The sequence below is a fragment of the Salmo salar genome, chromosome ssa01 (assembly GCF_905237065.1).
Source record: "Salmo salar chromosome ssa01, Ssal_v3.1, whole genome shotgun sequence".
Taxonomy (NCBI): domain Eukaryota; kingdom Metazoa; phylum Chordata; class Actinopteri; order Salmoniformes; family Salmonidae; genus Salmo; species Salmo salar.
The window spans coordinates 149,051,992-149,124,080 of NC_059442.1; the positions used below are offsets into that span (position 1 = coordinate 149,051,992).

General features: G+C 42.9%; 4 protein-coding genes and 1 pseudogene across 6 annotated transcripts in view; 3 read left to right on the forward strand and 2 right to left on the reverse strand.

The window, feature by feature from the left end:
• The first annotated feature begins 14,527 nt into the window (after window positions 1–14,527).
• On the forward strand, window positions 14,528–28,043 carry LOC106568208 (proteinase-activated receptor 2-like; annotated as a pseudogene).
• A 2,546-nt stretch (window positions 28,044–30,589) lies between these two features.
• On the forward strand, window positions 30,590–37,680 carry LOC106567927 (proteinase-activated receptor 2-like). Its single transcript, XM_014137831.2, has 3 exons — window positions 30,590–30,791; window positions 34,856–35,823; window positions 36,046–37,680. The coding sequence occupies exons 1-3, from the start codon at window positions 30,788–30,790 to the stop codon at window positions 36,517–36,519; spliced, it is 1,446 nt and encodes a 481-aa protein (XP_013993306.2). The 5' UTR covers window positions 30,590–30,787; the 3' UTR covers window positions 36,520–37,680.
• Window positions 37,681–44,609: 6,929 nt separating this feature from the next.
• On the reverse strand, window positions 44,610–45,530 carry ch25hl2 (cholesterol 25-hydroxylase like 2). Its single transcript, XM_014137817.1, has one exon. The coding sequence runs from the start codon at window positions 45,528–45,530 to the stop codon at window positions 44,610–44,612; it is 921 nt and encodes a 306-aa protein (XP_013993292.1).
• Window positions 45,531–50,706: 5,176 nt separating this feature from the next.
• s100z (S100 calcium binding protein Z) lies at window positions 50,707–55,852 on the forward strand. 2 transcript variants are annotated; one of them, XM_014138379.2, is made up of 3 exons: window positions 50,707–50,855; window positions 51,069–51,244; window positions 54,772–55,852. In XM_014138379.2, the coding sequence occupies exons 2-3, from the start codon at window positions 51,104–51,106 to the stop codon at window positions 54,928–54,930; spliced, it is 300 nt and encodes a 99-aa protein (XP_013993854.1). In that variant the 5' UTR covers window positions 50,707–50,855; window positions 51,069–51,103; the 3' UTR covers window positions 54,931–55,852. The 2 variants fall into 2 exon arrangements, with proteins under 2 accessions (XP_013993854.1, XP_013993863.1); XM_014138388.2 differs by having other exon boundaries at window positions 50,835–50,855; window positions 51,072–51,244.
• A 13,425-nt stretch (window positions 55,853–69,277) lies between these two features.
• The window catches only part of crhbp (corticotropin releasing hormone binding protein), a 6,649-nt gene continuing 3,837 nt past the window's right edge, over window positions 69,278–72,089 (reverse strand). Inside the window, exons 6-7 of one of the 2 annotated variants that reach the window (XM_045688790.1) lie at window positions 71,761–71,875; window positions 69,278–69,996 (exon numbers count right to left, since the gene is read on the reverse strand). In XM_045688790.1, the coding sequence (XP_045544746.1) occupies window positions 69,842–69,996; window positions 71,761–71,875 (270 nt within the window). In that variant the 3' untranslated portion in view covers window positions 69,278–69,841. 2 annotated transcript variants of the gene reach the window in all.

The following is a 72,089-nucleotide window of genomic DNA, read 5'->3' on the forward strand; positions in this document are numbered from 1 at the left end:
CCTCCCTCATGTGGTACCCTTCCTGCAGGCTCATCCTGACATGACGCTCCAGCATGACAATGCCACGAGCCATACTGCTCATTCTGTGCGTGATTTCCTGCAAGACAGGAATGTCAGTGTTCTGCCATGGCCAGCAAAAAGCCCGGATCTCAATCCCATTGAGCACATCTGGGACCTGTTGGATCGGAGGGTGAGGGCTAGGGCCATTCCCCCCAGAAATGTCCGGGAACTTGCTGGAAGAGTGGGGTAACATCTCACAGCAAGAACTGGCAAATCTGGTGCAGTCCATGAGGAGGAGATGCACTCCAGTATTTAATGCAGCTGGTGGCCACACCAGATACTGACTGTTACTTTTGATTTGACCCCCCCCTTTATTCAGGGACACATTATTCAATTTCTGTTAGTCACATGTCTGTGGAACTTGTTCAGTTTATGTCTGTTGTTGAATCTTATGTTCATACAAATATTTACACATGTTAAGTTTGATGAAAATTAACACAGTTGACAGTGAGAGGACATTTCTTTTTTGTTGTTGCTGAGTTTAGTTGTTAGAGCTGTCCCTAAAGGTGCTGTTCTTCTTTTAGGAGAATATAACAATACTCCAAGTGTAACTGTTGAGGATTTTGTAGCCTCAATTCAGCTAGAAGGAATTGACATTTTAAACTATAAATGTAATAACATGTAAGAAAACTATGTCAAGTTGTTACTATTCCCTCTGCTAGAATATACTGGAATGCAGCATTGGGACAAGTGGACTGGAACAAAGTCTTGTTGTTGTCTGGCGATTATTGTACATTGCGTTCGGAAAGTATTCAGACCCCTTTCCTTTCCACATTTTGTTACGTTACAGCCTTATTCTAAAATTTATTAAATTGTTTTCCTCATCAATCTACACACAATTTCCCATAATGACAAAGTGAAAACAGGTTTTTAGAAATGTTTTCAAATGTATTACAACTAAAAAAACAAATACCTTATTTACATAAGTATGCAGACCCTTTGCAATGAGACTCGAAATTGAGCTCAAGTGCAATGACCATCCTTGAGATGTTTCTACAACTTGATTGGAATCCACCTTTGGTAAATGCAATTGATTGGACATGATTTAGAAAGGCAAACACCTGTCTGTATAAGGTCCCACAGTTGACAGTGTATGTCAGACAAAAACCAAGCCATGAGGTCGAAATAATTGTCCGTAGGGCTCTGAGGTAGGATTGTGTCGAGGCACAGAAATGGGGAAGGGTAACAAAACATTTCTGTAGCATTGAAGGCCCTCAAGAACACAGTGGCCTCCATCATTCTTAAATGGAAGAAGACTTCATAGAGCTGGTCGCCCGGCCAATCTGAGTAATCGGGGGAGAAGAGCCTTGGTCAGTGAGGTGACCAAGAACCTGATGCTCACTCTGACAAAGCTCCAGAGTTCCTCTGTGGAGATGGTTGTCCTTCGGGAAAGCTCTCCCATCTCTGCAGTACTCTACCAATCAGGCCTTTATGGTAGAGTGGCCAGAGGGAATCCACTCCTCAGTAAAAAGCACATGACAGCCCGCTTGGAGTTTGCCAAAAGGCACCTAAAGAACTCCCAGACCATGAGAAACAAGATTATCTGGTCTGATGAAACCAAAATTGAACTCTTTGGCCTGAATGCCAAGCGTCACATCTGGAGGAAACCTGGCACCATCCCTATGGTGAAGCATGGTGGTAGCAGCATCATGCAGCAGGATGTTTTTCAGCAGCAGGGACTGGGAGACTAGTCAGGATCGAGCAAAAGATGAACAGAGCAAAGTACAGAGAGATCCTTGATGAAAACCTGCTCCAGAGTGCTCAGGACCTTAGACCAGGGCAAAGGTTCATCTTCCAACAAGACAAAGACCCTAAGCACACAGCCAAGACAACGCAGGAGTGGCTTCGGGACAAGTTTCTGAATGTCCTCGAGTAGTCCAGCCAGAGCCCGAACTTGAACCCGATCGAATATTTCTGGAGAGACCTGAAAATAGCTGTGTAGCAACGCTCCCATCCAACCTGACAGAGCTTGAGAGGATCTGCAGAGAAGAATGGGAGCAACTCTCCAAATTCAGGTGTGCCAAACTTGTAGCGTCATACCCAAGAAGACTCGAGGCTGTAATTGCTGCCAAAGGTGCTTCAACAAAGTACTGAGTAATGGGTCTGAATACTTATGGAAATGTGATATTTACATCTTTTTTATTTTTAATACATTTGCAAAAAAGAATTACCTGTTTTTGCTTTGTCATTATGGTGTATTGTGTAGATTGAAGAGGGGAAAAAACAATTTAATCCATTTTAGAATAAGGTTGTAACAAAATGTTGAAAAAGTGAAGGGGTCTGAATACTGCACTGTATAATTGATCTCATGCCTTTGTCAGTAGCCTACTTGTAGACACATTGTATAATGTTGAGTTAGCGTTCTTGTACTGGGGTGAATCCATTTGAATTCAATCACTTTTTGAAGAAAATCAAATATAAAATATATTTTGATTTGTTTAACAGTTTTTTGGTTACTACATGATTCCATGTGGTATTTCATAATTTTGATGTCTTCGACCACAAAATGATTGAACTAGGCCATTATTACTTCTGTATCAGCGTTAGCAGAGCAGACAAAAACACTCCTCAGTCACTCCTTTGTGTTGTGCCCGCAATCGGTTGAGACACAACATGCTCTTGAATACAGGGTGGGTGCCATTGCAATCATACAAATACAACTCATAGAATAAACAAATCCCTTCAAAACACTGCAATTTAGTTGGTAGGTCAACCCTAAACCATTGAATGTAAATTGAATTGAAATTGTTACTTCTAATTACTACCACAAAGATGGCCGCTGGTCCACCCACTGTCAAATTCTAATTTAAGTGCTCATGTCTATTCTATGATCTATATTTCAATAATTTCCTATGGAGGATTGACAGTATACTTTAAAACTACAGATATTCCCATTCAAGTAAAAAGATAATTATGTATGGACCATTTGAATGTTGAAATTTCCATTTTATTCCCATTTTAGTGCATTTATCAGAGAACATGATACCCACCACGTATTCAGTAGAGACACAAGACCATGCATGTTGTTGTTTTTGTGTTGTGCAGCAAAACAAAACTCAGATTATGTAAAATAGGGTCTAAGCTAAAACATATACAAAGATGATAAACACAGTTTACACATATTTAGATAATTGATGTTTAAGGTTAAATGACAATTTGTTTTAAAAAAAAACATTTCAAAAAATTATAAAATAGTTTGACAACCCTGTTTGTAAGCTTTAAATTATATCAATCTCATCCGTTTATCTTTTCCAGTGAAGATATCGATGTCTCATGGTAGAGTGGGGTATGCAAAATGGGTCAACTTTGAGCACCTTTATCTCTACAAAAAAGTCACTGTCTGAGCACTGTCAGCAACTCGTTCTCTGGTTGGGAGAAGAATGGTGGTCCCAAGCTCCAGCGATAGGGTTGAGCCAGTTCCTTAAGGGTTTTACCAGTGATGTCATTAGCAGGATTGTTTACGCTGTCAACATACCTCCAGTCATTGACTTCCGTTAGGTCTTGGATTTCCACATTGCGAGTTCCGACAAACACCTTATACCTGCAGAACTCCGACTTGAGCCAGGTCAGTACAGAGGTCGAATCACTCTAGATGACCCTTTGGATTGACAAGGTGAGCTCGGCTCGCAAGGTGGAGTCCAACTGGGCTCTGGAAAGGGCAGTGCTGAGTTCCAGACTAGGCATTGACAACTGCTTTTTGGGTGCGACCCTGGACCTGGCCATGACAATGGAGACATGGGTGTGGCCTGCCTCATCCTCCAGTCGGAGATAGGAAACCGCTCCATAAGCCCGCTCTGATGCGTCACAGAACACATGAAGTTCCGACAAATCGGTTTCCCAACAGATCCATCATTCCAGTAGGTCAGCTGGGTGGATTGGTTCATCCCAGTCCCTCTTGATCTGCCACAGGTCCTGGACCAAGACTTTGGCTCGGGTTGTGTATGGCAGGATATACCTGAGGGGATCGTATTGACTGGCCAGGGTCCGATAGATGGTGCGCAGAGGGGCGGTTTTGGTGCTCAGGGTTGAGCGGTGCTTGTACCCCAGGGTATCCGGTATGCAGCTCCATCTCAGTCCTAGAGTGGGCTCTTGTGGGTTAGTGCCAGACAGCGACAGCCATAGTTCACTGCTACTTTACCTGGCTTGTGGCGGGAGGTGCTGGATAACTTCTACTGTGTTGCTCGCCCACTGTCTGACCTCGATTCCCCCTTTCAACAGGTGATTCTGGACTTTGTCGAGGAGTGCTTTCGCTTCAGCAGCGGATGGGGCGCTCTGTAAGCAGTTATCCACATAAAAGGCATTCTCCACTGAATCCCAGACTTTGGGGTCATTGTCTGGGTGCTCCCGTGTGTTTGTCTGCAGAGCATATATGTCACAGCAAGGACTGCATGTGGTGCCAAATGGGAGTACATTCAGAGATTGTGGGCTCTGCGTCTCATTCCATCTCTCGCCGTATGAACCGGAGCAGTGTGGTGTCGGAAGGCAGCAGACAAATCTGATGAAACATGGCTTTGATGTCTCCTCTGACGGCTGTGGAGTGCTGCCGGAACTGGAGAAGGACACCAAGCAAGGAAGGACCTAAGGTCAGTCCGGGGAGCAGACAGTCATTCAGGCTTTGACCAGCGGCTTGGAATGAACAGTTGAAGACAAGTCTATAATTCCCACTGTGTTGCTGGATAACATGGTGAGGGAGTTACCAGGATTTGCTGAGGGGGGTTCCCTCTTCATGAGCGTTCATGAAGAGGGAAATGGCCATATGACCATGGTGACATATCCTTCCTTCACAATCGGTTTTGAACTTCAGCAAGCTCAGGATTGTTCACCAGTTGCCGCACCGTTCAGCGAAGTAGTGGTAGTACAGCCCGTGTTGTGGTTGCCAGAGGAGGATGGTTGGGCACCCATAGCAACGGGTTTGTGTACCTCTGAATCCCATCCATTTCAGTGGTGGTGGTGTGCTACTCCAGGAGGTCTAATGCATAGGAATCATGTTTTGAGCGGGTGATCTCCTTTAGCTTGCGGTTGGAGTAGGTGTCCATCTTCCAGAGCATCTGGACAGGGAGATGGAGCTGGACTGCTTCTGGTAAAGAGGACTTGCTGTGACTGTACAGCTTGTGTGGAGAGAAGTAGATGGGCTGGACCCTGCACGGCCCAAACCAAGGATGTATGGACAGCAACGGGCCCTCCTTCTGGTCCAGTTCGTATAGGATTGGTCGGGGTAACGAGGTGTGGGTAGAGTGACCTGTTCAGGATGAGTGGTGCAACCCTGGCCATGTTGGGAAGAGGCAGTCCTCTGAGATGAGGATATTGCTTCTGTAGAACACTCACCGGGCAGGAGTGCTCTGCGAGATTCAGGCCATCTGCCGTGAAGGCATTGGTGAAGTTGTAGGCCACGTCTCTCTGTCCTGAAGGTAAAACGCAGAAGGTCACAGCAGAGCCTTTCATTTGGATAACATCATGATGCACCATTCTGAGGTTAAGGGTCTCAGGGGACCCCTTCAGGTTAAGTTGCCGGGCGGCAGCTGGGAGAATAATTGTTCTTCACACCCATCATCTAGAACGGCGAATGTATCCATGCTCCTCCCTTTGTTTTTCCTTTACCTTTACTACCTTTCCTGACCTTTACTACCTTCAACATGACCCTTGGAGACTGGTTAGGCTGGTCGAGGTAGAGCTCATTTGCAGCTCCTACCATGAGCATACTCTGCTCCTTCGGTGCTTGGGGAATTACATCATGCAACACTGTGAGATGGATTTCCTTACAGCGATTGCAAGGTTTCCTCAATGTGCAGGTCTACGCTTTATGGCTACATGCACACATATAGCATCGCTCACCTGAAGTTATCAAGGCCTTCAATTAGGGCATGAGCCCAGGAAGTGCCCCTTACTATTGCAATAGGGGCAGTAGGGCTGGAATTTGATGTTCTTTCTCGAGAGAGATCTTCTTCCCGGGTTCCTACCCGGCTTACTATTTAAGTACACGGTAGTGGGATTTGGCCTTTTTTGACCTTCCTTGCATTCAAACTCCTTCCTTACCCCAGAGGCTGTGGCTGAGATTGAGGCCTGGTGATCGAGCCCTCTTTCAGGATGATCCCTCTTTCAGGATGCCTTTGTTCAAACAATGTTTGATGAAACTGTCTCTGAGGTAGGCTGGAAGCTCACCAAAGAGCCTGTCTATGTGGGAACCACATTTCAGCTCGTTCCCATCTTCTTATGGCTCACCATATCTAGCTTTCGGGACCAGGAGAGCGGCAGTGTATGGTGTTGCGGAGTGCATAAAGGATTTGGCCAGCTCGTATGCACTTGGAAACCGCAAGTGATCCATCAGTACTTGGTATTTGTATCGTTCTGACAGATGACTGTGAATACCCAGTGGGCTCTCCAATGCCATTTCCAAGAGGATAAAAATCACTCTGCCTTCCACACTCCAAGTATCTTAGTTTGGGTCTGGGAATTCCATAGGTTGAGGCTACCAACAGTTTCATGATGTTGGCTCCCTCTTCTGGTTGCGTGAAGGATAAACCCGGGACTGCTGATGAGCTCACTGTGGCCTCGTTGGGCTTGTCCCCTACTGTCCCAGACCGTCCATTGGTGGCAGCCTGAATTGAGCTCTCCCACCTGATGGTTGAGGACTGGCCTGGCCCAGGCCCTGAATGAGAAAAAATATTTGCCGCTGTTGGTAATTGGTGGAAAGGCGAAGGAGAGGTGCTTTGGCTAGATGGAGGAATGCTAACTTGTGTCACTGGCATAGAGAGCGTTGGCGGAGCGGCCTGTCCCCCATGGTACGTGCTGGCTGTTGACTTCGGAGCCTCAGGCCATGCTGTACCAGAGGAGCAGATTGGGAAAGAAAGGCAGACAGGTCAGGTCCATGTGGAGTGGTGGTCAGGTCAATTCCCTGTTCTTTCCTCTCCAGAAAGGATGAGAATATCCGTGCCTCCTCCAATTCCTTTCTTGCTTGACGGCAGCGTCGCCGCTGCTGTGCCAGGTCTTTGGCCATAAATTCCCCTTCCTGTAGAGCTCTACGGGTCTGCACATCCGATAGGTGACATCGTTCATCAGCCTGTCATTCCTCCTCAATCTGATGCTCAATTTCCTCCAACACTAGTAGTTGGATTGCTGAGGGCTAGTGAATGGCGGCTACCATGGCCACTTCCAAAGGGGTATCCACCGGTCGAACTCTCACTCCGTCTAGAGTGCTTTGACGATTTCCCATGACTTGAGGGGTGAGTGGAGCCCACCTTGGAGAGCTGGCCGGCCTGTGCTGTGGGAGTTACCACTTCCATGGGTTCTTCCTGTAGACCACTCTCCCTTTCCAAAGCAGTTTCCGGTCCTTGGCTCGGACAGAATGGTTGATGGCTGAAACGTACAGTCGATCCATCACTGCGTGGAGCTCTAGTAGGCTTGCCCTTTGGTGGGGGAAACTCCACCACATAATCCTTAAGATAACCAGGTGGTTGTCTGCTCGTTTGTTGCCTAGTTCTCCTGGTGCTTGAGGATGATGTCTTCTTCAGTGCTTTAGGCTTAGCTCCTGGATCTTTTATTGGTTCCAGGACTTTTCCCTCATCTTTAGCCTCAGCTGCTACTTCTTCTTCTCTCCTTCCTTCCGGTGGAGACAATTCTTCCTTCTCCTCCTTTTCCTTTTCACCTGTCTTTGGTTCAGTCATCATCCGACTTGAAAGACCATTGAAAGATTTTTGGAATCTGTGTGGATAGCTAGACAGGTAGGATGACTGACAATAGTGAAGGTGAACAGGTGGTCACGGGTCAGGTGAGTGAGAGGAATGGAGACTGAGGCAGGAATTCCTTTAACCACAAAGTGGTATGTTTACTGGGTAGTTTGTTTGTGCTGCATAACAAAAGAAACAGAATAGCATGTATCCAATCAAATTCATAACCACAAATGTCAAATCATAACAATCAGTCATTATTAATATAATTAGGTAATTCAGCAATTCAGTTCAATAGGAATTCAATATGAATCATGATTGAGTCATTTAGCATCATAACCATTCATCATAATCATGAGAATAATGCAAATACATCAATCAGTTATCAATTATTCAATCTATAATCTGTAATTTCAATAGCTCCTTGGTCATATGACCTACTGGACTCAAACAAGGTTAGTCAGTGGACACTCTGAACCTTGTTTGAAGTCAGTAGGTCACATGACCAAGGAGCTATTGAAATTTGAACGTTTGAAAAATGCATGTAAGATCTTGAGATGAAAATGGACAAACTTAAGGGTATGCAGTGTGTAGGCCCACTGAGTCTACATTCTGAACCTTATTTGAAGTCAGTAGGTCACATGACCAAGGAGCTATTGAAATTAGAATGTTTCAAAAATTAATGTAAAATCATGTGAGATGAAAATGGACAAACTAAAAGGTGTGCAGTATAGAAGGGTAGTCAGTGGACATTCTGAACCTTGCTTGAAGTCAGTAGGTCACATTACCAAGGAGCTATTGAAATCTCAACGTTTGAAAAATTCATGTAAAACGTGTGAGATGAAAATGGACAAACTTAAGGGTGTGCAATGTGTAGGCCCACTGAGTGTACATTCTGAACCTTGTTTGAAGTCAGTAGGTCATATGACCAAAGAGCTATTCAAATTCAAAAATGTAAATAAATAATTTAAAATAGTGCGAGATGTGTGCAATGTGTGTCTATGCCATCGGGTTAGCTCCAACCAGTTTTGAAGGTTTTAGGAGTAATGGTTAAAGAGCTATTGAAATGTGAAAAATTCAATTTGTCAATATGTTGACAGTCCCTAACTGCTGTTGGTGGATGTAAGGAAAACTACAGGCAAATATACGTTGATTATCCAACCTGAAACGGTCTTTATCTCGCTACCGTGGACTTTCACCACTGTAAAGTTCATCATAAATTATTTCACTTGTAGTCTAATAAACTGCATGGTTTCCCTAGTCGTAGTGGGAGGACCACACACCATATCATCATGTGACTCCAAGTTAACTTCCATATGATGGTTATTATATCATTATTTGTGCATAAAGGCTTGTCCACTGCCATCTCGCATAATTCATTTTACTTACACAAAAAGATTCCAACATGTCGATTAAAGGAATTATCTGTGGGCATTTAGAAAATGTACAGAAACGTCCTGTTAAAGCTGTTGTGACGTTTTTATATGGTATGACTTTACACGTAAAAAAAACTGGATGGAAACGTGGTTTGTGGGGAAATGTTCTTGATACACTCTATTCCACTAAAAGGTTATCCCACTATTTACTAGCCTACCCACTACACATGCTGGTAGGCCTACTCTACTGCAGTGCTGAGCTGTACATTTCCTTAGGGCTACCCTTGTCAAGGAGACACACTTGCACATCCGTTTTTCTGCAAGTGGTAGTGAAGTTGCCCCTATAGGCACAGCTCTAGGGTCAGCTTATATCTTCCCCAAATTCTAACTTGAAGCCTTAGTGAAAATATACAAAACTGACCTTAGATCAGTGTCTGAGGGCAACAGCCAGACCTACAGCCAGCCTAGACATTTTTCATAGCCAGATGGGGCCACTGAAAATCTTGGGGTGGCACACCAAAACCAAAAGCCATAACTGAATTTCAGGAATTCTTTTAGGCTGTTGTAGTATATAGGCTAGTTGAAAACTATGTCAATATGAGAGTTAAGGAATTGCATACTGATATACTTTGGTTTCTTATTTTACAGTTAATGTTACTAATTATCTGATGTGCATAGACTAATACCAGTACGGTTAACATCTGGAGTTCCACAACAATCCTGTTTTAATGTGTTTTGTATCTGAATATACATGTGTTAGGGGATTCATTGTTCTTCAAATAGGCTAGTTGTCCTTTTCCTTAAAAAGACAAATATACAGCTTTAATTTGAAGGAGTACATTGATTGTAAGGAACAAAACATTTACTGGGAACAAGCCTACTCAAGTTTAAAAACACCACACAGAGGCCTCCAACTATTTTATACAGCTTTATTCGGCTGTTGATGTGTCTTTTTGTAAACAAAGATATTATATGTTCAAAAATTAAAAACAAAACAAAAAAAGCATCATCATGGACAATGTACATTTTACTATAGCCTACTCACAACCTATTCATATCCCTGCTTTATTAGGATACACTATTTTCAATACAGCTTTATCCGCATGTTGCTGTGTCTTTTGGCAAACAAATTCACAAAGTCATCAAGATTTATGGCCCTAGCCCTTCTTGACTCTACACTTAACAACCCCAAATTGCTCAATTGCTCATCACTCATTGTATTTCTTAAGACAGTCTTGATTAACTTTAGCACAGAAAATCTTTGCTCACATGCTGCAGTGCTCACAGGAAACGTAAGTGCAATTTTGGAAAGTTTAAACATCTTGTGGAACACCTCCCTACATGGCTCAAGGAAGACTGTGAGCTCTATTAAACTGGTTGGTGGTTCCAAGCCACTAGTTTGCTTACTATCAAGAATTCGCTTAAGCTGAGGGACCTCATATTCTAGATCCTCAGTGCTGCAGTTGTATTGTGAGGCAAATGTGACTGTAGGGATTCAAGGCTTGTATCCCTTGCATTATGACAACATTTTCTTTAGAAAATCTTCTCTTCCCCTCAGAGAGAAGCACATCACCAATTGGAATGAATGAACCTGCCCGAAATGACTCCTTATCTGTGTTGACCTGTCTTTGAACTATTGGAGTGGAAATGTAATACCCTTCAAGCTTAGAGCTTGGTGTGATCTAACACCCTGGACGGCCTGGAGGTGCAACACCGATGAGGCATTGCTTCGGCAAAGGTCACAGTATTGTCCCAAATCTCATTAAAGAGAGATCCCTCTCTATAACTGTTCAATGTGTCAACAAGAGAATCAACAAGGGTAACAGCCGTTCCCAAATTGAGTTGTAGGGACTGTAAAATATCTGACAGATGTTTTATCTCACCAAAAACATTGGTGAATGTTACAAGGAGGCCAACAAACTGTAGATCTATTTGGGCTAATAGACCTCTTGCCTCTACAGCTCTGTCACCATTTCTCTCTTCAGATATTTCTTTCAGTAGACGTATGATGGCTGGCAATCTGTCCCTCACTGTCTTACAAGCATTGTACCTACATGCCCACCGTGTCTCTAGCAGCCTTTGTAACTCTCTCGGGGCCCCCTGAGAGAGTTGCATGGCAAGCGGTACCGGAGTGCCAAGTCTAGGACAAACAGGCTTCTCAACAGTTTTTACCCCCAAGCCATAAGACTCCTGAACAGGTAATCAAATGGCTACCCGGACTATTTGCATTGTGTGCCCCCCCAACCCCTCTTTTTCACGCTGCTGCTACTCTCTGTTTATCATGTATGCATAGTCACTTTAACTATACATTCATGTACATACTACCTCAGTTGGGCCGACCAACCAGTGCTCCCACACATTAGCTAACCGGGCTATCTGCATTGTGTCCCGCCACCCGCCAACCCCTCTTTTACGCTACTGCTACTCTCTGTTCATCATATATGCATAGTCACTTTAACCATATCTGCATGTACATACTACCTCAATCAGCCTGACTAACCGGTGTCTGTATGTAGCCTCGCTACTTTTATAGCCTCGCTACTGTATATAGCCTGTCTTTTTACTGTTGTTTTATTTCTTTACCTACCTATTATTCACCTAATACCTTTTTTGCACTATTGGTTAGAGCCTGTAAGTAAGCATTTCACTGTAAAGTCTACACCTGTTGTATTCGGCGCACGTGACAAACTTTGATTTGATTTGAAACATCGCCCTCTATCTCTAGCCAACTTTGATGCACATATGACCCTGACACAAAGGCATACAGTTTTTGCAAAAGAGTAAAGAAACAATAGGCTTCAGGGATGCATTTCACATGGTCAACTAATACTAAATTTAAGCAATGTGCATTGCAGTGAACATAAAAAGCTAATGAGGCCTCTGATTTAATGCGTGCTTGCACACCTCTGTTCTTTCCACTCATGACAGAGGCACCATCATATGCTTGCCCTACTAGGTGGTTTCTGTAGCCAAGGCCATACTTCTGCAGTATTTGTCAAATCTTCTGTGAAGTGCTGCAGCATCCAGGCGCTCTGCTTCTTCAAAGGTGAGGAAATGTTTACATATTGTCCATTGTCATACCATTGTCATAGTATCGAATTACAGAGGACATCTGTTCCTTCTTGCTAATGTCTTTGGTCTCGTTGACCATAATGCTGAAAGCCTCACTTTGTGCAACTTCACAAATTATTGAGGTGCGGACCATTTCAGCCAGTCAATCAATTATTTTGTTTTGTGTGCTATGCCCCAGGTATGTTGCATTTCTTTGACTTGTCATTTTTCTTTTGACTGTGTGATCATGCTTGGCTAGCACTTCCATAATGGAGAGGAAATTTCCTTTATTCTGACCTGTTTCTTTGTGCTTTCTGTGCAATGTTTTGCATAGCTGTGAGGAACTTAAGGAGGCTGAGAGAGAGCATTTGCCTGCAGTCAACTTTTCATATTCTGCCCATGCTAACATAGCATTAGTATGTGAATCTGATTTGGCATGACCTACAAATCCCCCATCTTTGTAAGTTGCTTTTATCCAATTTCTGAACCCCTCTTCAGATGTAAACACTGAATCACCTGAGGAGGTGAGACTGAAGTGCCGGCAGGCATAGCAGTAGGCAGAGTCTTTACTCTGAGAGTATTCCAGCCATTTATGCATACACTACCACTCTTTCGTGAAGCCTCGTCTTCTATCCCCCTGAAGGGTCAGAGGGAAAAACTTCAGATGTGGCTGTTTGGACCCCTCTGCTCTTGACTGGGATATATCTAGGATGAAACAAGAGGCAAAATCAGTTATTCAGATTTTAAAGTCAAAATCAGTGATTCAGATTTTAAAATAATAATAATAACATGAGTAACTAACAACTCTCCATAGCAATTACCGATGACCATTGTAATATCGGCCTATATACAATTCTATTCACTATTCAAACTCAGCTACCAATAAACATGAATCAGAAGGCTTTATGTGATTATGTCATGACTCAACTCAATGTAGACACGCTATAACCATACATTTATTCAGATAACGTTACTCTCTAGCCATCTATTTCATTATCAGGGGCACTGTCACACCGTCAACTTCACCTGTTGGTCCAGGAACGGGTTGAATAGCTCTAGCTGAGTCCTGCCTCGCTTGGTTGTCAACCTCTGTGACTGTTGTTGCTGCCCGTTCCGCACTTTTGTGCCATGCTGCTGTATGTTGTTCTTCACTGTGCTCTGTCACTGATGCTACCTGTGCTTGTTCGTCGCTGTTATGTTCTGCCTCTGTTCTGTCATGCTCTCTCGCTGCCTCTGCCTGTTCATTGGCTTGCTCAATGACGTTATCATCATCTTCGACTGCATCCTCACTAACGTTAACCCTCTACTGCTGTTCCCCTGTCGGCTGCGTCTCCCCTGTACTACTTTTCTTCTTAAAGAAAGAAGAGAGATGCGTGGACTTTCTCTTCATTGTCTGCAAATTGACATAGCTACAGCGACTAATCGTAGCTAGTAAGCTAACGCTATACCAGCCCATAACGTCAGCTAGCTAGATGCTCTGGCAGTCCTAAGTTCATCAAGTGGTTTGAAAATCTTTCTAGAAAGCTACGATAACTCTAACTATAGTTAGCTAGCGCTCTCTGCTGTAGAGTAACCTTAAGGCATAAGCTAGCTAGCTAAGCCCCCCAATAACAAATTTAACTAGCTAACTTAGCTAGATAGCTAACTAACGTAAGCTAGCTACCTAGCTAGGTAATTCGACACCGTCAAAAAGCGAACAGTTTACTAAATACATATTTATTTTTACTATAAGTAGTATTGTATGACTTACTTACCCGTTAGCAGTCTGGTGGTCTCATCTAAACTCTGCAGGCAGCTGCCAGCTAGGCTAGCTTCCGATGATGCCACCAGAGACACGAGGCTGAGCTCAGCTGCTGCTGTCCATGAGGCAGACTGTCATCTGGCAGTGCACTGTGCAGCAGCAGGCCGGGTGAGGGGTGAAAGGGGTCGGAGTGTCACACAGTGACGAGGGTCAAAAGTGGTTGACTGGCTACACATTTATTTTCTTTCACATTAACTATTATGAAAAATATACATTATTGATTTAAATGAATAGTACTAATGTAACATATCAGATAGAAGCATATTACGCATACTCAGAAGCATTTATGCATTTGCGACTAGCGAGGGGGGGCCAGTGAGGGGGCCAGCAATTGTATCAGGGTGGCCGTGGCCCCCCATGTCCACCCGTTGGCGGCGCCACTGCCTACAAATCCACCAAGCCAGTCAGCCTGAACAACACAGGCATGTATGGTCACGTGATTTATGACATCACACAGGTTTTTTCTTCCCACCTGTTGTGTGAGGTACCCTACCTCTTCAGTTGACTGTAGCCAGCAGATTGACCAATTTGCTTACAGATGCACTAGGGTCAGACAGGCTTACTGTGTAGATTAAGATATAGAAAAACTGGGATAAAGGGACAATTCAGAGTGCACCGCATTTGTCATCCCTGGATTGATGTACATTTTCTGAGACATATCTCGCGGTGGCACTGCTGGGTCTTAATCTATACAGGAAGCCTGTCTGACCCTAGTGCAGCTATAAGCAAGCGCGTCGGATCTACTGGCTACAGTTGACTTCAAAGTTGCACAGACAAAAGGAATACACAAACGCTTGAATCAGCATTCAACACTCTTTGTACATCGCAGCTAGATTATTGTTGGAAAGTTTTGTGGAAGTTAACATGAATTTCAAGCTGCATTGGTTGAATCTTATGTTTTTATTGGCCTGCGCCGAGCTATGTCTGTCTCAGAAAAATGGTAAGAGAAGGCCTTTTCCCTCTATTTCTCTCATTATTAGTTTTTTTTCTTCGATCAGATAAACGACATTGTGATATTCTTTAATGCCTTGATGGACAACTTGTTGAGTCGGATCCCCTCTATCTGATTCCTAACTGAATACAGATACTGTAAAATACACTTGCTTGTTATGTTGTGATGGTATTTGCTATGTCTGGTGTGGTTATAAACCACACCAGACAATGAGCGATGATGTCACCATCCCACATGTCAATGACACGCTGTTCTTCGCAAAATCGAGATGATTTTAAGGGGAAATGACAGCCTGAGGGTATATTGAAAAGCAGGAGCAATGAGTTAGCCAGCTAAATTTGGTAAACAACCAGAAATAACTATTTGTCTGATTCATAAAGAAAGCTAAAATTAAATATGCGTTTTTGGTTGCTGAGTTAAGGCCAGGGACCACACCATCAAAAGGTAATTGTTTCCCCCTAATCATATCACAATCAACGTTTATCAGTCAGCCTAAATAATTTGGTTTCATTTTGTTAAAACACTCCAGGACTTGTGCAGAGCAGATTGTGGATGAATACTTTATTAATCTTTCTGTCTGTAAAATACTAAAGACGTAGATAAAATGAATTTTTGCCGCATTTTTTCTAAGAAAATGTTATCTAGAATAGAAAATGGACAACATATCAACACTTCTCAATGGGCAAGTCTGGAGAATATATCTAAGGTTAAGCACACAAAATGTGGTTAAAGCAAATGCTTCTGAAGTAGAGAAAAATTAGTTGGGGTGTGGAAAGAGCCTGACTTTCAGGAAATGGAAGCTACAGACAAGTACACTGAATTTAGATTACCAAACAAGAAATACCTATTTAGACCCAATCACCATCTCTTCAAAGTAAGGTACTAAATATGGTCGTATTTGTAACACTATGAAATGGGCGTTTAAATTGTGTGTAATTTAATGTAGTGAGCTTTGAAATTATTGATGTAGGTCCATTTTATAGTGGTTCAACTTCATTAAAATGTTGATGATAGTAGTATGATAAATATACGTTTTAGAAGTTTTTGAAATGTTTATTTACATTTGAAAATACTAATATTAATGGACCAAAATACTAACAACAGGTAGATGCAAACATTTTATTTTAGCCTGTGGTGCATGGCCTTAAATAGACCATGCCCATTTTAAGCTTATCCTTCCTAGAAATTTAAAGTTTAGGCTAACAGGCTGACCACACCGCTCGCGTCGCAAAATACATTTAGAAATCTATGTTATTCAATTATTGCACCCACACTGCTCGCTCGCGCCAACGAGCGTCTGCATTGCCAAGGGCTAAAATAGAAATCATATATATTATATATATATGAAATATATAATATTTCTGACGCAGAACGTGCTGCAAGTCCTGCCTCTCCCATCTCCTCATTGGTTTATAGAAGCAGGTACCCACGTGCCAACTCCTCATTGGTTATACCCACGTGTGTGACTGAAAGACGAACAAGCTCAGTTGCGGTAATGCACCTAATTTATGAAAGTTGCCCATCGCAATATCAAGTCAAGAGAAGAAAAGGCCTGGAAGGAAGAAAGATGACTAGAAACGATTCGGTTGACCGTTTTATGTGTGGATTAATTGGCGGAGTAGAGGACCTTGTGCATTTCAGGTAAAATAACAACTCAATGTTTATATCCCTGGACAAATTAGCTTGCAACCGAAAGCTAGCTAAATAGGACAAATTAGCTAGCAAGTGCAAGCTAACTAGCAAAGTTGCCATAAATGTTTAATGCTTTTCGACCTGTCCCCAAATTAATATAATTAGTTCAGAGTTTGTTTTGATATTTTAACCTGCGTGTCGTGATCACGTTTGGTGTGGGGGGGACAAAATAACTTTATGGACGATGGCGCACGCACGCAGCCGGTTTGGGTTCTGTGTAACTCCTTGAACCTGCTTTGTAGTATACCCCTCTGGAGTCTTATTAGTTGATAAAAAAAAGTGTGTTTACTTTTGATATACAGTTGAAGTCGGAAGTTTACATACACTTAGGTTGGAGTCATTAAAACTCATTTTTCAACCACTCCACAGATTTCTTGTTAATCTTGTTAAATCTAGACGTTCCGCTAGCGGAACACCTGCTCCAATATCCAATGATGGGCGTGGCGCGAAATACAAATTCCTCTAAAATCCGAAAACTTCCATTTTTCAAACATATGACTATTTCACAGCATTTTAAAGACAAGACTCTCCTTTATCTAACCACACTGTCCGATTTCAAAAAGGCTTTACAGCGAAAGCAAAACATTAGATTATGTCAGCAGAGTACCAAGCCAGAAATAATCAGACACCCATTTTTCAAGCTAGCATATAATGTCACAAAAACCCAGAAGACAGCTAAATGCAGCACTAACCTTTTACAAACTTCATCAGATGACACACCTAGGACATCATGTTACCCACAGCATGCATTCTTTTGTTCAATAAAGGTCATATTTATATATAAAAACAGCATTTTACATCGGCGTCTGACGTTGACTAACTATTTTCCCCTCAAATGCGTTCCGGGAAACAGTGCATAATTCCCTTTATTACTATTCGAAAACTATTTTTTTAATTTATATTGTCAATCTAACATTTATAGATGAATATCTCTTGAGAACACCTGTCATACCAGATTTTAAATTAACTTTACTGGGTAATCACACTTTGCGATAAAAGGAGATGCGATACTCAGAAAATGAGCCAGGAAAACTAGCGCCGTGCCATCTTGGAACAATCGCAAGTCACATCTGATCTTGTATAATATTGTCAATAATCGCCTACCTTTAGTTGTCTTCATCAGAAAGCACTTCCAGGAATCCCAGGTCCACAACAGATGTATTTTCGGTCGAAAAAGTCCATCCTTCATGTTCCATTAGCCTGCTGTTGGTAGCGTGTCCTAGGGCTGTCTCCAAATGCTCCGACGTGCGTGGGACAGTAGTTTCGGAAAATGTACTTTTTCCCTCCTCTAGGTTCGTTCAAACGTTGTAAAACATTAATCTTCAGGGCCTGTAACACCAAGAGAGCCAATAAGATTCGACGGGGACGGTTGCAGAGTGTTTTAAAACGTTTCCAAAGGTGGGGGTAGACTGGGCCGCCGACGTCATAATGGTGATGGCCCATCCCCTGTGACCAATTTCCAATGCGTCTCATTCACTGAGTTTCGACTGTATAAGGCTCAAACCACTGTGAAAAGACTGGCGACATCTAGTGGAAGCAATAGGAAGTGCTAAATGAACCATTGCTCACGGTGTGATTAATAGGCAAAGTGATGAAGTCGAGTCCACAATTCAGAATTCCACTTCCTGTTTCAATCGGTCTCTGGGTTTTGACTGCCATATGAGTTCTGTTATACTCACAGACACCATTCAAACAGTTTTAGAAACTTTAGGGTGTTTTCTATCCATATATAATAAGTATATGCATGTCCTAGCTTCTGAGTTTGATTAGTAGGCCGTTGAAAATGGGAACAAATTTTTTTCAAAATGCACTGTGGCGCCCCCCATCCTAGGGTATCCTCAAGAGGTTTTTAACAAACTATAGTTTTGGCAAGTCGGTTAGGACACAAGTAATTTTTCCAACAATTGTTTACAGACAGATTATTTCACTTATAATTCACTGCATCACAATTCCAGTGGGTCAGAAGTTTACATACACTAAGTTGACTGTGCCTTTAAACAGCTTGGACAATTCCAGAAAATGATGTAATGGCTTTATGTCATGGCTTTAGAATAGAGGTCGACCGATTATGATTTTTCAACGCCGATACCGATTATTGGAGGGCCGGAAAAGCCGATGCCGATTAATCGGCCGATTATTTTTGTTTTGTGATGACAATTACAACAATACTGAATGAATACTTATTTTAACTTAATATAATACATCAATAAAATCAATTTAGCCTCAAATAAATAATGAAACATGTTCAATTTGGTTGAAATAATGCAAAACAAAGTGTTGGAGAAGAAAGTAAAAGTGCAATATGTGCCATGTAAGAAAGCTAATGTTTAAGTGCCTTGCTCATAACATGGGAACATATGAAAGCTAGTGGTTCCTTTTAACATGAGTCTTCAATATTCCCAGGTAAGAAGTTTTAGGTTGTAGTTATTATAGGAATTATAGGACTACTTCTCTCTATACGATTTGCATTTCATATACCTTTGACTATTGGATGTTCTTATAAGCACTTTAGTATTGCCAGTGTAACAGTATAGCTTCCGTCCCTCTCCTCGCTCCTACCTGGGCTCAAACCAGGAACACATCGACAACAGCCACCCTCGAAGCAGCGTTACCCATGCAGAGGAAGGGAAACAACTACTCCAAGTCTCAGAGCGAGTGATGTTTGAAACGCTATTAGCGTGCACCCGGCTAACTAGCTAGCCATTTCACATCGGTTACACCAGCCTAATCTTGGGAGTTGATAGGCTTGAAGGGGTGGGTATAATTTGTGGAACGTTCCAACAGGAATCTGTTCCAAAAAACGTAAAGTAAAAGGTTGCCAACCAACAATGCATACAAAGTAGCAACGCATACAAACCTAGGTAACTAGCTGCCGAATAGGCATCAACTCACCACGTAGCTTATTCTTAATGTTTGTCCATAGGCAAACAGACATGTGAGGACAGACATTTTTCGGAATAAACGTGATGAGTGAAAAACGCTATGAAATAGACCACTCCCTACCCGGTATCTTATTCTGCCGCTATACAACTTTGTATGCGTTGTTTTTTGGAAACCTTGTTATTTATGAAGTTTTTGGAATAGATTCCTGTTGGAACGTTTCACAAATTATACCCACCCAGGTTGAAGTCATAAACAGCGCAATGCTTGAAGCACAGCGAAGGGCTGTTTGAATGAATGCTTACGAGCCTGCTGCTGCCTACCACCACTCAGTCAGACTGCTCTATCAAATCATAGACTTAATTATAATATAATAAACACACAGAAATACGAGCCTTAGGTCATTAATATGGTCGAATCCGGAAACTATCATCTCGAAAACAAACGTTTTTTTCTTTCAGTGATATACGGAACCGTTCCGTATTTTATCTAACGGGTGGCTAAGTCTAAATATTCCTGTTAGGCATTGATGTTTATGGTTAGGTACATTGGTGCAACGACAATGACCCCAAGCATACTTCCAAAGTTGTAGCAAAATGGCTTAAGGACAGCAAAGTCAAGGTATTGGAGTGGCCATCACAAAGCCCTGACCTCAAATCTATAGAACATTTGTGGGCCGAACTGAAAAAGCGTGTGCGAGCAAGGAGGCCTACAAACCTGCCTGAGTTACACCAGCTCTGTCAGGAGGAATGGACCAAAATTCACCCAACTTATTGTGGGAAGCTTGTGGAAGGCTACCCGAAACGTTTGACCCAAGTTAACCTGTCTGGGCTAGGGGGCAGTATTTTCACGGCCGGATGAAAAACGTACCCAATTTAAACAGGTTACTACTCTGGCCCAGAAACTAGAATATGCATATTATTAGTAGATTTGGATAGAAAACACTCTGACGTTTCTAAAACTGTTTGAATGGTGTCTGTGAGTATAACAGAACTCATATGGCAGGCAAAAACCTGAGACAAAGTCAACCACGAAGTGGAGTATCTGAGAATTGTAGTTCTTCTTTCTAGTCCCTTTCGAAACTACAGTATCTGTGGGGTTACTTTGCACTTCCTAAGGCTTCCATTGGCTGTCAAAAGCCCTGAGAAAGTTGTTTCAGCCTTCTCCTGTTACTGGGCAGTTAATAGGAGCTCAGTTATTGAGTGGACTGCCTGGCAACAAAGGGATTGGATATGCTCAGTCCCGCGAGCACGCCGTTCCTTCTTTTTCTCCTTGAATGAATACGCTATTGTCCGGTTGGAATATTATCGCAATTTTACGTTAAAAATACCATAAAGATTGATTTTAACCTCTTACATCTAGACGTTCCGCTAGCGGAACACCTGCTCCAATATCGAATGATAGGCGTGGCGCGAATTACAAATTCCTGTTTAACCTGTTATGGCTAGGGGGCAGTATTGACACGGCTGGATAAAAAACGTACCCGATTTAATCTGGTTACTACTCCTGCCAGTAACTAGAATATGCATATAATTATTTGCTTTGGATAGAAAACACCCTAAAGTTTCTAAAACTGTTTGAATGGTGTCTGTGAGTATAACAGAACTCAAATGGCAGGCAAAAACCTGAGAAGATTTCATGCAGGAAGTGGCCTGTCTGACAAGGTGTCGTTCTTCTTGTCTCTGTTTATTGAAGAGTGAGGATCTTAGCTATAACGTGACACTTCCTACGGCTGCCATAGGCTCTCAGAAGGCGGCAAAACACTGAATCGTGGCTTTGCAGGCTCTGGCTGAAAAAACGTAGCGTGTTTGGGTAGTGGCTGGTTACAGTACTGTGAGACTCAGGCTCATGCCCGCGTCGACCGAAAGCTTTCTCTTCCTTTGTCTGTTTACCTAAAAGGATATTCCCGGTCGGAATATTATCGCTTTTTTACGAGAAAAATGGCATAAAAATGGATTTTAAACAGCGGTTGACATGCTTCGAAGTACGGTAATGGAATATTTAGATTTTTTTGGTCACGAATTGCGCCATGCGCACGACCCTTATTTACCATTTCAGATAGTGTCTGGAACGCACGAACAAAACGCCGCTATTCGGATATAACGATGGATTATTTTGGACCAAACCAACATTTGTTATTGAAGTAGAAGTCCTGGGAGTGCATTCTGACGAAGACAACAAAAGGTAATCAAACTTTTGTAATAGTAAATCTGATATTGGTGAGTACTAAACTTGCCGGGTGTCTAAATATCTAGCCCGTGATGGCTGGGCTATGTACTTAGAATATTGCAAAATGTGCTTTCACCAAAAAGCTATTTTAAAATCGGACATATCGAGTGCATAGAGGAGTTCTGTATCTATAATTCTTAAAATAATTGTTATGCTTTTTGTGAACGTTTATCGTGAGTAATTTAGTAAATTCACCGGCAGTGTTCGGTGGGAATGCTAGTCACATGCTAGTCACATGCTAATGTAAAAAGCTGGTTTTTGATATAAATATGAACTTGATTGAACAAAACATGCATGTATTGTATAACATAATGTCCTAGGGTTGTCATCTGATGAAGATCATCAAAGGTTAGTGCTGCATTTAGCTGTGGTTTGGGTTTATGTGACATTATATGCTAGCTTGAAAAATGGGTGTCTGATTATTTCTGGCTGGGTACTCTGCTGACAAAATCTAATGTTTTGCTTTCGTTGTAAAGCCTTTTTGAAATCGGACAGTGTGGTTAGATTAATGAGAGTCTTGTCTTTAAAATGGTGTAAAATAGTCATATGTTTGAAAAATTGGAAGTTTTTGCATTTTTGAGGTTTTTGAATAACGCGCCACGGGATTACACTGGCTGTTACGTAGGTGGGACGATTTGGTGCCACCTACCCTAGAGAGGTTAAGTCGTGGAAAACTTACAAAATGTTCATAATTGAGTTGAAGTGCAAAGTAAAAGCAAATCCTATCAAATTCCTTATACTAAGCAAACCAGACAGCACAATAAAAACACAACTGGAACTCACACATAATTTACGAACACAGTATTTGAGTTAAGTGAGTCTGCCAGATCAGAGAGAGTAGGGATGACAACTAGGGTTTCACATTTTGTGGAATATTCAAAGGTGGAAACTTTAAGTGGGAATTGATGGGAATTAATGGAAATATATGCAAATTAATATTAATACCATTTAAATGTAGATTTTTTTTTGCATTGGATATATTTACCATATCATCTGGAGACAGAAACATAAACCTTTTACCTTATAATAAGTAGACATAATTGCAAATGGTTAAATTTCACTGAACAACAAAAGAAAGGGAATATTGAATGATTAACAATGATCCATCGCATCTCCCAAAAACGTTTTCAACACATCTGTAAAATGATAGTCTAGAAACGAAAGCTTTGGTTGTCTTCCTCTCAGGCTTCCATGTCTTCTCCCTGGTCCTCCTCAATGTCCACCACTTGAACATCAGATTCTGAGGCCTCATCTTCACTGTCAATTTCCAACCTTGTTGAGGATGGCTCGTTTTACCCGGTTGGCCACCAATTTTTCAACCCTTGGATTGGTCAGCCTGTTGCATGCTTTGATATGTGTCTTCCCAAACAAGGACCAGTTGCGCTCTGAGGCGGCTGATGTTGGTGGGATTTGGAGGATGATGGAGGCAACAGGGGAAAGAGCCTCAGATCCACAAAGTCCCTTCCACCAGGTGGCTGATGAGATATGTTGGCACAACTGCTATATTGCATCTCCATCCCAAAGCCCTTGCTTGGAAGTGTACTACGCCAGACTGGCAAGAACCTTGCCCTCATCCAGACCAAGGTGATGATACACGGTAGTGATGACACCATACGCCTTGCTGATCTCTGCACCAGACTGGATGCTATTGCCAGCATACTTGGGGTCCAACATGTACGCTGCGGCGTGTATGGGCTTCAGGCAGAAGTCTTCACACTTTTTGATGTATTTCAGAACTGCAGTTTCCTCTGCTTGGAGCAACAGTGAAGTGGGCAGGGCAGAACGGATTTCTTCTCTTACATCTGCAAGCAGTCTGAACATTAGACAGGATTGCATATTTATTTTTTATTTTATCTTTATTTAAAAAGGCAAGTCAGTTAAGAACAAATTCTTATTTACAATGACGGCCTAGGAACAATGGGTTAACTGCCTTTTTCAGGGGCAGAACAACAGATTTTTACCTTGTCAGCTCAGGGATTCGATCTAGCAACCTTTCGGTTACTAGTCCAATGCCCTAACCTCTAGGCTACCTGCCGCATTGTCTCCCTCAAACTATGCAATGGCTACTGCTATAGGTTTCAGGAGTTTCAGGCTGCTTCCCAAAATACATCATCCAGGAGGATCCTCTTGATGGGGCTGTCCATATTGGCAGACTGTGGTATGGGGACTCCTTCCCCTCCAGGAGACTGTCAATCATGATGACAACACCACCCCAATGGGTGTTGCTGGACAGCTTCAATGTGGTGCTCTTATTCTTCTCACTTTGCTTGGTGAGGTAGATTGCTGCTATAACTTGATGACCCTTCACATACCTAGCCATTTCTTTGGCTCTCTTGTAGAGTGTATCCATTGTTTTCAGTGCCATGATGTCCTTGAGGAGCTGATTCAATGTATGAGCAGCACAGACAATGGGTGTGATGTGAGGGTAGGACTCCTCCACTTTAGACCAAGAAGCCTTCATGTTCGCAGCATTGTCTGTCACCAGTGCAAATACCTTCTGTGGTCCAAGGTTATTGATGACTGCATCAGCTCATCTGCAATGTAGAGACCGGTGTGTCTGTTGTCCCTTGTCTGTGCTCTTGTAGAATACAGGTTGAGATGATCTAGTTAATTATCCCTTGTCCACGAACATTCGACCACCCACCAGAGATGATTGCAATACAGTCTGCTTTCTCTATGATTTGCTTGACCTTCACTTGAACTCTGTTGAACTCTGCATCCAGCAAATTAGTAGATAAAGCATGTCTGGTTGGAGGGGTGTCTGCTGGGCGAAGAACATTCAGAATTCTCTTCCAATACACATTGCCTTTGAGCATCAGAGGTGAACCAGTTGCATACACAGCTCAAGCAAGACATTCATCAGCATTTCTCTGACTACGTTCCTTCGTTGAGTCAAAAAACTTCTGATTCCAGGAGGACCATGAGCTGTTGCTATTGATAAGGTGTTTGATTCATCATTTTCACCTCAAATAAAAGTAGAGGGACTTTTGTCAGAGGTTGCTTGTTGTGAGCGCTGAGGGAACTTTATGCACTTGGCCAGATGATTCTGCATCTTTGTTGCGTTCTTCACATATGACTTGGCACAGTATTTGCAAATGTACACAGATTTTCCTTCCACATTAGCTGCAGTGAAATGTCTTCACACATCAGATAGTGCCAGTGGCATTTTCCTGTAAAGTTGAGTAAAAAAATCCCCAAAAACAATTCCATGTACAGATAAATAGTTAAGCAGTTAGATTAAACAACTCATTTGTAAGACTTTAAAAAAAATGAAACATGTATGGAAACAGGTGAATTAACACTCCTCAGTTAGCAGGCTCAAGCAAGCTAAAACCCACATGGTAGCAAATACTAACTAGCTTAAGTTGTTAAGAAGTTTAGAAATGATTTAAACACACTTTGCTGTAGGCTACTATTTACTAGTTAACAGAAAATCATCTATGTCATATAAAATATATTCACCCCACCCAGTATTGTAATCAAAACTTCCCAGAAAGCATATAGTCTTTGGCTCAGACAGTGTAGTAGCGTGGGCTCAATAGCATGTCATTGGTGTGCAAGATCTTGAGAATCAGCTGTATGTGTGATGGAAGAGTGCACTGTGTGTGCAAAGGGTTGCAATTCCATTGAATTGGGGATAGTTTAACCAAAATATGCCACAAGTCCTAGAATTGCCTTATGTGTATCCTGCAAAAAAGGTTCACTGTTATAAGCTAACTTTTTTTTGATGAATTTTAAGCAAAATTCTCCAAATTCCAGGGCTTAACTTACAATGGAAAATTTCCGGGAAATATTCCGGAAAGTTTTCGAAAAGTTTCCGACCCTTTGCAACCCTAATGACGAAGTATTAGATTGAACCAATGAATTGAACCATGATGCTGTCCTGCCTCAGCATAAATAATGTAATGACTACTTTTTGGTGTCAGGGAAAATTAATGGGAGTATAAAGTACATATTTTCTTTAGGAACGTAGTGGAGTAAAAGTTGTCAAAAATAAAAGTAGTAAAGTACAGATAACCCCCCCCAAAATGTACTTCACAACACTGCATAAGAACAATTAGAAAAGTAATAATTGAAGTATGCAATAAATCACAAATGGCTATTGTATTCAAACGCCATACATTCTAACCCCATTTTTGGAATTCCTTAAACACCCCTATTTATTTTCATCTTGTTTCTTTTTTTTCTCAGAGCGGTGTAATGCTGGCGTAGAAGACCGAGGCTTCACGGGGGATGAGACAGCGGCGGGGGTGCAGGTCTCCCTGGAGGCCTGCATGGTTCTGGACAGTCATCTGACCACTGTGTTCTTCCCCATTGTCTACATAGTGGTGTTTGCTGTGGGGCTCCCCACCAACGCCATGGCCATCTGGGTCTTCCTGGTCAGGACCAAGAAGAAGCACCCTGCCGCCATCTACATGGCCAACTTGGCTCTGTCTGACCTGCTCTTTGTCATCTGGACACCTCTGAAGATCGCCTACCACTTCAACGGTAACGACTGGATCTATGGAGAGAGGCTGTGTAAAGTCCTGGTGGGCTTCTTCTATGGGAACATGTACTGCTCCATCCTCTTCATCACCTGTATCAGTGTCCAGCGCTACTGGGCCATCGTTTACCCCCTCTCCCAGGATTGTAGGAACAACCATGTAGCCATCGGTGTCTCGGTCGCAGTCTGGGTGGGGGTCTGGCTGCTGACCACCCCTCTCTACCTCTACGACCAGACACTCAAGGTGACCAACCTCAACATCATCACCTGCCACGACGTCACCCGGCCCAGCCAGAATAGCATGGCCGCCGGCTTCTTCCTGACCATGGGAACCCTGGGATTTGTAGTTCCCACCGTGTTGTGCGTGGTGGTTAACGTTCTGATGCTCAAGTCCCTGAGGAACTCAATGACGAACGCCAGCATCACCAAGAATCGGCGCAAGGCTGTGGTGCTCATCATTACTGTGCTGATCATCTTCCTGGTCTGTTTCACCCCCAGTAACATCATGATGCTGGTGACCTACTCTCTCCTGCTGGCTCAAGTAGTACACAATGACTACGGCTTCTACATCACCACCCTGTGTCTGGCCAGCCTCAACAGCTGTGTGGATCCATTCATCTACTACTTCATCTCAGAGGAGTTCAGGGAGCAAGTAAAGAACACGCTGAGGTGCCGCAGCCAGAGGGCATGATTAGGATGAGGGTCTCGTTCACTGCTCTGAAGTACTTCAAGATGAGTAACACCATCCAGGTTTGGGGTCAACTCAGTAAACACTGATTAGGAAAATGTGGAATTGGATTGGTTGATTTGGTTTACTTTCTGAATTGTACTGGCATTAAAATGGAATTGACCCCAACCTTGGTACCTGCACATCAGACTCAGGGAACACACAGAGCAGCTACGTTTAGGGGGGTTCTCATGTGGAGATCAAAGTTGGCTGTACTGATGTTTTTAAAGAACTGGACAGGTTAAAGGGAATTCCAGGTTGGTCTTAATCTACTATGTGTCTTTCACCTAACATTTTGTTTTCATCATCATCAATGGAGAGAAGCTATTTTAAACTGAGATGCAACCCCAGACTACTTCATATTATGTGCTTGTTATATTGCCTCCTCGCCCCTCATACAATTTTAATGCAGATTTTGTTGGTTTTACCTAGAAAACAAAATCAGAAAGAGTGTGTTACTGATCCATCCTCCACATTTAGACAGTCAAAGATGTCCATTTTATGTTTGTTCCAGCACTGAGCTCTCTGAAACTGTTAACTTAGTTCTTAGTGCCCCGCACTGACCCTTCACTTCTGGCAACGGGTATTGTTCTTTATCAAGTGAGCCATACATGACCTACTGTACAGTGCCTAGTGAAAGTCTATACACCCCTTGTATAGTGTCATGACGTGGCCCTTTCTTGGTATAGGTTGTGGCATCCCCCCCTCTCTCTCACGCTCTCCTACACCCAGGTTCTGCTATCTCAGGCCCTAAAGTCCTGGCGGAGTTTCTCTCCCCCTTTGCCATGCAGAAACAGAGACACAGAGAGAACAAAGGATTTCACATGGCAAACTCCTAAATCCCCAAAATGGGAAATTGAAACAAAATGTCCACTTGTGGGAATGGTCCGTGGACACTTAAGTTTACATTACATTTACATTTACATTTCTCATTTAGCAGACGCTCTTATCCAGAGCGACTTACAGTAGTGAATGCATACATTTCATTTCATGCATTTTTTGTATTTTTATAAAAAGCTTTCAAATGAAACAAGCAATTTTACACACGGTAAAAAGTAGTTATCTTGACAATACTGCGTTCCAAAAGAGTAGCAGATTTTAACATTAAACATGTTTGGCTTTACCTTAGGCATCCCTCTCAAGCCCTGTACACTGAGAAGGGACAATAGCAGATAAGGTCAGCTCTAGCAGAGATACAGTGAGCTCAAAGTATTGGGACAGTGTGTTTTGTCTTGGCTATGTACTCCAGCACCTTCGATGCAGACGGTCAGCTTTAATTTGAAGGTATTTTCATCCATATGAGCCGTTTAGAAATGACAGCACTTTTTGTACATGGACTCTTTCTCCCCCCCCCCATTTTAGGGGCCCAAAAGTATTGTGACAAGTTCACTTGTGTGTATCAAAGTTATCAAAAGTTTGTTTGGTCCCATATTCTTAGCACACAATGATTACATCAAGCATTGGATTCATTTGCTGTTTTGTTTGTGTTTCAGATTATTTTGTGCCCAATTTGTGTTAGGAATATCGGACCAAATACATTGGTGAATTTGTTCCAATACTTTTAGTTCCCCCATTTTAGGGGACCATGTACAAAAAGTCAGTCGTTTCAAGTGACGGGTATGACGAGTGCGTTTCCTTTGGTGACCTCGGAGAGGACAGGAAACACACATAACTATATCTCTGATTGTGTATGAATGAGTAAAGATGAAACTATTTGTGAAATGATGTGATGTTAAACCTTTAATGTGAGAGAATTGTATTCCCTTTAAAGTTTAACTAAGTCATTGACCCGCCCCCGTGAGCTCAGACATGATCTGGCGTCATGGAACTGCCTTTCTACTGTTACGAATAAAACCCCCTCCTGACGAAATCCTCTTCACACCACAAAAACCTCAGTGTCAGTTAACGTTGCAATGGATGTTGAATTCCTAACCATACCAGGTGGAGCATTGGCTACACGGGTGGAAATGGTTAAACTCTGATACTATCGATCCCGACAGAATAAGAGCAAATCTTAGATCCTAATTACTAGTCTGCAGCCAGAAATGTAAACCTGGGATTGTGAATACCGATAACTGACGAAACATCTATTCTATGAGAACATAGAAGCCCTGTGGCTCAGTTGGTAGCGCATGGTGTTTGCAACGCCAGGGTTGTGGGTTCGATTCCCACGGGGCCAGTCCGAGAAGGAGAAAAAAAATATTTAAAAAATAAATAAAAGAAATGAAATTTATGCATTCACTACTGTAAGTCGCTCTGGATAAGAGCGTCTGCTAAATGATTAAAATGTAAATGTAACATTTCTGAATGGTACTCTGAAGTATCCATTCTAACCACAAAAGACTTTGATCTTCAGGGAAGCAGAGAGAGAAACGCTGATGAACTGACTCTCCGCAGGAGGACCGGATTCCAACAGAAATCACGACAACACACTGGGCGTAAATATATATTGATTGCAATTATTCCCGAATGAGTGTGCATTCATGTGCAAAGGGTTAGCATTTCATTTAATCTAATTATCAACTGTGTAGTGATTCCTTTTGTCTTTCTCCCATGTTCTCAGTCCACACTCGCTTCCCTTTTTCCACCAAGCTGTCATATCGGCTTAGCCCAATAGGGAATCTCCCCTATCATTTCCTTGTAACCATATCTACTGTGTTTTATGCATTTATGTGATTAGTTAGTTAGTTAGTAAATAAATGATTAAGGCAATTGGTGTATGGATGATTCATAGTAAAGGCTGGGTTCGTGCAGATAACCAACAATTTACGATGTTTGGAATGAGACTAACGTGAGGTAAATAATAATTAATTAATTACAAGACTAATTGATCAGATATTAAAATATCTGAAGAGTTATATTAGGAAAATTATAACTTTGTAATCTGAAGATTTTCCTTGGTGCCCCGACTTCCTAGTTAATTACTTTTACATGATTAGTTTAATCATGTAATAATAATTACAGAATTGATTTGATAAAATAAGTCTTCACTTTTAATGATGCCAAAGACACAACAGTTATGACATTTTGCTGCAATTAAAGTAAATCTAAAAAGAGATTAAGATCATTTAAATTATTTCTTACAGAGCTACACAACCTGCTCCACATTTTCAAAGTGAAATATAAAGTATAGAATCATTTTTAAGTTAATAGAAATTATGTCTTGACAGCCCAGAGTTAATACTTGGTGGAAGCATCTTTGGCAGCAATTACATCTTTAAATAATTTGGAGTAAGATTCTACCAACTCTGCACAACTCTTAGAGCAAAATTATATCTGTTTGTTTGTTTTTGTCGAAATTGCTCCCCCTCTGTACATTTGGTTGGGATTCATTGATGGACAGCAATATGTAAACCAGGCTTTGCTCCTTTCATATTTATTTTGATCCCGACAAACTCCCCATTCTATGCTGGTGACAAACATACTCATGACATGATGCTGCCACCACATTACTTCAAAATACAGAGGGAATACATGAAGTGCAGGCCTACATGAAATGTTGAATAATCTATATCCCCTATAAGATTCACATTGAATCAACTGCAATTTGTCATCTTTGGATAAGACCAAACAGGTTGGAGCCGTGTAAATTCACAGACACTCAAAACCATGTCATGTGACAGCGAGAGAGAGGGAGGCTACACCGGTAACCTGATTCCGTCAGTCTCTTGTTTTTCCGGTGTGTTCTTCTGTTTATGTAAAAGAGAAAGAAGGCATCGGCATCAGGGTAAGTTAACTACCATCTTCACCTTGGGAGGAGAAGACAATTCATAGACACAGATCATTTATACTGTACAAAGTTCAAGGACAAGACCTCATCTCAAATACTTTCCTGCTTATTGTTGTTCAGTTGCGAGTGTGCAGCCAATACAATGGGTAAGATTTACCTTTTCTAATTGATCTCATGCCTTTGTCAGTAGCCTACTTGTAGACACATTGTATTATGTTGAGTTAACGTACTTGTACTGTGGTAAATCCATTTGAATTCAATCACTTTTTGACAGCATCCCTTTTGTTTTAAACATAACTTTCCATATATATTTGCTCATGGAAGAAGTGGTCAGGAAGTGACTTTTTAGACCTGAATGCCAAAACATTCAGGAGATAAAGTATTTATATACACTAGCATTGCTTTCAATTGGGTTGCACAAAAACAGTCCATGGGAAGCCAGAAGTTAAATACAATTCCATTTCAACTTACTGTGCTGGTAGGCAGGAAGGTTGGTCATTATGATGGGTGGAATTTGAGATAAAATATCTAAAGGATCGTATTATTAAACAGATTTTCAAACGTGGGTCTGTTGTAGATGTACTTTTTCTCTGCTTACCTCATGTCAAAATATAAGTTATTCCTTTTTTGTCCACATGTGGTGCATGTGCAGGACTTTGATTTTGACCTGAGGTAAGCCTACTTTACATCATCTGAGGTAAGCCTACTTTACATCATCTGAGGTAAGCCTACTTTACATCATCTGAGGTTTTTGTGTTGTGCTGGCAGTCAGCTGAGACCAACATGCTCTTGAATACAGGGTGGGCGTCATTTCAATCATAGAAATAACATTAATAGAATGAACCTATACCTTCAGATCACTGCAATTTAGCTGGTATGCCATTGAACTTTAAATTGATTTGAAATTATAACTTCTAATTACTATGACAAAGATGGCTGCCGGTCCACACACTGTCGATGTCAACTTAAATGGTCATGTCTAATCTATTATCTACGCTCCTATGATTTCAATAGGTTTCTTATGGCGGATTGACAGTATAATTTAAAACAACAGATATTCCCATTCAATTCAACATTCTCTGATGTGTGGACCTCCAACAATCTTTGAAATTTGAAACGTACATTTTATTCCCATGTTAGTACATTTATTACCCAAAACATGACACCCACCCTGTATTCAAGCATGTCACTTCTCAACCGATGGCGGACACAACCCAAAAACTGTTTAAATGGTTTGACAACCCTGTTTGTAAGCTTTTAAAAATCAAATCAAATTTTATTGGTCACATACACATGGTTAGCAGATGTTAATGCGAGTGTAGCGAAATGCTTGTGCTTCTAGTTCCGACCGCGCAGTAATATCTAACAAGTAATTTAACAATTTCACAACAACTACCTTACACACAAGTGTAAAGGAATGAATAATAATATATAAATATATGGATGAGCGATGGCCATGCGGCATAGGCAAGATGCAGTAGATGGTATAGAGTACAGTATATACATATGAGATGAGTAATGTAGGGTATGTAAACATTATATAAAGTGACTAGTGATACATTTATTACATCCATTTTTTTATTATTAAAGTGGCTAGAGATTTGAGTCAGTATATTGGCAGCAGCCACTCGATGTTAGTGATGGCTGTTTAACAGTCTGATGGCCTTGACATAGAAGCTGTTTTTCAGTCTCTCGGTCCCAGCTTTGATGCACCTGTACTGACCTCGCCTTCTGGATGATAGCGGGGTGAACAGGTAGTGGCTCGGGTGGTTGTTGTCCTTGATGATCTTTTTGGCCTTCCTGTGACATCGGGTGGTGTAGGTGTCCTGGAGGGCAGGTAGTTTGCCCCCGGTGATGCGTTGTGCAGACATCACTACCCTCTGGAGAGCCTTACGGTTTTGGGCGGAGCAGTTGCCGTACCAGGCGGTGATACAGCCCGACAGGATGCTCTCGATTGTGCATCTGTAAAAGTTTGTGAGTGTTTTCGGTGACAAGCCAAATTTCTTCAGCCTCCTGAGGTTGAAGAGGCGCTGTTGCGCCTTCTTCACCACACTGTCTGTGTGGGTGGAGCATTTCAGTTTGTCTGTGATGTGTACGCTGAGGAACTTTCCAACTTCTCCACTACTGTCCCGTCAATGTGGCTAGGGAGCTGCTCCCTCTGCTGTTTCCTGAAGTCCACGATCATCTACTTTGTTTTGTTGACATTGAGTGTGAGGTTATTTTCCTGACACCACACTCCGAGGGCCCTCACCTCCTCCCTGTAGGCCGTCTCGTCGTTGTTGGTAATCAAGCCTACCACTGTACAGTAGTGTCGTCTGCAAACTTGATGATTGAGTTGGAGGTGTGCATGGCCACGCAGTAATGGGTGTACAGGGAGTACAGGAGAGGGCTGAGAACGCACCCTTGTAGGGTCCCAGTGTTGAGGACCAGCGGGGTGGAGATGTTGTTTCCTACCCTCACCACCTGGGGGCGGCTCGCCAGAAAGTCCAGGACCCAGTTGTACAGAAAGTCCAGGACCCAGTTGTACAGGGTGGGGTCGAGATCCAGGGTCTCGAGCTTAATGACGAGTTTGGTGGGTACTATGGTGTTAAATGCTGAGCTGTAATCAATGAACAGCATTCTTACATAGGTATTCCTCTTGTCCAGATGGGTTAGGGGAGTGTGATTGTGATTGCGCCGTCTGTGGACCTATTGGGGCAGTAAGCAAATTGGAGTGGGTCTAGGGTGTCAGGTAGGGTGGAGGTGATATGATCCTTGATTACTCTCTCAAAGCACTTCATGATGACGGAAGTGAGTGCTACAGGGTGATAGTCGTTCAGCTCAGTTACCTTCACTTTCTTGGGAATAGGAACAATGGTGGCCCTCTTGAAGCACGTGGGAACAGCAGACTGGGATAGGGATTGATTGCATATGTCCATAAACACACCAGCCAGCTGGTCTGAGCATGCTCTGAGGACCCGGCTAGGGATGCCGTCTGGGCTGGCAGCCTTGCGAGAGTTAACACGTTTAAATGTTTTACTCACGTTGGCTGCAGTGAAGGAGAGCCCGCGGGTTTTGGTAGCGGACCGTGTCAGTGGCACTGTATTGTCCTCAAAGCGAGAAAATAAGTTGTTTAATTTGTCTCGGAGCAAGACGTTGGTGTCTGCGACAGGGCTGGTTTGCTTTTTGTAATCCGTGATTGACTGTAGACCCTGCCACATACGTCTCGTGTCTGAGCCATTTAATTGTGACTCTACTTTGTCTCTATACTGATGCTTAGCTTGTTTGATTGCCTTGCGGAGGGAATAGCTACACTGTTTGTATTCGGTCATGTTTCCGGTCACCTTGCCATGATTAAAAGCAGTGGTTCGAGCTTTCAGTTTTGCGCAAATGCTGCCATCAATCCATGGTTTCTGGTTGGGGAAGGTTTTAATATTCGACGTGGGTACAACATCACTGATGCACTTGCTAATAAACTCACTCACTGAATCAGCGTATACATCAATGTTGTTGTCTGAGGCTATCCGAAACATATCCCAGTCCACGTGATCGAAGTAATCTTGAAGTGTGGAATCCGATTGGTCGGACCAGCGTTGAACAGACCTGAGCACAGGCGTTTCCTGTTTTAGTTTCTGTCTATAGGCTGGGAGCAAGTTATCTTTATCTTTTCCAGTGATTTGACATTGTATGTCTCATGGTATGGTAGGGTATGCAAAATAAATCCAACTTTGTGCACCTTTATCTGTTGAATATTTTGGGGTGCTGTCAAAAAGTGATTGAATTCAAATCGATTTACCAACTGGTGACTCGCATCAATGACTCTGTCTCATTATTTAACATAAAAACAAGTATTGTGCAGCTATTTATTGTAGGTGTCAATGTTCTTTCACCTATTTATTGTAGGTGTCAATGTACTTTCACCTGACTGGAATATGTATTTTGTGTGTTTTTAGAATGAGTACCCTAGATAGAACATGACCCTGTTTGTGATAATCAGACCAATGAATAAGAGGGAAATTAAAGTTAATAGCCTCATAATTCAACTATATTTGTATCATATTTTTCTCATGTCATTTTTAACAATGCAATTTGTGTTACATGTTTAAACTCAAAAGAGCATTGCTCAAGGTGATTGTTAAATGTTGTCAACCATTTTTTATAGAATCACCAACACACTGTCCAATATTACAGATCTTTATCAGTGATGTTTCTCTCCTGTTTTTTATCACAGGTATAGAACGTGGGTTCATCGGGATGGTCGACCCTCAGGATGCCGACCGCGTCACAGTGGACAAGGTGACCGCGGACACGCTGCGGAGCAGTCTGACCACGGTGTTCCTCCCCATCGTCTACATAGTGGTGTTTGCTGTGGGGCTGCCCACCAACGCCATGGCCATCTGGGTCTTCCTGTTCAGGACCAAGAAGAAGCACCCTGCCGCCATCTACATGGCCAACTTGGCTCTGTCTGACCTGCTCTTTGTCATCTGGACACCTCTGAAGATCGCCTACCACTTCAACGGTAACGACTGGATCTATGGAGAGAGGCTGTGTAAAGTCCTGGTGGGCTTCTTCTATGGGAACATGTACTGCTCCATCCTCTTCATCACCTGTATCAGTGTCCAGCGCTACTGGGCCATCGTTTACCCCCTCTCCCAGGATTGTAGGAACAACCATGTAGCCATCGGTGTCTCGGTCGCAGTCTGGGTGGGGGTCTGGCTGCTGACCACCCCTCTCTACCTCTACGACCAGACAGTCAAGGTGACCAACCTCAACATCATCACCTGCCATGACGTCACCCGGCCCAGCCAGAATAGCATGGCCGCCGGCTTCTTCCTGACCATGGGAACCCTGGGATTTGTAGTTCCCACCGTGTTGTGCGTGGTGGTTAACGTTCTGATGCTCAAGTCCCTGAGGAACTCAATGACGAACGCCAGCATCACCAAGAATCGGCGCAAGGCTGTGGTGCTCATCATTACTGTGCTGATCATCTTCCTGGTCTGTTTCACCCCCAGTAACATCATGATGCTGGTGACCTACTCTCTCCTGCTGGCTCAAGTAGTACACAATGACTACGGCTTCTACATCACCACCCTGTGTCTGGCCAGCCTCAACAGCTGTGTGGATCCATTCATCTACTACTTCATCTCAGAGGAGTTCAGGGAGCAAGTAAAGAACACGCTGAGATGCCGCAGCCAGAGGGCATGATCAGGATGAGGGTCTCGTTCACTGCTCTGAAGTACTTCAAGATGAGTAACACCATCCAGGTTTGGGGTCAATTCAGTAAGTACTGATTAGGAAAATGTGGAATTGGATTGGTTGATTTGGTTTACTTTCTGAATTGTCTGGCATTAAAATGGAATTGACCCCAACCTTGGTACCTGCACATCAGACTCAGGGAACACACAGAGCAGCTACGTTTAGGGGGGTTCTCATGTGGCTGGCATCGTCTTCCTGGTCCCCTCGCTGGTCAACATCTTGGCCTACATCCTCCTCCTCAAGGCCCTGGGGCACTCCATGACGGACGGGAACCCCGGGAAGAACCGTCAGAAAGCCATTCTGCTGATCGTGACGGTGCTGGTCACCTTCCTGGTGTGTTTTGTCTCCAGTACCACCATGCTAGTCATCCACTACACCCTCCTCAAGGACGGGGTGATCAACAACGGCTATGGCTTCTACATCACCACCCTGTGTCTGGCCAGCCTCAACAGCTGTCTGGATCCCTTCATCTACTACTTTGTGTCTGAGGACTTCAGGGACCATGTGAAGAACACACTGCTGTGTAGAAGCAGCAGGACGGTGGAGAGGATGAGGGTCTCCTTCAGCTCCATGAAGTACTCCAGGAAGAGCAAGGCCTGTGTGTCTGAGTCAGAGAACACACAGAGCAGTACCTGCTAATAGCGCATGGGAGCCATTCAGACGACTAGGTAAAGACACTGGGAGAGGCTCATTGATAATACAATATTTCTCTGTATGTATGTGGACTGATGCACTGAATGTACCTTATGAAATAAAGATACTAGAGGGATCTGTCCTATAACAGTTGGGATATAGACAGCATTTACAAGAAATGGAACACGGTGGTGTGTGAGTGTTGTGTCCTCTATGAGACAGAGACACACAACCTGACCTCTCACAGGACCAGGGCACAAGGATATGGAATTCTGAAGAAAATATGTATTCACATCACACTAAACAACCCACACAAGAGGAACTATATTTCTCATCTGTGTAACAAAGTGTCAAGGGGAGTTTTAGTATGTTTTAAATTAGGCCTGGACACTGCTGAGCTCCAGACTAGTGAAAATGGATGACCATATCCTGGACTTCTTTTGTGATTTTCATAGACATCTCTCTCATGGATGAAATGAAAGCAGAACGTATTTATCACAGTTCTTGGCAGGCTGTTAAAGGGCTAATGCGTAAAGATTTAGTTAGAAATTCTAAATTTGAAGAGGTGCATTTTGGACATGATGTTACCTAGCACATGGTCAACATGTTTTATGAAATCTCAAAATATAGACTTACATTGTGCCAGTGTAAATTAACTCAAATGTCATGCCTTTAGGTGAAAAGTTCTGAGTATTATGATTTAATTTTTTTTACCTTTATTTATCTAAGCAAGTCAGTTAAGAACAAATTCTTATTTTCAATGACGGCCTAGGAACAGTGGGTTAACTGCCTTGTTCAGGGGCAGAACAACAGATTTTTACCTTGTCAGCTCAGGGATTTGATCTTGCAACATTTCGGTTATGAGTCCAACACTCTAACCACTAGGCTACCTGCCACCCCAGTAATGATGAGTGACATATTTTAGAGGGGCGGTATTGGAGTAAACTGGCTTTAAGTCTATGGTCTACATATCTTCACTGGTATATGCCTTTTTATAATTACCTCTGTGAGATTATATAGGGCAGTAGGCTGTACACATTAACACTGCTCAGTTTTTACTATATTGTCGTTATGTTTTAAGCTCACGTGAATTTTTGAAGCCATGAAAAGTTTTTTGTTTTAAGTTTGTTCATTTCTTAAATAAATGTATGTAATATGATAAGCTAATGGTGTTTGTTTCTATAGTTCTTATTGTTCTCTAATGTGTAACTTTGTGTCTGTTGCGTAATCCTTATTAATATTCCAATGCCTTGGTGCTCATAGTACTGGATAGACTGAATCACTCCTCAGCACATGCCTGGTGGAAGATGATGTTACAAGAGTCATTGTCCGGGATAATAAAGAGTCATTGTCTGTGATTATGGTAAGGAATTAATGTAATATTTCACAATACCTTTCAGCGTGATAATCTGAAGACTGATGTTTTCTGTTTCCGAACAGTTGACTGTTGTTGAAGATCAATATATCAACACAAAAGTTGAAACTACAGGGATTTGTCAGTTTCTCATCTCTTAAGAAGACTTGACTCTCTCTCCCTCTCTGTTTCAGTCAGCTAAGGTAGGCTAGGCTGAGGAATGTTTTAGAGCAATATTGAACAGCTGTGTTTCTGTTTCCATGGTGTAAGTGATTCCCACAGATATCTGGTCTCTGTGTAGGAACACCTGGAGGGCAGGCAGGAACAACCTCTGATTACTATGCTGTGATTTACACCTCTCTTCCCCTTAGTATATACACTACAAGTCAACAGTTTGAACACACCTACTCATTCAGGGTTTTTCTTTATTTTTACTATTTTCTACATTGTGGAATAATAGTGAAGACATCAAAACTATGAAATAACACGTATAGAATCATGTAGTATCCAAAAAAGTATATTTTAGATTCTTTAAAGTAGCCACCCTCTGCCTTGATGACAGCTTTGCACACTCTTGGCATTCTCTCAACCATCTTCACCTGGAATGCTTTTCCAACTGTCTTGAAGGAGTTCCCACATATGCTGCTTACTTGTTAGCTGCTTTTCCTTCACTGTGGTCCAACTCATCCCAAACCATCTCAATTGGGTTGAGGTTGGGTGATTGTGGATGCCAGGTCATCTGATGCAGCACTCCATCACTCTCCTTCTTGGTCAAATAACCCTTACACAACCTGGAAGTGTGTTGGGTCATTGTCCTGTTGAAAAACACATGATAGTCCTACTAAGCGCAAACCAGATCGCTGCAGAATGCTGTGGTAGCCATGCTGGTTAAGTGTGCCTTGAATTCTAAATAAATCCCTGAAAGTGTCACCAGCAAAGCACCATAACACCATTCCCATGCTTCACAGTGGGAACCACACATGCAGAGATAATCCGTTCATCTACTGTACTCTGCATCTCACAAAGACACAGTGGTTGGAACCATAAATCTCAAATTTGGACAGACTTCCACCGGTTTAATGTCCATTGCTCGTGTTTTCTGGCCCAAGCAAGTCTCTTGTTCTTATTGGTGTCCTTTAGTAGTGGTTTCTGTACAGCAATTTGACCATGAAGGCCTGATTCACACAGTCTCCTCTGAACAGTTAATGTTGAGATGTGTCTGTTACTTGAACTCTGTGAAGCATTTATTTGGGCTGCAATTTCTGAGGCTGGTAACTATAATGAACTTATTCTCTTTAGCAGAGGTAACTCTGGGTCTTCATTTCCTGTGGTGGTCCTCATGAGAGACAGTTTCATCATAGCGCTTGATGGTTTTTGTGACTGCATTTGAAAAACGTTCAAAAAAGTGATATCTTAAAGTAATGATTGACTGTCATTTCTCTTTGCTTATTTGAGCTGTTCTTGCCATAATACGGACTTGGTCTTTTACCAAATAGGGCTGTCTTCTGTATACCACCCCTACCTTGTCACATTACAACTGATTGGCTTAAACACATTATGAAGGAAATAAATTCCACAAATTAACTTTTAACAAGGCACACCTGTTAATTGAAATGCATTCCAGGTGACTACCTCATGAAGCTGGTTGAGAGACTGCGCGAGTGTGCAAAGCTGTCATCAAGGCAAAGGGTGGCTACTTTGAAGAATATAAAATATATTTTGATTTGTTTAACACTTTTTTGGTTACTACATGATTCCAAGTGTGTTATTTCATAGTTTTGGTGTCTTTACTATTATTCTACAATATAGAAAACAGTAAAAATATAGAAAATCCCTGGAATGAGTAGGTGTGTACAAACTTTTGACTGGTAGTGTATATATTGATTCTTGAAGAATATAACTTATAAATACCTCATGAGCTTAGTTCAACTGTCAAACTCCATGAGAACCCAAAATATAAGCTTGTTTTTTTTTGTAATCATTGTAAATGTAAACAAACACTGTATAGCCTCATAACATGGTTAAAACAATAATGTTGATATCATGGATGATTAGTCCTTGCATCCATAGCTCTGTCAAAAGCTTCTTCGGGGTCAGTGTCCCTTCCACGGGATGGTTGAGCTAACGTAGGCTAATGCGATTAGCATGAGGTTGTAAGTAACAAGAACATTTCCCAGGACATAGACATATCTGATATTGGCAGAAAGCTTAAATTCTTGTTGATCTAACTGCACTGTCCAATTTACAGTAGCTATTACAGTGAAATAATACCATGCTATTGTTTGAGGAGAGTGCACATTTCTGAAGATAAAAAGTTATTAATAAAAAATAAAAATCCATATTTGGGCAGAAATGCAACGGTTCATTGGATCAGTCTAAAACTTTGCACATACACTGCTGTCATCTAGTGTCCAAAATGTATATTGCACCTGGGCTGGAATAACACATTATGGCCTTTCTCTTGCATTTCAAAGATGATGGTAAAAAAAAATACAAAAGAACGGTTGTTTTTTTCTTTGTATTATCTTTTACCAGATCTATTGTGTGTTATTCTCCTACATTCCTTTCACATTTCCACAAACTTCAAAGTGTTTCTTTTCAAATGGTACCAAGAATATGCATATCCTTGCTTCATGGCCTGAGCTACAGGCAGTTAGATTTGGGTATGTCATTTCAGGCAAAAATTTATAAAAAGGGGCGGATCCTTAAGAGTTCATCTGAGAGTGGTTACATTTCTCCAGGCCCATCCCTCAGCTTTTTACCAAAACAGAGGCGGGCGACTGTTTTGTTATTGTTTCATCTGTGGATTTACCCTTTAAACAGATGCATATTATCAAGATATCAAAGCGTTACAAACAAAAAGGTAAACAATAGGCCTATAGCAAATGCAGCATATGGCATTCATTTTTCACATGTAAATAGCACTTTTTAGTAATGCTCAAAGCATGCCATTCCACGAGCGCAGCATTTATTTTTCAACTGGAATCAATGAGCTCAATAAGTCCTCCATTACAACCAAATCATAAACAACAGAGTAGGGCTGGCTAATAAGTACTTAGTTTTGGTGTCATGCTCAGGTAAAACAATTTGGGTAGTCTATATTTCCACATTTCCAAGACCTATTCTTGAAAATCAAGGTGTATAACATTTATTGGAATGACAAAAATTCTGATAGACTTGGGTTTTTAATGAAAATATATAATTTAATCTTATTATTATATGTAGTAGAAAGCGATGGGTTAGAAGAAGCCTACGTAATCAACCCATAAAGCAAAATGTTACGTCCATATATGGCCAGCTATGTAAACTTTAACACTGATTTATCCTGCAATAGATGTCATTCAATTGGTAACATACATTTGTGTCTTCTTCTAATGCCTCTTAAGGGGAAAGTAATCTAAAAGTAACAGAATGTAATCAGATTACGTTACTGAGTTTGGGTAATCCCAAAGTTACTTTACTGATTACAATTTTGGACAGGTAACTAGTAACTGTAATGGATTACATTTAGAAAGTAACCTACCCAACCCTGATCTGCAAAAGGTATAGTTTTGAGATAATTCGTATTTTTCAAGTCCCAGATCTCAGAACTGTTTTGTGATGTCTTGCTCTTTCATGAATCAATAAGTATATCACCTTATATACAATTCTTTTTGATTGACAATCCAGTATTCCCACTGGCAAAAACTGGTTGAATCAATGTTGTTTCCATGTCATTTGAACTAAAACATTTTATGTGATGAAGTTGAATCAATGTGGGAAAATTCATCAACTAAGGGAATTTTGTATTTTTTTTAATGACATGGTGACATTTGTTTTTGATTTCTTGTTAGTTGACAACTCAAGTAATTGAAATAAAAACTGGACGTTGAACTGACATCTGTGCCCAGTGGGTTGTGTTATTGGATTGCAGATGGAACCGTATAGCACCAAGGTAAAAGGTGTTTGCGCAGATTGAACTTTCTGATGATAATTATTTTTTTTATTGGAAATTGACTTTTTCACAAATCTGACATGCTGTATCTCACATATAAATGACCACCTAAGGAGAAACTCTATATAAATAACTCATTTTCTACCAAAATGTCAGATAGGTCACAGTATGCTGATGCCCTTCCTGTCAAGAGGCAGATGTCAGTAGATTTTCATCACCTGAGAGGGAGAGTTGTTTACAGGAACTAGTATTCTCCTAATGGCTGATTCATTTGCATTTAATATAAAATAATAATATAACACATGCCATTAGGCAGACGCATTTATCCAAAGCAACTTACTGTCGTGCGTGAATACATTTGAACATAGGGTACAAGAAGAGCAGGCTCTACAACTACAGATGATTTGCAGAGGGAAGGGTGGAGAGAGAGAGAGTAAAGGGGTGACATGTTTTTGGGTCAATCAGATCACAGATCACGTCACGCCAAGTGTTTACAGTAGTTCTCAAGCTGATAGTAGGACAGGAAGGTCCTGAGGCTAATTATCTTCAACGTAATCCCGAGGTGCCCAGGGAGATACAGCCACTTCGTTCTATCCCATGACTCACCTAATTTGGTTAATTTAACCCACTCACACACAGTCTCTGTTTCAGCCAGTGTCTCATGGCCTGTATTTCTAAAATAGACTCAAGCGTTGCAACACAAGGTGACTATATGCATGCCTCGACACACCAAACCAGTTCTGCAAGTACCGTCACTTTGTGAATAACAACAAGCAAAGGCACAGTGTATTGTGGGATACTGTACCAAGGTTATCAACCACAATCACAGTAGCAGCTCTTTTCCAATAATAACAGAGAGAGATTTTACATGAATGCCATAGGCCTACTGATATTTGCTTAGTGTGTAATGGGTACTGTTGTAATATATCTACTGCTGTACATACTGTATCATTTGTAGTATATCTTGTGTAAATTCATCCGATGTATATACATATAGATTGCATTTGGATTACTGTTACAGTTCTATTTGGGTTGTTCATTGGATTAGTTCTGACATGTATTTTTTTGTGTGTGTACTTGTCTGACATTTAGGAGCTAGTAACATAAGCATTTCACTGCACCTGCTATAAAATCTGCTAAACTGTGTATGCAAGCAATAAACTTAGATTTGATTTGAATATTGTACTTCATGACAAACTGGCAGCTGTTCAAATAAGCAAGTCACTGTGCCTGTGGTCTGCTTCAGGTAATGTAAGTTATACATTTATATATAAACTATTGTCTGACCTTTTCCTATATATGGCAGTCCAGGTGTAAGTGTATGTATGTTTCTCTTCCCATTTCTCAACAAACCTGTGGTGTCTAAAATTGACCATTATGTTTAGGGGGACAAATGTTGGATAGTTTGTGCAAGTGCATGTATTTGTGATGAGATACTACATGTGCACAGTGAACAAATGAACATTATGAATGGATGGTATTGTGCTGAAATATAAGGATTTCATCTCACAGTGGATGATGACTTGTTTAAATGACAATCAACATTCATATTTGTTTCATATTGTTTCAAATTAAAACACAGCTCGCGTTTGATACTGCCCACTGGGAACACACTGGTAGAATCAACCTTGTTTCTAGAACCAACGTGGAATAGACGTTGAATTGACTTTGGGTGTTGGGTGCTCTCTAACCCTCCATGAGCCCTCTGCTCCAATCATCATCAGTAGGACAAATGCGCTGCAGTTTCCAATATTATGCATCTATTAGATAACAAGCATACTTTCTAGGAACAGCAAGTATTCTTAGTGATCTGCCAAAGGCACACTTGAAAAGAGAAATAGTTGTGTTTGGTTTTTGTTTAGATCACAGCTGAAGATCATGGATCACAAAGAAGGTGGGAGGGGCAGTGTACACCTCTCAGCCAATAAAAGCATTGATCGTCTGAATGAGAGGATGACACATTAGTATTGGCCCCACGCATCACTCTGGAGGCACACTGGGCACAGCGAAAATACCCTCATTCAGCTCACTGGTGTGTGTGTGTGTGTGTGTGTGTGTGTGTGTGTGTGTGTGTGTGTGTGTGTGTGTGTGTGTGTGTGTGTGTGTGTGTGTGTGTGTGTGTGTGTGTGTGTGTGTGTGTGTGCTCTACTCCCTTGTATTATCCTTCTTGAATTGCAGTGCTGTAATCATGTGTTAATTCTCCTAACAGAACCCAAAAATTCCAAAAATACTTCAAAACAAGGAAATAACTATTTAGGATCAGTTATTAGAATGTCTATAAAACATTTGTTATGTTTACCAGCCTCACATCAAGCAACAGCCAGTTATAGCTATATCCGATTATCCATGTGGTACTGTATGTCATAAGATTTACAATAAAAGTTTATTCAAAAAGAGTTCAATACAGAGAAACATAAGAACCTTTCAATATCAAACATCATAGCAAAAATATATATTTTTAAATGTAATATTTGTTTTGAGAAAATCTTAAACACAACAAACACACATTTCAAATGCACAAACGTCTGACCTGAGAATGCCATGGAAACCAATGAAAAACCACTGAGTAATCACCAAAAAGATCTGTATCACTACATACAAAACCAGAGATCTGAAAGACAGCAACAGTTAGTATGAAGTCAGTAAAGACAAACACACAGAAAAAAAGGTGGAAAATGGGACGAGAGAGAGGTGGACACAGAGAGAGAGACAATATAGAGAGAGTAAGGAGAGGAGAGATATCGGATGAAGTACACACAAAAGGGGGAGAAAAGACAGAGAGAGAGAGGAGAAAGAAAAAAGCAAGACTCAAACAGTCCCTTTATCTTTCCTTCCTTGCAGACCTTTCGTAACAGATGTATCTCTGGAAGGGATGGTAGGCACCATGTTGGTCCCCCCCAGCCAGTCCCAGTGGGAGAAGAACGGGGCAAAGTTTGTCCCAGGCATCTGGTGGTGAGCGTCATGTTTGGGGGGTCCGCCCCACAGGCCGAAGGGTACCAGGCGGTGCAGCGACCAGGGGAAGTCGTAGCCACAGTGGTCCTCAGTGGACACACAGATGGTGAACATCATGAAGCCCCAGGTGGTCAAGCAGTGGCACTGCAGCAAGAGGGGGTCCACGGTGGTCCAGAATCCCACACTGATCAGCTCCCATGCGGACAGGTACTGGGTGACCAGGCTGAAGGGCTGAAGGTACTGGTGGTGCATGGCATGGAAGGTACGGTACAGCCAGGGGACTCTGTGGTGGAGGAGATGCCAGAGGTAGTACTGGAAGTCAAAGACCACTGTGCACCCCAGGATACCCAGGAGGAAGCTCGTTAGAGTGGGGGCTTTGCGAGGGAGCGGGATGGGTGGCCTCCACAGCCACTGGCCCACGGTGGCAGGGAAGACATAGACCAGGTGGTTGTAGACTGTGAGGCCGAGCGTGGTCCAGATGTTGTCCCATGTGACAGGTCTGTCTGGGTGGAGCTTGTAGCGGTTGAGGGTGGGCCAGCTGGGGGCCAGGACGTCCAACAGGGTGTAGAGGGTCACCAGGAGGAGGTAGGTGGAGACTGAGATGACCACAGGGAACAGAGGGCTCCGCAGCTCAGCCTGGTGGTACTGCAGGAGGTAGTCCCACACTGGCTGAAGGACGGACGGCTCCGGGAGCCCCAGACCCAGGGTCGTGTTAACTACATCCAGGTGAGAAATCCAGATGACAGCCACATCACTGAACAAACCGCCAGCACTCATTATGACCACAACTAGAATTGGTGGTTCTCTATAAAGTCTACTAATCACAGATTATTAATTTATAACTGGGTAGGTTGCAGCAGAGTCCACAAGAATAGCATAGATCCTTACAGCTCTAACGTAATGTTTGTTTTTCTGCAAAAAGCAAATCATCTGATGCCGTCGTGCCAACTTGGGTTGGCGGTCGATCTTAGCCTTTTATGTACATCGAGGCGCCACCTCCTCCTCCCCCCCCCATGGGTTTTAAAGCAGGTGGTCTGTGAAGACCCCTCTTTCTCTGGCCAGAGGATCGCTGCCAGCACTCAGGACCTGAGTCACAGCAGCTCTTATTTCTGACCTAGATCTTAGAGAGCTGCCTCCCACCAATCAGAAGTGACTTGAATTTGACTTTGTCAAAAGAGCAGTGTGTTTTCATTACTGGCATTGAGGAGCAACAATACACTGTTGTCAAAAAGCAAGACTTTGGTGCAGTCTGTTTAATGCAGACACTGTCGTATGAGCATAATACGTTGAAAAGACATCTTGGTTTGGTTCAAAATACATATTGTTTGTTGAAAAGATGTCCAAAAGACGTATTTCAACCAATTTTGCTCAATGGCCGATAATCTGTCAAATTAATCACTTTGGTTAAACCTGTTGATTATTTTATTAAAAACAACATTTTTAAAGATGTTTTTCTCTTTTTTAATTTGTATTTCTCTCTTTCTCTCTCTCTTCATCTTATTGGCTTGTTGTGAGGGCCAACAGTAATACATCATAAAAGCTGTCAGAAGTGACGTTCAAAGGTTCTACTTATTCATGTTGAATTACACTTGGCAACAAAAATACAATGTTGAATTGTTGTATGGTTCAGCTTGCATCATACTGCTGAGAATAAGGTCTGATAGTTGGAAGTGAAAAGAGGCAAGTGGTCCACCACAGAGGTGGTTTCTATGGTGGAGCTCAAGTAATCCCTTTCTAACTCAAACAAGGCTTTATATAAATTTTATATAAATTAACCTAATAATGGGCAATGAATTCTGCTTAAATGTTTATGATAATTGCATATAAACGCTGTTTATGTGCAATGGCACCACTAGATGTTGTGCTGTCTGGCACCACTAGAGGGCAGACAAGTACCACTGGAAGAAAGACGGCTCTACTCTGTACCGTAGATAGTTGTTTCTGAAGGGTTTTTTCACTTACATCATTGGAATCTTGATTCCAAAACATTTCATTTGTGGACACACAACCCTTTTCTGAGGGCTGCAATTGAAAATCTCCCTTTTTTCAAATGTTTTCATGAATACCTGAAACTGAGTGATGTGAAGCTCCATTAATCTTTGTTTTTATATGCATTAGAAGAAGTTGAAGTGTAGAGCAGCACATTGTAGGATTTGAATGTATCTCAATGGGAACCTACATTACTGTGTATTACTGTTGTCTGGTCCATAGCTGTTCCACATACATTTTAGGGACCAAAAATGTAACAACAAGATAACCTCATGACACAACAACAAAGTAATCTAATTCTCCAATTTACAGATTTTCATTTCAACTTTGAAGGGGACTCAGTGGTCGCTATGCAATGCGAGAGTAATTCAATTATGTTTACAGATATTTCATTAGGACTTCTTATGCTTTTCCCCTCTCACCCCCTCCATGGAGACATTACGTCTCTTCTGCGTAGCATTTTTTAATTTAGCTTGGCCAACTCTGAAGGGAGCAGTTTCATCACCCTAAACAACGGAAATACATTTTAGTTGTGGAAGAGGAGGGCGGATAAAGGGTTGAAGACACAGCTGAGATCCACCCTCCCTCAGGTGAGGTCTGTAGGGGCATGAAGGCTAAACAAGGAACCAGCCGGCGTTTCTGAAGCACCTGAGGCGTGGTCTCCCTACTGGCGCTATGCAGGGAGGGAGCTGGAAATCTGGTCACAATGCGGGCATGGTGGACGGACAGAAGACACATTTTACAGTTTTTCTCAATTGCTAAAACACAATTTCTGAAACTTTGCTCCATTTCCTGAAAACATTAAACACAAAACCTCATCTTCAAGCACTATTTACATAACCTCTGACTCCTCTCGCAAAATGAAACATTCGCCTCAAAACAGTTTTACCTGTGTTCAAAATCAAACACTGCTCTCAAATCATAAACAAAGTGATCAAAATGATATACACTCTCAAGCAGTCAGTAAACAATACACCGAAGAAATAGAAAACACATTGTTCAAAACAGAGAAGTACATTTTTAATCTAAAAAAATATTCATATTTTTCCGTCATTGTCTTTTGATGAACGAAAACATGTTCTATCATAGTAGCTCAAAATTGATCAGAAATTACTACTCTGCTTTGCTCTTTGCAATTTTGTTTTTTGTTCTTCCTCCTCCTTGTACCCCTATTTGTACAGTACTGTACCCTGCATCTCACAAACTTGTCCTTTGTCTCTGTGATACTGTAATTCTTGTTCTTTGTTGATATGAACCTGCAACCAGTCAAAATCTATTGTGCAGTCAGTACTGTTAATAAATGGAAAGTACAATGTTCAGGGCCATACAATTTGTCCATTGTCCATTATACAGTCTACAATGCACTGTACTACAATATACAATACTAAAAGGGACAAAAATCAAAGGAGTAAACATGTGATCAATGTGCTTCTTCTTGTCTTTGGGCTGGGTCAGGCCAGAGCACTTCGTCGACATCACAAGCAATATTGTCCCTCCTGAGGCAACGGGGGAAGAAGCTTCTTGTGTGCCGTATCCAGCCCTGACATGATTCCTCACCTATATCACCACAGGCTAAATCCATGGTTTGCAGCAGATTGACTCTGGTGTAGGGTTGTCTATCATACACTTTCCATCTCCAAGAGGAGAAAAACTCCTCAATCGGATTCAGGAAAGGCGAGTATGGAGGGAGGTACAAGTTCATAAACTGCACATTGATGTTAAACCATTCCCTTACCTGAGCAGCTCGGTGGAAACTGACATTGTCCCACACTATCACATAGGTGGGGATGGGATTCTCATTTAGCTCTTGACCCTGCTGCTCTTGAACCTGCTGCTCAAATAAAATATATCTTAGATTGGCAATAAATGTTAGAAGGTGCTGGGTGTTATATGGCCCGAGTGTAACATGGTGATGTAGAACACCATGGTTGCTGATAGCAGCACAGATTGTGACATTGCCACCTCGTTGACCAGGGACTTCAACAATGGCCCGCTGTCCAATCATGTTTCGGCCTCTCCTTCTCCTCTTTGTTAGATTGAAGCCTGCTTCATCGACAAAGATGAACTCATGGGGTCTGTCCAAGGATTCCAAGTCAAATATTGTCTGTGTAGAAATACAATATACTGTATGTAGGATTTTGTAAGTCGTACAGAGACAGTGCTATACTGTAGAGTACAATTAGGCCTACTGTATGCACTTCTGATTCACATGCATTGTATGTACTGAAGAGTAATGTCATTCACATAGTATGTGTTAGTACTGTAGACAATCTGGATTACAGTAAATGTTTCTGAATGTACACTTACTTGCACATACTGAGCTTGCAGTTCTTTCACCCTTGGTGAGTTGCGCTCAAAAGGTACTCTGTATACTTGTTTCATTCGCATCCTGTTACGATGGAGGACACGGTCAATTGTGGAAATGCTCACACTGTCGATTCCCTGGAAGTGTGTGTTGTCTTCTATCACTCGTTCCTGGATTTCTCTGAGTCGTATTGCATTATCTTGAAGGACCATGCCAACTATAACGGCCTCTTGCTCCCGAGTGAATATAGCTGTCCTTCCACCTGCATGTGGCAGCCTCGCAATTCTACAAAAAGTAGTTGTGCAGTTACAAAACATTATTCATGCAGCACAATACATACAGTGATTAACTTTACAAATGTCTTTTGAAACAGCTGCATATAGCGTAGTACAGTAAATTTGCAATTACAAAAATACAGTAGTATACTGCACCTGTTCTCTTCTCTGAATGTCCTTACTATGGTGGACACAGAAAATCGGCTCAAATTGGGTTGCACTCTAAGTCCTGCTTCCCTCATTGTCAGTCCATGGACAAGAACATGGTCTATAACTTTTGCTCGAATTTCATCAGATATTTCCACTCTTTGTCTTCCTCTTCCTCTTCGTCATCCTCTTCCTCTTTCTTGCCCTCCTCCTCCTCCTCTTCCTCCTCGTCGCCCACCTCGCATACGCACTCGTCCTCGTCCTCTCACATTGTTTCTTCTATCCATTCTCAGACTTTCTCCTTCCCACCTTCAACAACCTGTTTGCTCTCTGAACTGGCTTATATTGGTTGTGTCGCATCATTTGAAACAGGTTAAATCCATTTTGAGTGGTTGTGTTCAATCAATGACATGTGTTCTCTATTTGTATTTGATTGCTGCCACTTGTGTTTACCAGTATGGATGACATGTGCATTAGAGTGCAGAATGTGTTTTGAGAATGAGAATGTGTTTAGAGTTTTGCTGAAAAGTCTAAGTGAGATCTGCAAATTGTGTTTTACCATGTGAAATGGTTTAAGGTATTGACAACAGACTGCATAATTAGCTAAATGAGTCCAGGCAACTGAGAACTTTGTTCAGCCAATGGGTTTTAGTGTTTTAGCAATTGTAATACTGTAATACCATGTGTAGACCCCCAAGAATTTGGGCACAATCAGAATGTGGACATGATCAGGACAAAGACGCATGTTAGTACGAGAGAGAGAGAGAGAGAGAGAGAGAGAGAGAGAGAGAGAGAGAGAGAGAGAGAGAGAGAGAGAGAGAGAGAGAGAGAGAGAGAGAGAGAGAGAGAGAGAGAGAGAGAGAGAGAGAGAGAGAGAGAGAGAGAGAGAGAAAGGTGATCCAATCCACAGGTGAACCAACATTCAGAACAGTGACTGATGAACACAGGGAAATGAAGTAGCGCCATGAAATTCCAACTGAAAACCACTTCACCTTGTTCTCCCATATTCTTCATAAAGAACATATCCTGTACAATCCCATTCAATGCAGCTGAGACACATATTGTACATAGATCTATTTTCAGCTGGCGTGGTGCAGTATCTCTCCACTGGAGTAACACTGAGGGCCTCCTATGACTAAAGTGAACCCATAGGGGACACCAGGGCCTATATGGGAACATGTTTTGTTTTTCACGGCGCCACCATTGGGCCTTTGATTAAAAGCAGAGCAAGAAGACACAGTTACCATGTTACCGTGGGTCTCTCACCTGTGGAATTAATTATTGCTATGGCGATGAAGGATGAAACGTCATGTTGCCACTGATTTTTAGATAAACAAGCCATGCTGCAACCTCTCTCAGATCACACCAGCCCAGGATTCTAACCAGGTAGGAACACCACCCCTCCTACAGAGCTTTTGTTATGTCTAACCATATGTTGTTTTATGTGTCTGTAGAGTAATATCTCATATTTGTACATGTCGCCTATTGAGTGCTTTTGAATACTTGCGGCCATAGATTTAGACTTAACTCTGACCTTTATTTGAATAAACGTAGACTTTAAACTGTTTTTAAATTGTTTTTCCTTTACACTTTCCCCAGTAGGTTGTGAAAGACATTGTCCTCCTATCAGCACCATGCCAAGCCAACTCCAGAGTGCCATGGACGCACTTATAACAGTTTTCTACAAATACTCTGGGAACGACGGAGACAAATACAAGCTCAACAAGGGAGAGCTGAAACAGCTACTGAACAGTGAACTCACTGACTTTCTCATGGTAAACAAGCTGTTTAATACTCATCATTTATCAATCTCAATATATGTTGACATTATTTTGGTATTCTCTTCACTAGACAGTGTTTATCAATTGAAAGGCCCCTAAACACTATTTAATTGTTAATAAATGTATTGGTCACATGCTCCAAATACAACAGGTGTAGACTTTCCAGTGAAATGCTTACTAACGAGCCCATTCCCAACAATGCAGAGTTACAAAGTAAGACAAATATTTGCTAAATTAAAAAGTAAATGGTAAAACAATAAAATAACAATAACAAGGCTGTATACTAGGAGTACCTGTACCAAGTCAATGTGCAGGGGAACGAGGTAGTTGAGGTAATTGAGGTAATACAGTAGGTACATGTAGGTAGGGGTTAAAAGTGACTAGGCAATCAGGATATATGATAAACAGCGTAGCAACAGCGTATGTTATGTGTGAGTGTATATGTGTGGCGTCTATATGCATGTGTGTGTGTTTTTTTTATGTGAGCGTATGTGGTGTGTGTGTGTGTGTGTGTGTGTGTGTGTGTGTGTGTGTGTGTGTGTGTGTGTGTGTGTGTGTGTGTGTGTGTGTGTGTGTGTGTGTGTGTGTGTGTGTGTGTATGTCTGTGTGTGTTGGAGTGTCAGTGTAGTATGTGTAGTCTAGTGAGTGTGCATAGAGCCAGTGCAAGGAAACTGTAAAACACAGTAGCATGAATAGAAAAAAACAACTGTATGATTTATATTTATATTAATCTGTTTTAGCTGTGTGTTGAACCTCAAATAAGAAGCTAGCTGTCTTGAATTACAAACCTTCTTGTGACATTTAGATGAAATCATAACAGCATTAATTTCATGATGAACATTAGTGATATTTATGCTGTATTTGTGGATATGTTGGGGTGCTTTTTGATGCTACTTGACTACCCATTGAGACTTGAAAGATGAATTAGACAACCAAATACATATTGAATTTATCAGATTCACTCATGTCAGGATTGTACAAATCCATGTGGTCTGTTGTGTTCATTTGTTCCAATTATAGACCTACTACACAACATTTACATGATTCTCTAGAGACGTGGCAATGTTGTTTTTCTGTTCTTCAATATGCCTCAGTGGCTAGAAAGCATACAATTACACTCTTACAAAAAAGGTTTCCAAAAGGGTTCATTAGCTGTCCCCATAGGAGAACCCTTTTTGGTTCCAGGTAGAATCCTCTATAGAAAGGGTTCTACATGGAACCCAAAAGGGTTGTACCTGGAACCAAAAGGGTTCGACCTGCAACCAAGTGCATTATTCAACATGTTCTCTTATGGGGACAGACAAATAACCCTTTAAGGTTAGCTCCTTTTTTTCTAGGAGTGTAGAACATAGTTGATAAAGAGAATGGTAGAGTTATCTAGTTATCCAAAAAGGAGGCAAGAAGGAAACATTAACGCAAAGGGACCTTATTTGACATTTCTCCTTCTACATTACGCTGGATTAGTTTAGCCGCTGTGAAGTTTTGATTTCTGGTTAAGTTGAGTATAAGTCTCTTGCTTTTGTAATTTTGTGAAAGCAGGCAAGATAGTAGTTCCTCTTCACTGCCCTGTCTGATTGTAGTAGGTTGTTGTAGATAACCTACCATGCTGCAGTGCCCGTGGTGGTGTAGAGGAGTGGACAAGTGTTCGTGTGTGTGTGTGTGTGTGTGTGTGTGTGTGTGTGTGTGTGTGTGTGTGTGTGTGTGTGTGTGTGTGTGTGTGTGTGTGTGTGTGTGTGTGTGTGTGTAGATCAGAAGTCCCTACAAGAATAGTAAACAAAAAATGTTTTGACCATATTTTGTTAGTCCCCAAAAGGTCAAATGCTATTTCTAGGGGATTTAGGGTTAAGGTAGAATTAGTGTTAGGGTTAGATTTAGGGTTAGGGTTTAGGTTTGGGGGTTAAGGTTAAGGTTAAGGAAAATAGGATTTTGAAAGGTTATAAATTGTGTGTACCTGCAAGATTAGTTAAACAAGACTGTGTGTATGCGAGTGTGTTTGGGGAGTAAACCTGCCTGTCTGTGTTCTAATGGATGAGCCTCATACCATGAGAGATGGAGTGAGGGGTTGAAGAGACAAATCTCTCCTCCCTCCTTTTTTTCTCACTACATCTTCTCCCTCCCTCTGATGGAAGGAAGCCTCAGGTGCCTATGCATCATCACCAGTGACCCACATCACCTCAAAATATAAACTTGGACTACTCTCTTCTGATGTCACTAGTCTCCACCCACCGACGTGCCTCTGACAAGTATAGAGACGGTGTCCTGGTAACAGTCGAATACACATTCAGGACACGCCACAAATGGCACCCTATTCCTTAATTAGTGCACTACTTGTCAAAGTGCCATTGACAAGTAGCGTCATTTGGGACCCATACTGTAGTTTCATATCCTGGGGACAACAGTGAGCTAATTACGTGGTTTATTTCCGTAACCTATCACTCTTCTACTGATCACAGGCAGACTGTATGCTGAGACGATAGATATTACTGCTTAATTAGATCCATCGTTGTTACCTTGGGCCAAATACTGACTTTTCACATAAATTTCAATGAGATTTGTACATATACAGTCAAGCTGTTGTGTGTGTGTGTGTGTGCTACATACCTCCATTAGCTCCATGTCACTACTCTGTATCACAGGCTGGCTTGGCTTGACTGACAGAAACCATCCAACGGTCACCATCTCACACACACACACAAGTGCACATACACACTTCTGATGGTTCTCAGCTTATGGTTCATTGATTATCGCCACCGTCACTCTGGATTCCAGTGGACATTGGCTGTGTGGTGTGGTGCCCTGCTGTGCTGTGCTGTGCCCAGTCAGTGCCTTTGGCAGTCTAATATCCGGGATGGGGCTCCAGCACCATGAATCCAATGACTCAGAGCCTGAGGCGTCTCTCCTCAGATCTCCCCCATCTCCATCTCAGATCTCTGGCTGGGAGATTGACACAGGGCCTGATTGCAGCCTGCTGTCATGAGGGGACTTGTTTATTGGCCAAGCAGCTGAATCCAGATCGGTCAATGGGCGACATGAGACATGATTCAGGACGGTCTATTTCCTGTTGATTAGAGTAGTAGAGTGAGTCGGAGGCCTGGAGCAAGCTCAGTGGAACAGAATACATTAGAGTTACAGTATAGAATATTTGCTGCTGTTCAATTGTTGTTTTAATTATGAGATATGCCTATATCTTTAGACTCAAAATGATGTTGATCTCATGGACTGTCAGTCCTTGCATCCATAGATCTGTATATTCATTTGAGAGTGGTTACATTCCCCTAGCCCCATCCTTCAGATTATCAAGGTTTTAAATGATTTGATTGGTGGCTCAGTTGGTAGAGCATGGTGTTTGCAATTCCAGTGTTATGGGTTCAATTCCCACAGGGGACCAGTATGGAAAATAAATTGTATGAAATGTATGCAATTCACTACTGTAAGTTGCTTTGGATAAGAGCATCTGCTCAATGACTAAAATGTAAATGTGGTTAGATCTTTGATTAATTGTTGTTTCTTTTCATTTCCAGTCTCAGAAAGACCCCATGCTGGTGGAGAAGATCATGAATGATCTGGACTCCAACAAAGACAACGAGGTGGACTTCAATGAGTTTGTGGTTCTGGTGGCGGCCCTGACCGTAGCCTGCAACGACTTCTTCCAGGAGAAGCAGAAGAAGAATGCCAACTAACAGTTAAATCCGAAATGGCTTCCCCTTGCCTATTTAGTGCACTTCTATTGGCCAAAGCGTCATAGGGCTATGCCAGGTCTACATAGGGCTCTGGTCAAAAGTAGTGCACTGCATAGGGAATAGGGAGCCATTTCAGATTGGCCCGTGGATAGAAAAAGAATTAGAAACCAACAGAGGTAGAAAGTAACGAATTACAACCACACCCATCATGCTGAACATTGAATATTTACTGTGATCACTTCGCAATTCCCCATGGTCTCAGTGCTACTAAAACCACTACACTATATGTTTGTCAACAGCAGAAGGAGATAAGACTAAAGTCGAAATCATAAATGAACATACTTTTGCTAGAGATAGGATACTTCTGTCCCTCCGACGCATCAAAACAGATGATTTCAAACATGGTGTCACACTACCCTGAGTGCCAGACTGTTTCAGCTCTCAACAACACTTCTGGCCAGAGAACATAACCACAAAGATCTGGCTGGAGCCGAAACAGACTGGTACCCAAGCTATCGTCACATAGCCTGGGTGATATCAGAATAAGTGTCTGCTTGGTTAGTTCAATGATTGATTTATTCTGTCATTCATCCATCTTTTCATTGATTTTTGCAATGTATTGTAACTATCAATGTGTCACATCTTGCAAAGAGGGAGGGGGGTTATTTCCTGTAAATCAGAGACATACTTGAGAATGTTCCTTCCATTCTAAAATGTGCTTGTTTCATGCAACCCTTTCTGTCACTTAATGAGAAATGTAAATCTAATTACAATTGCATGAGCATGTTTCTTATTCATAATTAATTTGCCATCACATGTAAATGATTGACAGCATTGACAGCCTATAATCATATGAAAATGATTAGCTTGACAATATTTGTTTTATATTGTGACAGTAACACAGCATAATAAAGTTCTAATCCCCAAGACCTTGAGTGTGTGTGTTTTAGACTTAGTGTGTTGGTGTGCGTGCGAGTGTGAGGGTATGTGTATGTGTGCTTGTATGTGCCGGTCCTTCTGAATATTTCTCAAGGAGAGGTTGTGCTGTGCTTTTGGATGGTCTCTGTATAATGCGCCTGGTGATGCGTTCGATGACGCATGATGACGATGACGCAATCCCCATTAACCACCTGGACCTTTCACCACCTGTCAGTCAAAGTGACTCATGACATCCCAACTTCAGAAGCAGTCACAGTGGCAGTTTTTCCTTGGGGATTCATAAAGTGCATCCACGCTAGAAAGTGCAGAAGAACAACATTTTATTTTTTACAAATGTGATTTTAACCCCTAATCTGAACCTGAGCTTTTACACTAACCTTACACCCACCTTCTGATCCATTAGAAGCAACAAAGCATCTTTAGGTTTTAGAAAAGCGCTATAGAAGAGCAATGTATTGTTAACAACAACAACATACTGTATACAGTACCTCATTAATTATCTCTACAGTCCTAACAGTATCCCCTGTTGTCTGAGCTGAAACCATAACATTAAGAATTAGTAAAGTCTTCCTTTCTTTTTTCAGACCCCCAACCCCCTGTCTCTACTCCAACACAGAGATCTGTTATTGAGGATCCTGAAGGAAAAACATTCATGAGCCATCATCTACGTACGTACGGATTCACACGCACGCACACACACACACACACACACGCACACACGCACACACACGCACACACATGCACACACACACACATTCACACACACACACACAGAAAGTTCATTTCTAATTTCTGTGTGATTGGTTGTGATTGAGCGAGATAATGAGCCTGTCCCCCTGGAGGAAAATTATGTGATGATTATCTTTTTTTTTGTGACAGCTGTAATCATAGAGACTTGGAAATTATACTTATTTTTCCATGATTCATAGATTCTCTCTTTGTTAAAGAACTTGTAGTCGGTGTAACACCATTCTTATCTTTTGTTATTATCAACCCCTTAGAGTGATGTGGTGTCACAGTTAAAGTTTGCTGTTGTGTCATCTTTCCATTGGAAGCATGCTGAACTAGTACATGCATTGCATAGCTTGTCAGTCTCTTCATTTAATATGTGTGTACTGTAAGTGACTATAAGAATAGTATTTTTTACATCATGGTTTACATGAACCATCCTTGTGTAACACGCACGCATGCACGCACACACACACACACACACGCACGCACGCACGCACGCACGCACGCACGCACACACACACACACACACACACACACACACACACACACACACACACACACACACACACACACACACACAAACACCCTTCCTTTTGACTGCTGTCTCTCCCCATCAAATACACATTTCTCTCTCACTGTCAGAAAGCCTCTATTTCTTTGGTGGCAACATTTATCTCTTTCTCCCCTTGTCCTTCTCTCTAAACCCTGATCGGACCCTCAGTCTGTGACATCTACAAAACTGATCATGAAGGGCTTGTTTTGCCATTCAAGCATAAACTACAATCATCTATCACTCCCCTCCCATCATGTTATGTTCGGGATGGAGAGATGGAGGGTTGTGATGGTAGATTTTTCTTTTCACAGCCAACAGCCCGTCACTCACACTATAATACTTTCAGATGGTCTCTTGGTTTTGGTATTTGTGTTTGTCTCCATGTCTTTCACCTCACAATGGGGCTTCATAATGGGAGGATCAGCTCTTAGTGGTGGCTATAATCTGTAGTAGATATGTGATCCTTCTCTTTCTAATCCTGAATGCTAAATGAAGACAACCAAGCCTGACAGGGTACTTATTGACTGTGTCAGCGATAGTTGCAACCAGGGTCTATTTAAATCCCAATGACCAGGGATCAGCCATTTAGTATTTTGTAGTATTTTATTAGGATCCCCATTAGCTACTGCTAAAGCAGCAGCTACTCTTCCACAAAACACAAAACGTTACATAATACATAACATTAATAGACAAGTACAGCACAAGGACAGAACTACATAAAAAGCCATCGGTAGGCTGCTGCAGATACAGGGAAATGTTTCCTTCACGGGGGACTAAGGACTTTATGTTCAAAGATACATATCAGCCCATTAGAAAAAGACACACAAACCACAAAATCCAAGGTTGTCCTTTACAGTTTCTCTCCATATGCCCTTAAAATAACGTAATGAGGGAAAGAGAGAGAAAGAGAAAGAAAGAGGGGGTGAGAGTGAGAAAGCAAGAGAAGGAAAGAGAGGGACAGAGGAAAAGAGAGAGAGAATAAGTGTGAGATTTTCCTCCCGGGGGTTTTGGATGGAAAGAGAGACGAGAGACGGATCGTTCAGACGTTTCCACACCATAGTGCTCTAATTCAGCGACAGATGGAAGATGATGCTCACAAACAACACGTGAGGCCGAGCCTCCAGGACAGTTTTCCAGGACAAGTCGGTATGTTCTGCCAAACAGCAAGGTCATCCCCTGGGGCCTAATGACAGGCAGAGAGAAAGAGATGGATAGAGGTGCCATAATAGAAATAAAATGAAGTAGACTAGGCTATTAGAAAGAGAATCCCCATTCGGATCTATCAGAGCCATGTATTTAGACTAAATATCACTTATGATGTCCCTTGTGATTCCTGTTGTACTGACTTTCACTTCTTATGACTTGTTTAATGCAGGAGAAATGTGACAGTTTCCATTGAGAGGTCATGTGGTGACTGATGACATTGAATAGGAAGGATTGCTGCAGTTTTTCCACCTGCACTAAATGGTAAATGTCATCATGGGAGAATCAAGGCACTATTTAGAGAGAAAACAACTGATTGTTTATCTCAATTAGAGAGTATATCTATTCAAAAGAAAAATATATAGAAAGAATTAGTGAGAATTAGAAGAACGTTTATCGTCCTTCAACAATGTCAACAGGAATCATTCCTGTCCTGAGAGGGGATCGGTGAGGCATAAAGGACCATGGAAACAGGGATCAGATTAAGGGCATGTAAGGTTACACTGTTATCTGGAGATAAGGCTCCAGGAGGCCCTGGCCATGTTGCTCTCCCTGCCCGATCAGAGTCGCTCTGTCAGAGGGTGGGACGGGGGAAGGGGGGGGGAGATACAACAGGGGCCACTGTCAGGAGGGAGGGAGAATTAGAGATACGGGAGAGGAGAGGGGATAAAATACACCAGAGAGGAGATGAGAAAAGCTGTAATGGCTCCTGCTGATAGCAAGTGATACTGGAGAGGAAGAGAGGAGGAGGAGGAGGAGGAGAGACACAACCCAGTGGAGGAAGAGAGATTAAAGTCCAGTGATACAGTGGAAATACACTCTTAAACAGTCAGGGAGAAAATGGATGTTGATAATCCAATGTCCTGATGACATTGGATTAGTTCAAACTGTTGAAGTGCAGACTGGGATGATTTTTCAACCCTCAAAATTGACAAAAAATAATGATTAACAATAATGATTATGAGTACATGGCTATATACAGGGAGTACCAGTACCGAGTTGATGTGTGATGTAGTGCCTTCAAAAAGTATTCACACCCGTTGACTTTTCAACATTTTGTTGTGTTACAGCCTGAATTTAAAATTGAATAAATTGAGGTTTTGTGTCACTGGCCTACCCCATAATGTTAAAGTGGAATTATGTTTTTCGATAGGTTTACAAATTAATCAAAAATGAAAAGCGGAAATGTCTTTGGTCAATAAGTATTCAATCCATTTGTTATGGCAAGCCTAAATAAGTTCAGGAGTAAAAATGTGTTTAACAAGTCACATAATAAATGTGTTGTGTTCGAGAACACCTAAAGCAAGACCGATACAAGACCGAGACCAGAGGGGGGCGAGACCGAGTCAAGACCGAGTCAAGACCGAGACCAGAGGGGGCCGAGACCGAGTCAAGACCGAGACCAGAGGGGGGCGAGACCGAGTCAAGACCGAGTCAAGACCGAGACCAGAGGGGGGCGAGACCGAGTCAAGACCGAGACCAGAGGGGGGCGAGACCGAGTCAAGACCGAAACCAGAGGGGGGCGAGACCGAGTCAAGACCGAGACCAGCAAAATGTAAGTCCAAGTCACCATCAAAATACGAGTTCAAGATGTTTCTGTGTTCATATTTCAGAAGAACATATAATCCATTATGAACTCTTATTATGATGGTAATTTGACAAAATTACAATCACAGTATTGAATTCGACTCAGGATTAGACATTCAGAATAGTGAAAAAATGCATGCTGAGGGAAAATAGAGGCACTCTACAAATGATTACTAACCCAAACACAGTGGGGAACAGAGAAGGGCTAACAGTTGACAGTGCATGTCAGAGCAAAAACCAAGCCATGAGGGTGAAGGAACTGTCCGTAGAGCTCCAAGACAGGATTGTGTCGAGGCAAAGATCTGGTGAAGGGTACCAAAACATTTCTGCAGCATTGAAGGTCCCCAAGAACACAGTGGCCTCCATCATTCTTAAATGGAAGAAGTTTGGAACCACCAAGAGTCTTCCTAAAGCTGACCGCACGACCAAACTGAGCAGTCAGTGGAGAAGGACCTTGGTCAAGGACGTGACTAAGAAACCGATGGTCACTCTGACAGAGCTTCAGAGTTCCTCTGTGGAGATGGGAGAACCCACCAGAAGGACAACCATCTCAGCATTACTCCACCAATCAGGCCTTTATGGATTAAAACACCTGACCAAGTCCTAAAGCAATTCCCTAAATCTAAATCCTAAATCCTAAAGCAACTCCCTAAACATTTCTCAGATTATTACCAATCCCACAAGGTATTACTCCAAACACCCAGAAAAGGCTACACTCCTCGATATTATCCTCACAAATAATCCTGATAGGTATCAGTCTGGTGTTTTCTGTAATAACCTTAGTGATCACTGTTTTACAGCCTGAGTTCATAATGGCTGCTCAGTGAAATGACCTGTCCTGATTTGTCATAGACACTTGCTAAAAAACTTTAATGAGCAAGCCTTCCTTCATGAACTGGCCTCTGTAAAATGGTATAGAATCAGCTTGATCCCCTCTGTCGAAACGCTTGGACCTTCTTTTTTGATATTTTCAATGGTATTGTTAACAAACACGCCCACATAAAGAAAATGAGAATTGGTCTAACCCCAAGAAGTTCTGGAAAACGGTTAAAGACCTGGAGAATAAACCCTCCTCCTCACTGCTGCCCATGTCCCTTAATGTTGATGATGTGGTTGTTACTGACAAGAAGCACATGGCTGAGCTCTTTAATCACCACTTCATTAAGTCAGGATTCCTATTTGACTCAGCCATGCCTTCTTGCCCGTCCAACATTTCCTCATCTCCCACCCCTTCTAATGTGACTATCCCCGATGCTTCTCCCTCTTTTTCCCCTGCCCCGCTACAAAGTTTCTTTCTGCAGGCAGTCACTGAGTCCGAGGTGCTAAAGGAGCTCCTTAAACTTCACCCCAAAACACCATCTGACCCTATTTCTATTTTGCCCTGTTTATCAAAAGTGTTGGAAAAACTTGTCAGTAATCAACTGACTGGCTTTCTTGATGTGTATAGTATTCTCTCTGGTATGCCCAGGTTATGGATGTGTCACTGCAACCTTAAAGGTCCTCAATGATGTCACCATTACCCTTGATTCTAAGCAATATCGTGCTGCTATTTTATTGACTTGGCCAAAGCTTTTGATGCGGTAGACCATTCCATTCTTGTGGGCCGGCTAAGGAGTATTGGTGTCTCTGAGGGGTCTTTGGCCTGGTTTGCTAACTACCTCTCTCAAAGAGTGCAGTGTATAAAGTCAGAAAATCTGCTGTCTCAGCCACTGCCTGTCACCAAGGGAGTACCCCAAGGCTCGATCCTCAGCCCCACGCTTGTCTCAATTTACATCAACAACATAGCTCAGGCAGTAGGAAGCTCTCTCATCCATTTATAGGCAGATGATACAGTCATATACTCACAGTGTCTCCCGACCGTTCCTGTCTCAGCCTCCAGTATTTATGCTGCAATAGTTTATGTGCCGGGGGACTAGGGTCAGTCTGTTATATCTGGAGTATTTCTCCTGTCTCATCCGGTGTCCTGTGTGAATTTAAGTTCAGTCCCTCTAATTCTCTCTCTCTCTTCTCTCTTTCTCTCTCTCTTCTTTCGCAGGACCTGAGCCCTAGGACCATGCCTCAGGACTACCTGGCCTGATGACTCATTGCTGTCCCCAGTCCACCTGGTCATGCTGTTGCTCCAGTTTCAACTGTTCTGCCTGCGGCTATGGAACCCTGACCTGTTCACTGGACGTGCTACCTTTTCCCAGACCTGCTGTTTTGGACTGTCTCTCTAATGCACCTGCTGTCTCTAACTCTGAATGATCGGCTATGAAAAGCTGACATTTACTCCTGAGGTGCTGTCCTATTGCACCCTCTACAACCACTGTGATTATTATATCTGACCCTGCTGGTCATCTATGAAGGTTTGAACATCTTGGCCATGTTCTGTTATAATCTCCACCCGGCACAGCCAGAAGAGGACTGGCCACCCCTCAGAGCCTGATTCCTCTCTAGGTTTCTTCCTAGGTTCTGGCCTTTCTAGGGAGTTTTTCCTAGCCACCGTGCTTCAACATCTGCATTTCGTGCTGTTTGGGGTTTTAGGCTAGGTTTCTGTAGAGCACTTTGTGACATCGGCTGATGTAAAAAGGGCTTTATAAATAAATGTGATTGATTGATGGATTGAGCTGACCCCTCCTATGAACACCTCCAAAACAAAGATCATGCGGTTTGGTAAAAATAATGTCCTTTTTCCCACAGGTGTTATTACTACCTCTGAGGGTTTTGAGCTTGAGGTAGTCACCTCGTTACAAGTACTTGGGAGTATGGCTAGACGGTGCACTGTCCTTCTCTCAGCATCGAATAGTCCCCACGATATGCAACTTTTCAGTGAAGTCAGGAACCAATACACACAGTCAGTCACGAAAGCAAAGGCTAGTTTTTTCAAACAGAAATTTGCATCCTGTAGCTCTAACTCCAAAAAGTTTTGGGACACTGTAAAGTCCATGGAGAATAAGAGCACCTCCTCCCAGCTGCCCACTGCACTGAGGCTAAGTAACACTGTCACCACCGATAAATCCACGGTAATCTAGAATTTCAATATGCATTTCTCTACGGCTGGCCATGCTTTCCTCCTGGCTACCCTAACCCCGGCCAACAGCTCCGCACCCCTCGCAGCTACTTGCCCAAGCCTCCCCAGATTCTCCTTCACCCAAATCCAGATAGCAGATGTTCTGAAAGAGTTGCAAAACCTGGACCTGTACAAATCAGCTTGGCTAGACAATCTGGACCCTCTCTTTCTAAAATGATCTGCCGCCATTGTTGCAACCCCTATTACCAGTCTGTTCAACCTCTCTTTCGTATCGTCTGAGATCCCTAAAGATTGGAAAGCTGCCGCGGTCATCCCCCTCTTCAAAGGGGGTGATACTCTAGACCCAAACTGTTACAGACCTATATCCATCCTGCCCTGCCTTTCTAAAGTCTTCGAAAGCCAAGTTAATAAACAGATCACTGACCATTTCAAATCCCACCGTACCTTCTCCGCTGTGCAATCCGATTTCCGAGCTGGTCACGGATGCACCTCAGCCACTCTCAAGGTACTAAACGATATCATAACCACCATCGATAAAAGACAGTACTGTGCAGCCATCTTCATTGACCTGGCCAAGGCTTTCGACTCTGTCAATCACTGTATTCTTATCGGCAGACTCAACAGCCTTGGTTTCTCAAATGACTGCCTCGCCTGGTTCACCAACTACTTCTCAGACAGAGTTCAGTGTGTGAAATCGGAGGGCCTGTTGTCCGGACCTCTGGCAGTCTTTATGGGGGTACCACAGGGTTAAATTCTCGGGCCGACTCTTTTCTCTGTATATATCAACGATGTCGCTCTTGCTGCAGGTGATTCCCTGATCCACCTCTACGCAGACGACACCATTCTGTATACATCTGGCCCTTCTTTGGACACTGTGTTAACAAACCTCCAAACAAGCTTCAATGCCATACAACACTCTTTCCGTGGCCTCCAACTGCTCTTAAACGCTAGTAAAACTAAGTGCATGCTTTTCAACCGTTCGCTGCCCGCACCCGCCCGCCCGACTAGCATCACTACTCTGGACGGTTCTGACTTAGAATATGTGGACAACTACAAATACCTATGTGTCTCCATAGACTGTAAACTCTCCTTCCAGACTCATATTAAACATCTCCAATCCAAAATTAAATCTAGAATCGGCTTCCTACTTCGCAACAAAGCCTCTTTCACTCACGCCTCCAAACATACCCTCGTAAAACTGACTATCCTACCAATCCTCGACTTCGGCAATGTCATTTACAAAATAGCCTCCAACACTCTACTCAGCAAACTGGATGCAGTCTATCACAGTGCCATCCGTTTTGTTCTCTGCTGCCAATGACTGGAACGAATTGCAAAAATCGCTGAAGCTGGAGACTTATATTTCTCTCACTAACTTTAAACATCAGCTATCTGAGCAGCTAACCGATCACTGCAGCTGTACATAGCCCATCTGTAAATAGCCCATCTGTAAATAGCCCATCCAATCTACCTACCTCATCCCCATATTGTATTTATTTACTTTTCTGCTCTTTTGCACACCAGTATTTCTACTTGCACATCATCATCTGCACATCTATCGCTCCAGTGTTAATGTGCTAAATTGTAATTACTTCGCTACTATGGCCTATTTATTTCCTTACCTTCTCACGCCATTTGCACACACTGTTTATTCCATGTGTAACTCCGTGTTGTTGTTTGTGTCGCACTGCTTTGCTTTATCTTGGCCAGGTCGCAGGTGTAAATGAGAACTTGTTTTCAACTAGCCTACCTGGTTAAATAAAGGTGGGAAAAAACAACAACAACAAAAAACATATCAAAGCTGCAGGCTAAAGTTAAATCTACACTTGGTTTCCTCTATTGTAATCGCTCCTCTTTCACCCCAGATGCCAAACTAACCCTGATTCAGATGGCCATCATACCCATGCTAGATTACGGAGACATAATTTATAGATCGGCAGGTAAGGGTGCTCTCGAGTGGCTAGATGTTCTTTACCATTCCACAATCAGATTTGCCACCAATGCTCCTTACAGGACACATCACTGCACTCTATACTCCTCTGTAAACTGGTCATCTCTGTATACCCGTCGCAAGACCCACTGGTTGATGCTTATTTATAAAACCCTCTTAGGCCTCACTCTCGGTTCTGGGGAGGGGGGGGCAGGGGGGCCAGTGCCCCTGTGACAACAATTTTGGACCCCCTTGTGGCCCCCCCTAAATGTGGAGTATGAAATAATTTTTACATAACAAATTTTTGCTATTGTTCTTTTTTTACATCCGTTATTAGACAGTGGCAACGATGATGATTATGAACATGGTCTTTTGCCTGCTAATGCAGTGAAGAAAACAATATGGCAACAATAACGTCTAATGTAACTGGCCACTCTAACAGTACAACTGGCCCCAGCTTGGCCCCCCCCCAGTTGAAATGGTCTAGAACTGCCACTGCAGCCCTCATCCTCCACATACAACACCCGTTCTGCCAGTCACATTCTGTTAAAGGTCCCCAAAGCACACACATCCCTGGGTCGCTCCTCTTTTCAGTTCGCTGCAGCTAGCAACTGCAACGAGCTGCAACAAACACTCAAACAGGACAGTTTTATCTCAATCTCTTCATTCAAAGACTCAATCATGGACACTCTTACTGACAGTTGTGGCTGCTTTGTGTGATGTATTGGTGTCTCTACCTTCTTGCCCTTTGTGATGTTGTCTGTGCCCAATAAAGTTTGTACCATGTTATGTGCTACCATGTTGTTGTCATGTTGTGTTGCTACCATGCTTTGTTGTTGTCTTAGGTCTCTCTTTATGTAGTGTTGTCTCTCTTGTTGGGATGTGTGTTTTGTCCTATATTTATATTGTTTTTATTTTTTATTTTTAAACACAGAACCCCGTCCCCGCAGGAGGCCTTTCACCTTTTGGTAGGCCGTCATTGTAAATAAGAATTTGATCTTAACTGACTTGCCAAGTTAAATAAAGGTTACATAAAATAAAATAAAAAACATAAAATAAAAATAGAGTGGCCACACGGTGTGGTGGGGGCAGTGCTGTGTGGGGCGGTGTGGTGGGGGCAGTGCTGTGTGGGGCGGTGTGGGGTGGTGTGGTGGGGGCAGTGCTGTGTGGGGTGGTGTGGTGGGGGCAGTGCTGTGTGGGGTGGGGTGGGGCTGTGCGGGGTGGTGTGGTGTGGGTGGTGCGGTGTGGGGCTGTGTGGTGGAGGCAGTGCTGTGTGGGGCAGTGTGGGGTGGTGTGGTGGGGGCAGTGCTGTGTGGGGTGGGGTTGTGCGGGGTGGTGTGGTGGGGGTGGTGCGGTCAAATCAAATCAAATCAAATTTATTTTTATATAGCCCTTCGTACATCAGCTGATATCTCAAAGTGCTGTACAGAAACCCAGCCTAAAACCCCAAACAGCAAGCAAAGCATGTGAAAGAAGCACGGTGGCTAGGAAAAACTCCCTAGGAAAAACTCCCTAGAAAGGCCAAAAACCTAGGAAGAAACCTAGAGAGGAACCAGGCTATGAGGGGTGGCCAGTCCTCTTCTGGCTGTGCAGGGTGGATATTATAACAGAACATGGTCAAGATGTTAAAATGTTCATAAATGACCAGCATGGTCAAATAATAATAATCATAGTAGTTGTCGAGGGTGCAACAAGCACGTCCGGTGAACAGGTCAGGGTTCCATAGCCGCAGGCAGAACAGTTGAAACTGGAGCAGCAGCACGGCCAGGTGGACTGGGGACAGCAAGAAGTCATCATACCAGGTAGTCCTGAGGCATGGTCCTAGGGCTCAGGTCCTCCGAGAGAAAGACAGAAAGAGAGAAAGAGAGAATTAGAGAGAGCATATTTAAATTCACACAGGACACCGGATAAGACAAGAGAAATACTCCAGATGTAACAGACTGACCCTAGCCCCCGACACATAAACTACTGCAGCATAAATACTGGAGGCTGAGACAGGAGGGATCAGAAGACACTGTGGCCCCATCCGATGATACCCCCGGACAGGGCCAAACAGGCAGGATATAACCCCACCCACTTTGCCAAAGCAAAGTGGTGGGGGCAGTGCTGTGTGGGGTGGGGCTGTGCGGGGGTGGTGTGGTGGGGGTGGTGCGGTGTGGGGCTGTGTGGTGGGGGCAGTGCTGTGTGGGGTGGGGCTGTGCGGGGTGGTGTGGTGGGGGTGGTGCGGTGTGGGGCTGTGTGGTGGGGGCAGTGCTGTGTGGGGTGGGGCTGTGCGGGGTGGTGTGGTGGGGGTGGTGCGGTGTGGGGCTGTGTGGTGGGGGCAGTGCTGTGTGGGGTGGGGCTGTGCGGGGTGGTGTGGTGGGGGTGGTGCGGTGTGGGGCTGTGTGGTGGGGGTGGTGCGGTGTGGGGCTGTGTGGGGTGGGGCTGTGTGGGGTGGTGTGGTGGGGGTGGTGCGGTGCGGTGTGGGGCTGTGTGGTGGGGGCAGTGCTGTGTGGGGTGGGGCTGTGCGGGGTGGTGTGGTGGGGGTGGTGCGGTGTGGGGCTGTGTGGTGGGGGCAGTGCTGTGTGGGGTGGGGCTGTGCGGGGTGGTGTGGTGGGGGTGGTGCGGTGTGGGGCTGTGTGGTGGGGGCAGTGCTGTGTGGGGTGGGGCTGTGCGGGGTGGTGTGGGGCTGTGCGGGGTGGTGTGGTGGGGGTGGTGCGGTGTGGAGCTGTGTGGTGTGGTGGGGGTGGTGCGGTGTGGGGCTGTGTGATGGGGTGGGGCTGTGCGGGGTGGTGTGGTGGGGGTGGTGCGGTGTGGAGCTGTGTGGTGGGGGCAGTGCTGTGTGGGGTGGGGTTGTGCGGGGTGGTGTGGTGGGGGTGGTGCGGTGTGGGGCTGTGTGTTGGGGCAGTGCTGTGTGGGGTGGGGTTGTGCGGGGTGGTGTGGTGGGGGTGGTGCGGTGTGGGGCTGTGTGGTGTGGTGGGGGTGGTGCGGTGTGGGGCTGTGTGGTGGGGGTGGGGCTGTGCGGGGTGGTGTGGTGGGGGTGGTGCGGTGTGGGGTTGTGTGGTGCGGTGTGGGGCTGTGTGGGGCTGTGTGGTGGGGGTGGGGCTGTGCGGGGTGGTGTGGTGGGGGTGGTGCGGTGTGGGGCTGTGTGGTGCGGTGTGGGGTGGTGTGGGGCTGTGTGGGGCTGTGTGGTGGGGGTGGGGCTGTGCGGGGTGGTGTGGTGGGGGTGTTGCGGTGTGGGGCTGTGTGGTGCGGTGTGGGGTGGTGTGGGGCTGTGTGGTGCGGCAGGTGTCTCACCGTGATAATACACACTCTGACTTTTAATCAAGCCAGTGCTTGTCAGCAACACCATGTTCCACTGTCCTCCCTATATGCACACACACACACACACACACACACACACACACACACACACACACACACACACACACACACACACACACACACACACACACACGAGGTTAAACTGTGATGCATGACTAAGCTGGTAATTGCAGCTTATCCGCCAGAACAGCTAAAAGTAACTATATCCCCTCTTCCTTCCTCCTTTTCTCTTTCTCTCTCATCCTCCTCTCCTCACTTCCCCTCCTTCTCTCCTCTGCTTTCCTTCCTTCGCTCTCTTCTTTTCCTGCTCTCCATCTTTCCTCTGTTCTGCTCTCTTTGCTTTCTTCTCTTCACCTCCCTTGTCCTCTCCTTATTCTCTTCCATAAAAATGGTATGAGAGGTTAGAGCTGTTTATTATGTTTGTTAAGTCACTGTTATGACATTGATATGTAGCTTCATAACATAGGGTAGTTTTGCAGCTCATCTCAACTCTCTGTCCAACAGCGACAGTCAAAGCATCCCAGTTTAACTCTGAGAAATGTATAAGAGCAGCTCTCTTCTGATAAATGTGTATACATACAGACACACACGACCCTAAATTAACAATAAAGCTTTTAACCTTGGACCCTTGATATTCAAAGTAGCCTGCTTCTAAAAATGGCTCATCAAGATAATGTGTTATTGGTTTGTTTGATGTGCGATGTGGTTTAATACTCCAAATCAATGTACGAATAATTTAAAGTATTAATACATTCTAATCTAAATGTAAGCATGAACTGGAAGGATTTCTCTTCAAGATATGGAATGACTTTGATATTACAGTGCTATTTGTGGGAACTCAAGTCTCAAGAATTCAAATCTTATTAAAATCTAATTAAATGTCAATATCAATGTATGGATATTTCAGTGTAATGGTGAACTGGAGTGGCTTTTCTTGTTAGGTTGAGACGTGACTGATGCCGATATCGTCCACTTCTCTTCATTGCGTCCCCCCCACCATCCTCCTAGCATTCTCCCTCACAGCAAACCCTGTTTAGTTCTGTATAATTGAACCGATTAGAAAATTAAATGAATTATCAGCTCCAATGAGTGCTTTATCATGCGGCTCAGTTTTATTACAAAAAAATAGTTTGATACAAATAAATATAGATAACAGCAATGAACATGTATTTAGCATACTCTATTGAACACTTGCCTCCGGCCACAGTCCCAAAACGACACACATCGTCTCACAAAATAAATAGAAAGAAACATTCCATTTTTCAACACCCTTCCTTGTAAAGAACGTGAACCAAAACACCCTGCTAACACCCTCACAGGTGTGTTTTCACTGGCATTCATATAATCACACAACTTAGACAACATAAAGACAGAATCAAACCAATAGCAGAACTGCCCACAAACACAAAATAACACTTTATTAAGCTTGAGCGCCAGCCACAATTCATTTAACATATAGTGAAGAAAAAAAACTAATGAGGTAAAAAATAAATCAATCTCTTTAAATTCAAAAAGGAGTACAGAACAGAACATTATGGCAATCCTCTGGATTTTTTTCTGTAATCAGTCTCATGGTAGATTTGGCAGCCAGTGATGGGTGGTCCCCATTAGCTAGGTGGTAGATATAGGAGGTGGAGAGATAGATAGAGAGAGCTCAGCCAGTGAAGCAGAAATCCTCCACACTGTTCACCTTGATCCTCTGCAGCTCCTGCCGGTCCAGCAGCCGGTACTGGAACGCCACCCGGTTGACAAACCTACCGCTGGACACCATTCTCACCACCGTGTTGTCACAACCTATCTTCATCTGGGCTGAAGGATGAGGAAAGGAGAAAGAGAAAAAAACTGGCAGACATGAATAACAGGTTGGAGAGTGTGTCAGCAAAAATAAGACTTTCCATTCAACAATGGATCATAAAGATTTACTCTTAGGCTGCGTTTAAACAGTCAACCCTATTCTGATCTTTTTTCAGTAATTGATCTTTTGACCAATTAGATCAGCTCTGAAAAAGATCTGATGTGAAAAGATCTGATGTGATTGGTCAAAAGACCAATTAGTGGGAAAAAAGATCAGAATTGGGCTGCCTATGTAGGCTTAGATATACAGTATTAGGATGGTGATGGTGTGGGTAGTAAAGCTCTACTCTAGTCAGCATGGTGATGGTGTGGGTAGTAAAGCTCTACTCTAGTCAGCATGGTGATGGTGTGGGTAGTAAAGCTCTACTCTAGTCAGCATGGTGATGGTGTGGGTAGTAAAGCTCTACTCTAGTCAGCATGGTGATGGTGTGGGTAGTAAAGCTCTACTCTAGTCAGCATGGTGATGGTGTGGGTAGTAAAGCTCTACTCTAGTCAGCATGGTGATGGTGTGGGTAGTAAAGCTCTACTCTAGTCAGCATGGTGATGGTGTGGGTAGTAAAGCTCTACTCTAGTCAGCATGGTGATGGTGTGGGTAGGAAAGCTCTACTCTAGTCAGCATGGTGATGGTGTGGGTAGTAAAGCTCTACTCTAGTCAGCATGGTGATGGTGTGGGTAGTAAAGCTCTACTCTAGTCAGCATGGTGATGGTGTGGGTAGTAAAGCTCTACTCTAGTCAGCTTGGTGATGGTGTGGGTAGTAAAGCTCTACTCTAGTCAGCATGGTGATGGTGTGGGTAGTAAAGCTCTACTCTAGTCAGCATGGTGATGGTGTGGGTAGTAAAGCTCTACTCTAGTCAGCATGGTGATGGTGTGGGTAGTAAAGCTCTACTCTAGTCAGCATGGTGATGGTGTGGGTAGTAAAGCTCTACTCCAGTCAGCATGGTGATGGTGTGGGTAGTAAAGCTCTACTCTAGTCAGCTTGGTGATGGTGTGGGTAGTAAAGCTCTACTCTAGTCAGCTTGGTGATGGTGTGGGTAGTAAAGCTCTACTCTAGTCAGCATGGTGATGGTGTGGGTAGTAAAGCTCTACTCTAGTCAGCATGGTGATGGTGTGGGTAGTAAAGCTCTACTCTAGTCAGCATGGTGATGGTGTGGGTAGTAAAGCTCTACTCTAGTCAGCATGGTGATGGTGTGGGTAGTAAAGCTCTACTCTAGTCAGCATGGTGATGGTGTGGGTAGTAAAGCTCTACTCTAGTCAGCATGGTGATGGTGTGGGTAGGAAAGCTCTACTCCAGTCAGCTTGGTGATGGTGTGGGTAGTAAAGCTCTACTCTAGTCAGCATGGTGATGGTGTGGGTAGTAAAGCTCTACTCTAGTCAGCTTGGTGATGGTGTGGGTAGTAAAGCTCTACTCTAGTCAGCTTGGTGATGGTGTGGGTAGTAAAGCTCTACTCTAGTCAGCATGGTGATGGTGTGGGTAGTAAAGCTCTACTCTAGTCAGCATGGTGATGGTGTGGGTAGTAAAGCTCTACTCTAGTCAGCTTGGTGATGGTGTGGGTAGGAAAGCTCTACTCTAGTCAGCATGGTGATGGTGTGGGTAGTAAAGCTCTACTCTAGTCAGCTTGGTGATGGTGTGGGTAGTAAAGCTCTACTCTAGTCAGCATGGTGATAATGGTGGCGATGCTGATGGTGTGGATGATGGTGTGGATGTGGGTGCTGCTCACCGGGGCCATTGAAGTTGTAGCAGAGGTCAGCTACTGGGAACATCTTAGACGGGTCCATCCCGTTCCCTCCCAGCAGCTCCACAAAGTCCCCTGCTCCAGCACAGCCTGGCATGGACTTCTAGAGAGAGAGAGATCAGCTCAGTGGATTAACAAGCATTTTTACTTCCCTTCATACCCTTCTTTTTTCTGTCTTTACACATATCCCAACACACTTATCTCTGATGACTCAAAGCATCCCCTCATCATCACTGGGAGCTAACACAAGTCTTTAGGTCTTTGGCAGGGTAGTTCACTAGACCACATCCGTTACAACTGCCTAAACATCTAAG

Excerpts from the sequence above, each read along its gene's own strand:
- ch25hl2 (XM_014137817.1), bottom strand. The coding sequence starts at position 45,530 with ATGAGTGCTGGCGGTTTGTTCAGTGATGTGGCTGTCATCTGGATTTCT.
- s100z (XM_014138379.2), top strand. The coding sequence starts at position 51,104 with ATGCCAAGCCAACTCCAGAGTGCCATGGACGCACTTATAACAGTTTTC. Across the intron at positions 51,245-54,771 it reads AACTCACTGACTTTCTCATG|TCTCAGAAAGACCCCATGCT; the intron begins GTAAACAAGCTG and ends TTTCATTTCCAG.
- LOC106567927 (XM_014137831.2), top strand. Across the intron at positions 35,824-36,045 it reads TGAGATGCCGCAGCCAGAGG|GGGGGTTCTCATGTGGCTGG; the intron begins GCATGATCAGGA and ends AGCTACGTTTAG.